Here is a 70,119-nt window from a genome sequence, read left to right on the forward strand (position 1 = left end):
TGTAAAGACTTAGAATTATTATGGCAATGACAAGAAAACACAATTTTTTGTTTATTGATTATATTGAGCAGGATTTTATTGTTAAATCCAATTAGCTTTTTAATTTAACTGAAATTATAAACAAATTAGACCAAATTTATGTGAACTAAAGACTTGTTCAATAATAAAAATTTGTTGTTTAATTTCTAAAAAGTTGACCAAACTATTTCTTTTTCATAAATGTCGCTAATAAATTACATTTTATTATTAAATTTGCAGATATGATGAAGTTTCACTGTAGAGAGTCTAAGAGAAAAGTCATAAATGTATTTGTGTTTGGCGGATTGAACACCTGTGTGGCAAATGTCTTCGTCGTCTTCGCATCGTTTTCAATTGCAACTAATTGTGTGGATGTGGATGTTGATGTGGTTGATGTCGATGCCTAACTAAAGAACCGTAGGGACAACTCACAGATGGTCGAGATGGCAGCGAGGAGAGAGAGAGAGAGATACAAATTGCTATTGCTGTATTTGAGCTGAGGAACTGTTAAGATCGACTTTACAACATCGACCCATTGCGGAGGTCTTTAACGAGCCAAATCTCATGTGCATTATGTGGGCAAAGGCAAAAGGAACAAACAACAACGCTCCAGGAGAAGAGAATTCTATGGAGAACCGTTATGGCGTATTGCCATAAATGCAAAAAGAGGGGCCAAAAACAGAAAAAGGAAAAGCACAAAGCACAGCCACAAGTTTCCCATTGACGAATTGACCTTTTGCTCAAGTACTTCAAGTCAGCACAGCACAAGTAACGTACTTGTTTGCTGTTTCCCGTTGCCGAAAACAAAACAAAAAACAAACTAACAAACTTAAATGCAAATGCTGGACAGTCGCACGATTCTAACAATCGATCTATCTGTTTCCTTAACTGGGTTTTTGATGTTGAATTTATTAAATTCTTGTATGTTAATCAGCTGAATCAGTCGCTGAAAGTGAGAGTTCTCCATTCGAGAGGAGGCAGTACATTGACCTTCGGGTTAAAGCCACCATCGGTTGGCCTAATCATGCATTGTCTCTGCTTTCAAAAATTCTTGTCATTAAGATCGTTCGTTGATTATTTTTGCAGTCCATTTCAGGCTGACTTCCGACAACAACAACAACAACAACTTCTCAACTTCTTCGGTACAGTCAACTCTCGATGTAAGTAGTTTTGCGTATGCTTTTGGCCTGCTCTGATGATGATTGCCCTCGCCTCGCTGTGGCCGTGGCTGTGGCTAATGTCTCTCGAGTACCGTTAGTCGTTAGGCGTTAAAGCGATCATAATTCGCCACAACGGCAATCAAAGTGCGACTGCCTTTGACTGACTGACTGACTGACTAAATGACTACAACTACAGCTGGATTCGCAGATGATGTCTAGATGCCAGTTTTGCTGACAGCCGCCCAGTTGTCTTTCAATTTCGAATCGCATTAATTGCCGGAAAGCATTCGCATTCGCTCGTTTCCACCTGATATCGTCGCTCCTCCTTGTGACCAAGCTACAGCATCTACAGCAGCTAGAACAATAAGCGTAATCAACACAAACTAGGCTACTTTTTATGGCCATACAGAGTGACAAAATGTCAGAGGCATTGTCTGAATATCTACTACAAATTGAACGTGAATATAAATTCCCACTTCTACAAATAACTCTATTGTTTCTCTATTTTATCGTATATATTTTATTAGTTGCATAAATAATTTTATTTTTTAATTATTTATGTTTAAATTAATAATAATTTCCTTCTAATCATTGCAGTTTGTGGGTCACTACAAGTTCAGCAGCAAACTTGCAATTTATGAATTTATATAATTATGCTTCTGGGCAATGGGACGGATACGTAATTTCTGTAACATATGTGAGACTCGCAGGACTTGGCACTCGGAATACAAAAATATTTCCATTTCACTTAATATTATTGTTATTATTGAAAGTGACAGATTTTACAAAAACAAAAACAAATACCAAATACAAATTTATTTATTTATTTTTATTTTTAATTTGTATATTTTATTATTTAACTTGTGTTCTGCTACCTTTTTGGCAGCTTGACAAGTTATATCTAATGTGCATATTTATTAAGTCTAATATTATAATATGATGAAACCTATAATTATTTCTTTTCTATTTTACATTTATAAGGCAATTGAAACAGTGCAGAAATAATTATTAAAAATGAATTCATTTTACATTCTAACTTTGGTAAATCTCAAAGATTCTCGTAAGGATTTTCTTTTAATAAGAGCGACCGGGAGCATCGATGGGTATTAAAGGATTTCAAGGATCAGTCTTAATTTTTTAAGAGGTAGCTGCAAAAGATTTGCAATATATTAAAAATTTGGTTCGATCTCGGTCATTTGAAGAGCGATCGGGATGTCCTTTAAAGCAAATATAATTCTAATCAATACAAACCGACTGGCATACTCAAAAGGACGAAAATCCTTACAGGATACAAGATAAAATAATACAGAAAATGTGAATGTCATTGCGAATCCTAGCAAGCATTATGCCAAAGGATGCATATTAATGAGACCTACCTACTGGCCAAAGGACATTCAAATCGTCCTTGCAGTTCTCGAGTTATCCTGTTTTCTTTAGCGACCGGACTGTAAAAATACAAGTCTCGGATCCTTAATTGAACCCATATTTTGTTAATGCCAATCGATGGCGTGGTTTATTGCGATCCTGGCAATATGTGTCCTTTAAAAATGTGACAGGATATAACCGAGATAAAGCATGTCTTCTAAATAATATCCTTTTTGCAACCTCAAAGTATGCAGTAAAAAACAGAAACAATTTAGCCCCAATTTAAAATTTTAAATTTAAATGTAACCGACCAAACAATAAATCCGTTAAAATTCAAACTTAATTTGTTTTATTATTCGAATTTAGCGCGCAAAGGCCACTGAAAAAATATTAAATTTTTAGGGCATACTTTTAGGGGCGAAAGTTGCCGACACCAAATAAGCAAGTGACTTGTGCTGTATTTCTGCTTGCTGCTAATTTATGTTCGCCTGGTATTTTATCCGCTTACTTTTTACTTTTTCGAAGCACGCGGCTGCTTCTCATGGCCAAGAACAGCAACAGATGACTTCAAAAACTGTCCAGTCGGTGAATGAAATACTAGGAGAACATAAATCAGCAGCAAGCAGAACTTTAGTAAGTCACCATCTAAAAATTAGTGACGCCATTCTTTTGGGCGCCAATTTCAAATGAAAAATTTAAAAGTAACCGTGGAAAATCAAAAGAATTTTGACCAGTGTAGGATTCTTAGATGACACCCTACTTTTTATATAGAGTTGAATCTCACGATCCTAGCAGTACGTGTCCTTTGAAAATGTGGCAGGATATGACGAAAATATACGCTCTTTTCCATACACAGTATTCATGTTACCTGCAAATGTCTCATCCTAAAAGTATGCACCAGTTTTTTGTTTGCCAAAATTTGTCTCATTATTTAGTGACCCTAAAAGTATGCAACAGTATATTGTTTATAAAAACCCAGTATTCCAATTGGATATCGGTTTATTAGTCCATCCTAAAAGTATGCAATATATTAAAAGTGCAGTATTTATTTAGCTGACTGTAAAAGTATGCACCAGAAAAATTAAAAACTTTAATTGTATTTCTGTAAATCAGCTTGCTGCTGATTTATGTTCGCCTGGTATTTCATCTACTGAATTGGCAATTTTCAACCATTCGCGGCTTGTGGCCGACGACAAAAATAACAACAACAACTATTAAAAAAGATAAGTAACTATTATAAACGAAGCGAATTAGCCATAATTTAGTCGTGGTTTTTTAAAATCACAATTAATAATAGATGATTCGGTTGCCATTGTTAGATTGATATCTAAGAATATCCAAGATAAAGCTCCAATATCCATTGACATGGTATATTAACCTTATTTTAATGCCTTTTGCTCAGATGGCGAACCAAGATTTGTGCCTGAAATTAAATGAAATTAAATTGAAACTAAATACTTACCTTACCTTTTTTCGAATGCAAATTATTTAATCTGCGTTTCTTTCCATTTCCGTTTTTGTTTTAACTATTTAGTTAGTTTATTGTGTGGCAGCATAACCTAATTATTTTCATGTTTCATTTTAACTCAAAAGCCATTTGATTGCATTGCCACTCTATTTCGAAAAGAATAGAGTTATTGGTTAATTGAAATTTTTTTGTACTTATTCAATTTAGATTTACTTATTCAAAGCATACATCCTTATGATATGAGTATCAGTTTTGATCCGAATAAGTTTTTCCTAAATGTGTTGTTATGGTACTTTATTGCTGTACTGGCACAATTACTTAATATACAAATCAAATCTAAAAAAAACAAACTTAAGTGTGTTGTCTTAAATAGTTGTAATCTCACATTCAGGCACATTTTATAAATCTTGACAATTTATTTATTTATTTATTATTTTTGTGTATGAAAAACGAGAATAGTTATTTTCCATTTCCTGTCATAAGAGTTTTCTTCGCTTGGACTTGTAGAAATTACGTAGCCGCCCCATTGCCACAAAGATTCGGCAATGAACTGAACTTTTCTTGGGGTTTTGTATACAATAATAATTTATTTATTTATTTGTATTCACATAGAATAAAAGCAGCTGAGAAAGCTCTCATTCCTTCGAATTGTATTTTGAAATGAAGTTTCTTTTTGATAACAGTTTGATCGCTTTTTGCCACATCTTTAGTAATAAGCAAAGTATTGACTGCGCTTTCATTCTAGCAAGTTTACAATATTTTTCAAATGCCACTTTGCGTGCCCACATCTGATGAAAATGCGCTACGAAAACTATTACCAACAACATAGTGACGAGTCATGTTGACATGATTTTTGTTTGATGACACTGCCGCCCAGTCAGGCGAGGCAAGCACACGTTGCAGTTGCAGTTGCAGTTGCAATTGCAGCAGCAACAGCTGTGCTGTGTGCTGTGTGGTAAAAGCATTGGGGCAAGAGTTTTCCCCCAAGAAAATGTTTACAGTTTTGCAGTTGAGTTGGTGTTTGATTGTTCCCCTGGCTAACTCACTAACTGACTAACTAACTAACTGGCTGGCTGGCTGGCTAGTATCGTAATCGCGACGAGTGTCTGCCAAATTGCATCATTGTTGGTTAGCCAACACACGCCACACACACACACACACTCTCTCGCACACACTTTCGCACACACACACACACACGCAGGTGCTGGCACACTCACTTAATGACGATGAACGACTATCACCAAACAGGCCAGGCTAAGCTAAGCTAGGCTACGTAGCAAGTTTCGCTTGCCCGCGATGTGCCAAGTCATTGCAACGGTAGCTTGCCACAAACAACAAAAAAGCGAGCTGAACAACTCCAGTTGCAGAGCTCGGCTCGTGGCACGCGTGTTAGCCGGGCCCAAACAAAACGCTTTCTTTCAATATTATCTTTTTGGCCAACTCAGCATCAACTGCTGCCTACGACTTGCAACTGGGGTCAATCTCTGCTGGCTCTCAGGGTGATGAGGCATGCAACATTTGCGTGTTGGCCTTTTTTTTTGGGAAGGGGAGTGGAGTCAAGGCAATTAGTGACCAGATCGAATGTTTGACCATGCGGCATGCCACACCAAATAATGCGCATTCGTTGCACCAACTTAGGCAAAGACATGAAGCATGAGTTTGTTTCGCTTGTCAGCAATATCTTCTGCTAAAAAGCAGAAAGAAAACAAAATCAAATTAGTACACAATTTTTAGTCATAGTTCAGATACTAACTAATATTCGACATGCCAAGGCATTTGTGCAACACGCACACACACACACACACACACACACACACATTTATTTTGTTCGCAGCATATTCGCAACACACATTTGCAAATCATTCGCTTTCATTGGCTGCTCGAATCTGCGATTTGGAAGGCGTAAGGAGAAGGCGTGGCACCTCCGTTTCGTGAGTCGTGTTTTGCCTGCCACTGAACTGTGTGTGTGTGTGTGTGTGTTTTTTTGTTACCATTTTTGGTAGATTGCGACATTTTGTTGCTCTTTTTGTAGTTGTCGTAAAATTGCAGATTTGCCGAAGTTGTTGTTATTGATGTTGTTGCAGTTGCTCATGTTGTTGTTGTTGCTGTTGTTGTTGTTGTTGTTGGGACTGGCCCGTCGTTTCACCTGGCATCTGGTCAGTCCACTCGGATACGTTTTTTCGTTTCTGCTTTTTTGTGGCTTGTATCTTTTTGTTTCTTTTGGTGTCTGCAGCGTGTCTATCACGTTTTATAACCCACCCCGCAGCCTCCCAGCCTCCTGCTTCGCCCAGCTCCCAACTCCCAACTCTCAGCTCTCATGCGGATCATAAAAGAAAAGGAAACTGCAGACATTCATACGATTTCATTTTTGGGACTCGGATTTAGCCTCAGCGCATTCGCCAGGTTTTTGTAGTGCACTTTATGATTTCTGCTTGTTTGCTTTATTGCGCTTTTCCACACACACACACACATACACACTTATATCTAACCACACACACTCACACACACACACACTTAGTTATACAAAGGCGGCTCTTGCACTTGCAACTGCATTTTGTGTCTCTGACTCGATTCGTTACGCTCTGTCAGCGTTGAGCGCGTGACTCGCGTGACACGAACCAGCGATGAATATGCAAATATATTGCAGAAATAACACTAAAATGATAATATGGTTACAATTATGAGTAGCTTAATTACAAAATTTACTAAAAAAAAAGTCAATTTCAAATCTTTTATCCTTTCGAAGTGTATTTTGGCACGAAGTTTCTTAACGATAACACTTTTTTCATTGTTTGACAAAACCTTCTAATTACAGTATAGAGAAAAATAACTAAATTGAAAGGTAGATAGAAGTAAGAGACCCTATAAAGTCTAATAAATTTAGAAATTAATATGAACTTCTGGTAGCTTGGTTCAACTTTTCTCGTTAAGACTTTGAGTTAATAGTTTAAGTAATCAATCAGTCAGTAAATCACAAATCTACAGTGGCGTGCAAGACTGAGTACATGTTTGCAACTACTGACTTTGGGTCCGCATAAAAAAAGTTATTAGTGAAGTAAATGAGCCCAAATTTTTTGTGTTTATTCTTTGAATATTTATTAACAAAATCTTATACAAAATATATCAAAAAAGACTAATTGGTTTATTTAAGAAATATGAAACAAAAAAAACTCGCATGTACTCAGTTATGCTCATTTTGAACACTTTTCAACAAACGTTTTTTTTTAATACTTGGTCCAAAGACCGATATTTGTAATTGTGATATTTATTCATTCTAGTATATTTTCTACCAAATTTGGTATTATTTATTTTAGAATAGCTCCATTCTTGCTGGACTCGTTGCTGCATCTCGCGCTAGCTTGCTGGTACTGATTCGTAGAGTCCCAATCATCTTCTTATTATTGACCACAAATTTTCGATCAGATTGAGATCAGGACTCTGTGCTGGCCACTCCTTTAACTTAAAATGTTGTTTTGCGATCCAATCTTTAAAGATTTTGGACGTGTGTTTTGGATCTCCATCTTGTTAAAATGTGATGTCTCTCTCTCTAACATATTCTTATTAACTTTATCACATCACATTAAATTCAGAAGTGACAAACATGTATCCACATCTCTTTGGCACTGTATATACTATAGATTTTTATTATTTTAATGAACTACAAAAGTGTATCAATCAAGCAATCAATCGATTTTGATAAGTTTAAGAAATAATCCTCAATAGAAATGCGAGACATTTCAAATCATACCCTATAGATGAAATATTTTTAAAAACAAAGAGTAGAACAAATTTTATTGCTGGCCATAAATGAAGTTAATTGCATTGGGATTAAGATGATCACGCGCTCATCTCTAGCGTCTGCCTCGCTGTCAGTTGTAGGTCTGCAGTGCTGCCTGTGTTTGCTCTGCTCTGTCTCTGACTTCGACTCTGACTCCGACTCCGATTCCAACTCTGTCTTTGACTCTGTCTCTGATTGTGTGGCTCCAGCCAGCTCTGAGCTGTGCGGTTCGGCTCGCGATCAAGCTCGGCTCCGATTTGGGGCCTCGTCCATTGGCTTCAAGCGCTGCTGGCTTTGGCGGCGCCTGATCAGTCGCGGTTTTTACTTTCATCGCTTCGGTTGAGCATCGTCGTCAAGACAAGACAAGACGCAAGACAACTCGAAGTCGAAATCGAAATCGAAGTCGAAGTCAAGCCAAATTCAAGTCGCCGCCGTGTGTCCAGTTAAAACAGTGTTGTGCCTTACTCTTTTTTTTCTTGTTGTTTCTATTGTTAATATCGTTGTTGTTTCTGTTTACCTCTCCAATTACCACCCAGCAGACAAAGCAACCAAAGCTTAAGCTCCTCATTCCATTGCGTGGGCTAGTTGCTCATGTGCCTGCTGCTGCTGCTGTTTGCTGTTTGCTGTTGTTGCCATTACGATTGCTAAACAATTGAATCGCAAATAAGTTGCACCACTTTGTTGCTTGCTAATCCACGCCCACAAATACAACAAACACACACACACACAGACAGACAGACAAAGACTTGAGTGCGTTGTCCACGACCCAAATGAATGCAATCGTGAGTGAAGTAGTCAACAACAGTTTAATTTTGTCATTCTGTTTACCGTTTACCAACACTGGTCAACGTTCTGCAAAGTTCTAGAAAAGCATGAGAGCAAACCAAAGTTTGTTTCAACTCTGTGATAAACCATAAGGATAAGCATATAATGAACTCTTAGAATAAAGTATAAAGCACTTTATTCTACAGTTTAACTTTTACAAAATCTTTAAAAACTTCTAGGAAAACGAATTTCAAATGCAATTCAAAAATGTATTGATTGATGTTTTAAAACTTCGAGAGAAAGGAATTTCAATTTCTATAATATAATACTATAACAATTTAGTACAATAAAGTAATCAACAAAATTATAATAAAAGGAATTTCAAATTTAATATAATAAAGTACAAAGTACTTTACTTAAAGAAAGACTCTCAAAACTTCGAGAGAAAAGAATTTCAAAAATAATACAATAAAATATACAGCTATAACTTATCTGTAATAAAGGCTCTTAAAACTTCAAGAGAAAGGAATTTCCATAATGTATATAGTACTTTATGCTTTTGCTTATCGTTAATAAAAGTCTTAAATAACATCTAGAAAACTGAATTTCAAATTGAATACAATAAAGTAATGAAATATCTTACAACTTCGAAAGAAAGGAATTTCCATTTTCCTAATACTATAACAATTTTGTATAGTAAAATATATACTACTTTATCTTTAATACAAATCCTAAAAAGTTCAAGAGAAAGGAATTTCAACTTCTTTTATATTTTTCTGCTACACTTCAAAATGAAAATGGAAAGCTGTATTAAGATTAGCTGCCATTCGCTTAAGATATTAAATACTGGATAAGTAACTGGAGCATTATCACCAATCAATGTCAGTAGCAAGTTCATTGAAATCGAAATCAAGCAAATAATTTATGCATTTCGGACTGGTTTTTGTTTACAACTAGATTCATTAATGTGAATTACAAGTACTCGCATTTGCCAAAGCTTTTCACTTTCGATTTCAATTGCTGCATAAAATCGAAAGACATTTAGTCTATTGAGGTTTGGCAATTTACTTAATTATTTTAATTAATCAATTTACTTTTTTACTCAATATGAGCTAAATTCCTTCGGGTTTTGGACAAATTTCGATTAAGACTTTTAATGAAATTCTTAAATAAGAAGAATAGTAAATTATTTTTATCTGTCTGCTGTCAGAGTCAATAATCTATAAGGATCATAGAAGTTCGAAAAGGAATCAAAGAAGACCTTGAAATACATTTCGTTTTGATTATTTTATAGACTAATCATAGACTAATCTCAGATATTATCAATGCGATTCGATGCGGGGCGAGTTAACAAATCAATTTAGATCACTTATTATTGAAATTGCATAATAATGTGAAAATGGCATATGGCGATGGCGATGGCGAGTACTCGAGCCGAAGATCATCACACACCAATGCGAATTGATGGCGAGAGATGCGGAAGTTATGTAATCAAAAAAAAAGGCAACCTCGAAGCCCGACGCTGCATTTTCCAAGCAGCGGCCTCAGCCTCGGCTTCAGTTTAGAGCCAAAGCTAACGGTGGCAACGTCGGTGGTGGTCACAACAAGTCTAACAAGTTTAACCAGGAAATTTTGTAATTTTCCTCTGGTTAGTTGCTTTCACAGCAGCAGCAACAGCCGCAGCAGCCGTGGCAGCAACATCAGCAGCAGCAACAGTTGTGGCACAATCCGTGCAACCTGCGGCTGCCTAGAAATAATTAAGACCATAAATGACAAATCGGAACATAAACAACTGCTAAATATTGATGTTTTTCCATCAATTGAACACACCCCTCCATCAACGCCTTTTCCTCCGAGACGCCTCTTCCTCTTCACCACCTCTGCCTCTTCTTCGCCACCTCCTTCCTCCTAAACTTTTCTCTGATCCGTCTGCAACTATTTTTGATCCTTTTAAAGTATCAGAGCTTGATTTGCATTGAAATTTACTTCATAAATAATCGAAAAAACATTCAAATTATTGAATAAAGCATAACAAATAAAGCATCATAAAATAATTTCCTAATCAATAAAGTTTTTTGTTAGATCTGAGTTCGCAAAGATATTAAAAATTCCTGCAAAGACTTATTTCAAAACTAAAAACATAACTTTTGTGACTAAATTTCTATATTCTATTTCTAATTTGCCAGCTAATATGAAAATGTCTGTGATATTTGAATAATTCATTAAAAAATGATCATTGTTATCAACTGTTTTTTGTTGCTTGAAATAAGTCCTTTAAAACGTAAAGAGTAAAAGGAACTTAAACCATTCTTTTAATAAATTAATAAATCTCTTTAGATGCGCATTGTGAAATCCATAAATTAAACAGCCAAAGCCAAGAACGATGATAGTGCGAAGAGTGAACTGCAAATCTCCAGAAGACACCACATAAAACAAATACTCAAAGAAAAATGCTGTCAAGCGACTAGAGAATTAGACTGAAAACAAAACCGAGAGAGAGAGAGAGCGAGAGTGTGAGAGAGAGAGAGAATCGAGTAAAGCCAAGTGAACAAGTGAGGAGAAAAGGAGGAGGGAAGCAGAGAAGCAGCAGAGATTGACACTATGTCAAGGTCAAAGCTCAGCTTGAAGGCAAACACACTTGTTATTGGACTATGGGGAGTGCTGTTCCTGCTTCTGATTACCATTACTGAAAGTCAAGCCACAAGAGTGAATCAATCTTCGAATGGGACAACGGGCCAGATTAAAGCCTTGGCATCGACGGCGCACTTCGCTCCAAGTGACTTTGCCCCAAGTCGCAGCAACATAACCATATTGCATGAGGTCAATGTCGAGGAGTTGCAAGAAGACGAAGAAGATGAACCTCCCTTGACGCTGAACACACATGAGGTGCTGCCCCTGAAGCCGGTGAAGAAGAAACCGTATTTGCCGCTGGAGAAAGTGCTGCCGAGCATTGATTACATTAAAACGCATCCGCTCAAGGAATACGAACTGCATCCGGTCACCTTTGATTTCAATCTCGGCGATCTCGAGGATCTCGAACACGAGGTTATCAAGAAGGGAGATCTAAGCAGCGAGGAGCAACATGTGCTCAGCAATGGCGATGCGAATTCCGGTGAACTCAGCTACAAACCGTTGAGTCCCGAAGACAACGACACCATCGATGTGGACATTTCGGAGCTGGCCGAAGCTCCGAGTTCCACGGAGCCAACGACAGCCACATCGCCGGCCACAACAACGACAGCAACCACAGCTGTGAGTGCAGGTCCAACTACAACGACAACAACAACGACAACAACAACGGCAACAACCACATCGAGTTCGCATATCTTTAAGATACTGCGCAACAAACCGTCAACGAAAAAGGGTCGCGAGCTGCTCAAACAAACCGACGATGATTTGCAGCTGAAGACCTTGGGCAGCACCATCAACAGCATCAGTCGATATCTGTCCAGCAATGGCACGGGAAACTTTAATGCCAGCATGGCTGAGAGTCTCTATGGCACTGCAAACTATTTTCAGATTGTCACGAATCTCTACGATCATTTCTACTGGCAAATTGCAGAGATTCGCACAACGGTGCGCAAAGTCTGTGGTCTCGAGATGCAGGCTTACCTCACTGCCCTCCACTCCAGCTACGAGTGGGCACAGAAAGGTGAGTAAAGTTAATTGTATTCATTATTTGTACTGCTTGACATATTGATAAAATGTGCACTTTGTATCTAAAACTAAACAAGTTACTTGAACTAAATCATTGTATCAGGGGAATTTAATAAAAAACAAATCTTAACACAATATTCAATTCCTCTAACTCTAACAAGTGCAGTCAAATTTTCTTTGAACTTTTGGAATATTATTATTCTAAATTAAAAAATCACTCGTATTGAATATTTGAAAACAATTTAAAATTTTGTTAACTTAAACTAGTTTTATAAATATTCATGAAAATATTTTTCAACTTTGATATTTTAATATTTAAAATTACACAAAAAAATGCATTTTAATTTGACAAAATAATTTGAATTAAGGTAAATAAGTACTATTCATAGTTATAAACACAGAAAGAAAATCTTGAATCAAGATTATTTGTATGTCAAAATGAAACCATGAAAGTTTATTCTCAAATCAATCTTGAAATTCTAATTTCAAGTTTCAAGAATGAAAAAATCTTAACAATTTTAAGATTTTAGAGAAGAATGGAAAATTCTTAAAAATTTTTAGTTTTTAAGATGAACAGAAGGCAAAATCTTAAATCTACATCAAAAACAATCTTAAATTTAGATTGCTTAAAATAAAACAACAACAAAAAATTGGGTACATTGATATTTTAATAATTTCAATTTACTATTGCAAATTGCAAACTTAATTCAAGTTTATTATTTTTGTTAAAATAATGTAAGAAATGTTTAGTCTACTATATGTCAAGATCTAATGACTCTGCATGAAAAATTGACTCATATTAACGTGCACTGCATTTCACTTGTTTCCTTTTTAATATTTGAATAAAAAAGTATTAATTTATTTAATTTATTGTAGCAGCGTTTATCTTTGTAGAAGACGCTGCCATAGTAAAATCTTTGTATCGCTGTTAAATTATTTAATTTCTCGAATTTATTTATACGATATCTTAACCTCTGCTTACAGCCTACGATGCATCGGGTCGCTATCGTGGTCAGCTGCTGTTTGGCAACGACAAGTGGCTGGGACAATTGGGGTTTTGCCTTGAGCTCAATCGCCAGCTGCCCAGTGAGGAGCGCAAACACTTTGAGCTCGAGTTCTATGTGGCTGACATCACGTTGCAACTGCCGCATCTCAATCGCACGGTGAGTGTTGCACTTCAAAATAAACTAGTCAGTTTTCTCAAATCGACATTTACCTTGCAGCAATTGCTGAGCTTGGGCGAATGTTTGCCCAAGTCCTGTTCGGCACACGATGTGCAGTCGATACTCTCGCTGGATCCGTATGCTCGCATGTTGACCATGTTGGGTGCCCACAATGCCAGCATGCCACAGCCGGCGTTGCAAGTGCTGCGCGTGCGCACAGTGCCCGGTCTCTACAGCCATTGGCGGCAGCTCAAGTTCCAGGTGTTCATGTGAGTAATGACGTTTTATTTGGTAATCCAACATTCATTTATTCATTATTCAAAGCTATTTCCTTGAGGATATTTTTATACCGGCTACCCATAGGTAGCCGGCCCTATAAAGTATATATATTCTTGATCAGCGTCAACAGCCGAGACGATCTAGCCATGTCCGTCTGTCAGTCTGTCCGTATGAAACACTGGATCTCAGAGACTATAAGAGATAGAGCTATTTTTTTTATTCGACAGCATTTGTTATGTTTGCACGCAAATCAAGTTTCTTTCAAAGTTTTGCCACGCCTACTTGCGCCCCCGAAAATCAACAAAAATCGAATAACAAGCGTAATTTTAAAGCTAGAGTCGTATATTTTGAATGTGGTTCTATATCGATATACCAAATATACCAATTTGGTATATTTTTTGTATTTTTGTAGTCTTTTTGGTATATTTTGAGAATAATACCGCAATATTTTGCATTTATTGTAAATGGGTAGCGGGTATCTCACAGTCGAGCACACTCGACTGTAGCTTTCTTACTTGTTTCCAATGTTTCTTGGAATATTGACTTATTAAAACTCTTCTCTAAAAATTGTCACTTGTAATTTAAGGTTTCTTTATTCTTCTATTCAATCATTCACTGATCGTTTGCATACATATCTTCTTTTGATATTCTCTTCACAATCTGTCTCTACTTTCCAGTTTGTCTTAAAATCTTTAGTTCAGGTTCATTAAATCGGGCTGCCTTTTGAAATTATTTTCAATCATATTTTACCTTATAACTTTTGATTAACTTTTCTTTTCTTCAAGGACCTTGGGTAAAAAAGCCTTGGATAGCTCTTCTTATGATAAAATATTTCATTGTCATTTTTTTCTACACTCTGCCTTAGACTTCTGTTTAAGAAATCTTACTTGCAGTTTGTAGTATTAATTCTTGTGTCCCTTCTTTCGATCTTTCGATATCCCTCAGGTATATTCTGTATAAAATGTCCCTCAACGTGAATACCTCCCGATATAGCTTTGTTTCGAAACTACCCACTAAAATAATTCTTTCTAAAATTCCTTTGTTTTCTTTCGCTCTCTGCAGAAGCTTTCTGCTGACACTGCTCCTGGTGATGATCGTTGCCACCTATTACCAGATGAAGATCGACGAACGGCGTCTGGTTGTGGCTCCCGCCATACCGGCGATCAGTGCCAAGTGCGATTCTGTGGTCAAGGGCGGCGACTACGAAAACGCCTACTACGGCAAACCCTTCGAGCTCTTCCAGATGCGTCCGCTTGGCAGCAATGGCATTGTGAGTGCGGACAACACGCTCGACACACAGATCGACATGAATGGGAATCGACAACGTAATGTGGGCGATGTGGCGACAATTGCCACCGAGCTGGGAGATGGCGGGGCGACGACATCGACTCGACTGGGAAATGACAAGGCTGAGATGACTGATTATCAGGTGGAGACCGGAAGTTGTACGGGAGTCACAGGCACCTATGAGGCTGAACAACCCATCGGTAGGATTAATAACTATTTCTATGTATTCTCGGTACTATATTGCAATCTATTGCAGCTTTACATCAACAGCTGTTGCTGTGCTTTGCGCTGCAAACGAATGCCAAGGCTATACTGAACATTGACAAGACCAAGGAGGTAAGTCAGTCATCCCTATAAACTATATAGTACTTTATAGAGCAATGTTTTTCCCGATCTCATCTGGCAGTCAAACACATCGTGTCTGCATGGACTGCGCGTCTTCTCAGTGCTCTGGACAATGATGGTGCACACGTATCTGCAAATGTTTGCCATAGGCGAAAACAAGGTGAGTAATAGACCGATTCAAATCCCATTTCCATATCTCAATCTTAATTTAAACTTCTCGTCAGTTTGAACGCGTTATTACAGAACGTTCGTTTTGGTATCAAATCATCGGCAATGCCACCTTCTCCGTAGACTCGTTCTTCTTCATCAGCGGCTTGCTGGTCACCCTGCTCTATGTGAAACAGGATCGCAAACATCCCACAGAATCGTGCAGCTTCGTGCAACGCAGCTGCCTGGAGACTATGATGATGCTCCTCTATCGCTTCCTGCGCCTCACACCCGTCTACCTCTTTGTCGTGCTGTTCAATGACTTCGCTGTGCGTCAGGGCCTCGACTCATCGGTCTTTCAGCCAGCCAAGATTGAGCACAATACGTGCCGCATCTATTGGTGGCGCAACATTCTGTACATCAACAACTTTTATCCGCAGCACGAGATGTGCATGATGTGGAGCTGGTATATGGCCAACGATATGCAGTTCTATGTTATGGGCTCGCTGCTGTTGGCGCTGTCCAGAAAGTAAGCTTTATTTATTTTCCACAGCTTGTATTCTCAATATTTGAAGGGGTCTTTAAGCTGAAGAGTTGCGTCTAAGTGATGAAAATTATCCGAGAGATAAACTAAGTACTAACAAAAAACTTAACTCCCTTTGCTCTGTTTTTCTAAAATCCACCCGATAGATTGTAATTTTGGGAGAGGTATTTAAGATGGAGATTTCATTATTGTTCAAGATTATTTGAGAAAATGACACTAAATTAAACTGATATTCCAAAGAAATACAACCCGAGAGATGATCAACTTTGTTTTCCCAGAGACCCAGTCAATTGAAGTCCAGTTTGTTCTTCATAAAGGGTAGCGAGGAAATGCTTAGCTTCCTTTCCTTAGACTATTCCTTAGGAATTAAAAAAGTTAGTTAGTTAGTTAACGTAAAAGGAAGCTATGTCTTACCTCCCTTCTCTCCATAAATAATAAACTAGAAGACAATTAAAAAACTAAGCTACTTATTCTTAGGGTAACTAAGTGATGAAATTGCAATACAAAAGTGTAGACAATTGCAGTTTGCCAACTCCTTAAACTCGAAACTTTTCCTTTGTTCACTTGCAGATACTTCAAGGCTGTGGCCCTGGCGCTGATCGTGTTCCTCATCAGTTCGTGGAGCATTGCGGGCATCATCTCGCTACAGCATCACTACACACACAAGGTGTCGCTACCCTTCGAGTCCTTTGACTTTCTCTACGACAAGCCCTGGCAACGTGTGGGTCCCTACATAGTTGGTAAGTGGAAAACACCAGTGCAGAGGCAATCAATCAACTTGAAGCTAATCGATCTCACTTTGCAGGCATGTTCACTGGCTATGCGCTGTACAAGGTGAAGACGCCGCCAAAGATATCGCGACGCATGAATCTCAGTCTATGGTCGCTCAGTCTGGCCATCCTGTTGGTGGTTGTGTTTGGCGTTTGGGAGGGCGAACTCAGTGCCGTAAATACCGCCTTCTATGTGGGCGTGGGCCACACCGCCTTTGGTTGTGGCCTTGTCTGGATTGTGATGTCCTGCTGTTGGGGTATGGCGCCCATGGTGAATGCGATTCTGTCATATCGTGTGCTGTGGCCGTTGTCGCGTCTAACGTATTGTGCCTATCTCATCCATCCGATCATCATGTTCATCTGTTCGTCACACATGAGCGGCACCGTGCACCTCAATAACCCAATGATATTGACCACGTTTCTGGGCAATGCTGTTGTGTCCTTTGGCAGCGCCTTTGTCATCTCCGCACTCTTCGAGGCGCCAGTCATACGCATCCTGAAGATCTGCTTTAAAAAGTGATCGATCCATGCCCTCCTCTCTTTCACTTTCACTTTGTTTTTTTTTTTGATTCGTCATAATTTGTATTGTATTTTGTAAATTGTATATATGTAATATACAATTGCTATCGACAGGATGCTAATGTTTAACATTTATTGTATGTATGCACTTTGTAAACTTGTAACTAGATTTTTATGTTATGTTTCTGTAGTTGGTTTTGTGTGTGAGCGTAAAGAGTGAATCGTTGATGTTGTTTGCAAATACACATCTGTAATACAATCAAATGTGGTCCGGTTTGCTTTATTTCATTGATTTACTCAACTTTAGCTCGCTTGTGGCTTCAACGAGAAAAGAGTGGCGAGTAATCTATACCTACTCAAAAGTAGCGAGTAAAAATAGCGAGTAATAAATCTTCAGAGTGTGAAAGGGTTTGTTCATATTCAAAAATAAAATTTGCAACGAGTAAAAACTTCAACGAGAAGAAACTTCAGCGAGTAAAAGCATTTAAAAGCTGTAACGTAAAACCTTCAGCGAGTAAAAGCATCAAGGAAATACAGATCCAGCCAGTAAAACGAGTTACAAATTGGAATTTGATGAAAAAATAACAAGTGTGGACAAAATGTATGTAAAGAACTACAGCGAGTTACATCTTGGGTAAGAAAAAAGATAATAAGACTTCATAATCAACGAGAGGAATATCAATTGTTTGCAATAGTAACGAGTAAGATTCTTTTGCAGCAGCAAGTATGGTTCACAGCGAATCGTCAGAGTAAAAACTCCAGTGAATAGTAACTATAGAAAGAAAGACCTCCAACAAGTGAAGGCAACAACGAATAAAAACTTGAGCAACTTTAGCACTTCAACAAATGATTAGTACAATGATTATTTAAGCCCTTGATACAAAACTACAAAATGACTCTATTGGTAGAAAGAGAGGGCTCAGCACTTGTGGGATAAAGTAGACCCTTCAGGAAAGCACTTGTAACATCAACATCGACGCTGGCATAGCCCTTGGCAATGAGTTCGTTCTCCTCCTCGTCCAGCACACAGTAGACTTCGCTAGCTGCCGGCGAGTCCAGCTCAACTTCGGGGTATAAAACCTTAGCGGCTTCCCGACGAAACATTAGGATGGCCGAAAATGCCTGCTCTCTGGCTTGGATGCAACAGATCAACTCCTCGCCGGCAATTGGTCGCTGCTTGAATGCATCATCCAGCTGAGACAATAGCCGACGAAAGATAAAGTTGGCATACCGCCGACGACAGCACTCGTTGACCTGTTGCCGATTAATAGAGCTTGGCTGGAAGTGGACCACCAAAAGGATGAGCAGGCTCAGCAGCGTCACGATTACCGAGGCAATCACTATAAACTGCACAAAAGATTTGTCGACGTCATCCAATCTGACATTGTAGTCGATTGGCTTCAGATAATTAACCAACATATTGTTGTAATATGCGTTGATTCTTTGTGTACTACAGCAGTTTAATTTGGGAGCGGATCGGATAGTCAACTGAGCCCTTGTTAAAAATTTTGAATTGAATGAATTGATTTTCTGTTCGAAACGGGAGATTTACTTTTGGCCTACTAAGTACTAAAATAAAAAAAGGGAAAAAATTCAAAAGCAGCACTTCATTAAGCAGGCGGAGCGATTAAGAAAAGTCTGAGGAACTGGGAACGTTAAGAAAGCGGAATTGGAAGTACTCTAAATAATAACGATCTATCTATTTATTTACCTTAGCTTTAAAATCTTCAACACGTCTTTAATTTCTTTAATATCTTGTAAGGAGCTTTCACTAACCATGTTAAGGACTTTATGAAAACTTCAAACTTTCCAAAAGAACCTCTAGGAGTTTGATTTTGATTGACTGCTTGGAAAGTTCCCACTTATTAGCCAAAGTATTTGAACAGCTAATCAGCGCGCATATATTAACTAATATTAACAACCCTATCGATAGGCGTTTAAGTGCTCACTTTGAAACAGTCTTTACGAGTATTTAGCGTCCTCTAATCACCTGGCATCTAGTCTTCATTATGCACAGCTGTGGATCCGCACAACGTGAGCGAAGAATACCTCGTAAAGCGGCGCATTTTATGAGCGCAAATAATCGCGCTCGTAATTTGTCAATGGAAACGGAGCAACGTCACGTTATTCCATTTACGTTTCCCCCTGATAAGAGCTCACGTTACTCTCCGAATCGAGGGTAAGTCGCATACGTATAAAAGGCTGCTCCTGCTGTGCAATCCATACAGTTCCACAACGAACAGCCATATCGCAACAACTCCAAAGATGAAGTTTGTCATAGCAAGTGCATTGTTTATCTGCCTGATGCGTGGCATTGCCACCACCGACTATTGTGATCCCTCACTCTGTGGCGAGGATGAGACGCACATTGCCTGCGACAACGATGGCGTAAGTTCAAACTGAATTATTCCTTTAACATCAGGAATTGGGTTCAATCCTTGCTTCACAGGACTTCCTGAGCGATTGTCCCGATGATGCACGCTTGCTGGAGATCGATGAGGAGGCTCAGGATATCCTGGTGGCTGCCCACAATGCGGTGCGTGAGGAATGGGCCAGCGGTCAGGGAAAAGTCCCTGAGAAGGCCTGTCGCATGGCCACCGTGCACTGGGACGATGAGTTGGCTAGCCTCGCCGAATTGAACGTGAAGCAATGCAAGATGGAACACGACGAATGCCACAGCACCAAGGAATATCCCAACTCCGGACAGAATCTCTTCTACACCGGCTACAAGGGCGGCAATCCTCCCGACCTCAACGGCATCCTCGAGATGGCTGTCAAGGATTGGGCCGAAGAGGGTGACTTCGTCGACGAGGAAATACTTGCCGAATATCCCGACAACTACGAGGGACCGTAAGTTTTGCGGTACGCCTTCGAAATGCTTCAGGAATTAACCCATTTTTTACAGCACCATCGGTCACTTCACCATGGTCGCCCAGGAACTTAACGTGGCTGTCGGCTGTGCCGTTTCCAACTATGTCAACGAGAGGGGCTTCAACACATTCCTTGTTGCCTGCAACTATGCCACAACCAACTTCATCACGCTGCCTGTCTATCGCGCCTGTTCCTCAGCTGGCGAGGAGTGCACATCGGGACCCAATCCCGAATACCCGGCCCTCTGCTCCTCTGACGAAGATGTCGTCTACAACTAAAGGTCGAGACAAACACAGACTGGCATTGTTTGGTTTAATGGATTCTCTTTCCGCACATTTATAATTAGCCATAACCCTTGTACTATTCGCTTATGTATCTCTTCTAAATTTCAATAAAGCTGAGCATATTAAAACTCTTGGTTATATCATTTCGTAGCTACAGTAAAAATAAAGCTGTACAAGTTGCATTGCGATAACTTCAAAACTCAAAGAGTAATACACATTAGTATAAACGGACGGACAAACAGACGGATGAGAATTATACTAACCAAATGTACCAGAAAATTAATATTGAGCGAACTTAACTGAGCAAATAATAAAGCTACAATTCTATTTAGAAAGTTCTTCCAATCTTTAAAATAAATAAGAAGAGAGTTTGATATATTACCTATTTAAAGAACTTTCTCTCTCTTCTATACTTCTAATGAAGTTGACAATATTAAGTTGATCACTTTACATATTTGGCAAGCTTCAATAAAATTAAAGCTCATCAGTAAGTTGCATAAAGTTAACTTTAAAATCGAAAGAGTAAAACACATCTATATAGACAGACGGACAAGCTCAACTTGACAAATAATAAATCAATAACTTTATCAAGCAAAACCCTCGTCTTTACCAAGTGCTCTCATCCTTCATCAGTATTAACAAGAACTTTCTGCTATATATGACGAACAGTTTGTATATTTGTATTTCAGATCGAATGTTACACACAACATAGTTAAATGCTTAACGACATTTGATATGTTAAAATTTAATCGTACGTCGTCGATTACACTAGATTGAATCAATCGTCAATTGCACATCTGCATTGAAAACACAATAGATAAACACATAAATTTGCGCAATTAGATCGTCATCGATAACAACGATCCTTGAGTATGGGGAATGAAGTATTTTGAAGAATGCTTAACAAGCATGTATGTTAGAATGTGATTGATTGCTGATTAAACCTGATTGGACATCACTTGGCAACAATTGTCTTGAAGACCGTCGGACGCTTGTGTGCCGGCAACTGGCTATAGCAATAGCTTTTGATTGCCTCGAGATCGACCTCGGCATCGGGGGACAATATGCAGATGACACCTAAGCGATGGCCCCACATCTTATTGGGTATGCCAAGGACGGCGACATCATTGATGCTCGGATGCGAGATGAGCGCCTTCTTGATCTCCGAACCGTAAATCTTGTAGCCGCCCACATTGAACACATCCGACGACTTGCTTAGAAAATGAAAGCTGCGATTTTGATAGGCACAAATATCGCCGGTTTTGAGGAAATGCTCTGTGTCATCTTTCGGTTCTTCGACTGAACGTTGTGGCCATCGACGCAACTGCAATTGTGGTGCCTCTTCTCTTACCACAGCTTGCTGCTGTTGCGGCTGCTGTGGCAAGTCCTGTTGGCTTCCTAAGCATGGCTGTTGCAATTCATTTGCTGTCGTTGTTTGTTGCAAGTCCTGTTGCGGCGCCTCTTGAGTAGCTATCAAGGTTGGTGGTTGCTGCTGGGTTGCCAAAGGTTGCTGTTGCACATCCTGTTCGAAGATCAGTTGTGGACTTGCCACAGTTTGAGGCTGTTGCTCATTTTGGGCTTCGACCGGTTGCTGCTGCTCCTCCGATTGCTGTTCCTGTTGCTCCTCCGTTTTGGCTGCCACTGACCGCCTTGACTTTAGCGAAAAGAGATGCTTGCCGCATATTTCCAGCTCGCCAATCACAGTGCTCAGCAAAGGCACCTCAGTTGGAATCTCGCCAGCGCTGTTGCAGCTGACCAGCTGCTCGCCTTCGCTGTTCACCAGACGCGCTGTGACACCGACCAGCGGCGCACCCAAAGTGCCCGGCTGATAGTCCTCGGCATTGGAGTTCTCATCCAAGGCAGGTCCCATCACCAGACCGGTCTCCAGCATGCCGTAATACTCGTAGATACTCTGGCCGGTAATCTCGCGCCAGCGATGAAACACCGCCTCGGGCAACAGGCCAAAGGCGGTGGCCATCAGTCGTGTCTTCTGCCTGCAGTGATTGATGATGTACTCGACCATGCGGGAGTCCTGGGCAAACATCTTATCGTATTCGGCAATGAGAAGCTTATAGATAATGGGCATGGCCACAAAGATGTTGACACGCTGCTTCGTCGGACTGTTGATGCCCAGCAGCGAACTCCATGCCGTGTGGCTGTCGAATTTCTGCTGCAACAATATGTTGCCGCCCACGCCAAGCAGCGCTCCGATGGCGGTATGCATGCGTTGCATCGAGATGATGGGCAGCATCGAATCGCCAGCATTCAGATGCCAACTGGCGGTCAAACAACGCATCTGTGCTTCGATGTTGCTATGCGTCAACAGCACTCCATTGCGTCCATTCGCTGAACTGGGCGTATACAGCAGCATCGCTGTCGCATTGGCATAGTAATCGTTGGGCAGCGTGCTCTCCGGTATGAGTGTGCCCTTCATGCCGACCAGCTGCTTGGCATACATGGCCGTCGAGGAGACGCTCTCCGAGCTGGGCACAAAGTCATGATCGAGCACAATGCTTGCCGTTTGCAATTTGGTGGCCAACTCTTGGGTCATCTCCTCGCATTCGGGTGTGCCAATCAGCAGCTTCGCTTTACAATCTGTGGCCTGGCCAATCAGCTCATCGGCCGCCTGATTCGGCTCCAGCGGCACTGCCACCTGTCCGGATATCCAGCAAGCCCATTGGATGACTATCCACAGCGCATTGTTTGAGCACAAGAAGGCGACATTCGATTGCGATGCACTGCCTGAAAAATGTTTCAAAAATGAACAACTTAAGAAGCACTTTTCATTAGCTTACTTACCACAAAAATTGGAGATCTGTATGGCCAGCTTTTTGGCGGTGATGTACAGCTGAAAGTGGGTGAACTCTCCGCTGAAATCCTTTACGGCTATCTCGTCCGGATAGAGCATGGCCTTTTTAAACGTTGGCACTACGAAATTCTGTCGTTCATCATCGATAAAACTCTTGCGCAGCTTCTCAATAAGCGTGTCCTACAAATAAAGCAATTCGAATTTATATCCAATTCACAAATATAGTTTATACTCAATTTATTTGTATTATTCGAATATTCACCTTATGCACCAGCTCCGAGGAGCAGAAACGCAGCGAGGGACAACAGCGATACAGACGTTGCACACGTCGCAGCGACAACATTTTGCACCACACAAAATAAATAAATGAATTAAGAAAAGTTGCTGCCAAATGTTTTATGATTGTTTCTCGATGCTTCAATTTGTCGAACCTCAAATGCAACACTAACCCAAACTGTCAAAACAAATTGTGAGAACTTCACATCAAATGCAGCGTCTACTTCGATGTGCCCAATGAATCCAAGGAAAATATAGAAAATCACTGCTGAGCTTAGACTTGGATAGGCGTTTTCATAATTCACAGATGGTAAACAATAATTCACATCAATTTCGTAAAATGTGAATATGAAATTTGTATAATAATTCGTCTTTTTTAAAATCCAAAGAGAATACAGAAAATCACTGCCTTGCTTCGACTTGCATAGACCCTTTATCAAGTCACAATTGGTAAAAATTGAAAAGCAAAAACAGAAAATTACTGTTCAGCATCGACTTGCATAGATATTTTCCCAAGTCAAAGTTATCAAACAAAAATTTCGTAAAATCGAAATTCTTATGATAATTGCAACAGAAAATCACTGCTCAGCTTCGACTTGCATAGACCCTTTCACAAGTCACAAAAATTCGCACAGAATGTTGTAAAATTTGTAATTTTTATTATAATTTTTCGTTGGTTTTTATATTTACACATTTAATAGGGACGACAAAAAATAAACATAGTGTAGTAAAAAATAATAATAAAAAAAAATACATATCAAAAAAATACGACACAACGAATGTATATGTATGTATGTATTTTGGTATTTACCAATGCCGTTCACAACGACAGCTAAAACGATGTGATCATTATCTGCCCCCGCCCGCCCGCTACTCGCGATCATTATATCGTATATACATATACATATATTTGTATATACATATGCGTTTATGTACATGACAAAAATAAAAATGTTACTTGTTTTCGTTGCAAATATTATCATAGTTATTGCGCAGAGAGAGTTCGCTCTTGTATATATGTTTTTTTGATCTAACTGAAGACCTTTTTCTCTATTCATCGCCGGCCACATCATCAAGAGTAGACCATTCCCCATTTCTTTCTTTTTTTTTTAACAGTAGAATCACAGTTTATATGAATTAAAGTGTCAAACAAAAATGAGCAAAACTATCGTTTAAATACTTATCCAACAAATACAAAAAAAAAATACAAAATCTGCTCAAATGTGGAATGCTTTCCAAATACCAAATTGTAACAATCATGACTTTACTATACTAAACATAAGTGTGGAATCTGACGAAATTGTAGTCTATACTTTAGTTCTTTATAGACTTTGTTTGCTGTCAAGTCAAAGTTATGGCTTAGTTCATTACGCTGAATACTTAGGGAATACTTGTGGCTATAGCTAAAACACACTGTTTTCGACACAAATCGAAAAATCAGCTTTCAATTTGAGCATGGTAAATAACAGTTGTAAACTTAAAGTGATAGTGAAATAAGCTCTCGCAATTTCGTTTCCGCTGTGGGGAAAAGCAGCGAGAATCAATTGCATTTGATGGTTTCTCTAAGTACATGTTTAGTGTTGTTCTACTGTAAATGCTGGGCTTAATTATGGCATGTCGTTGTTGTGGTGGTTGTTGGGTTCAGAAGAGCTCTTTTTTGCATTTTTGGGAGATCCACTGGATGTGTTTTTGAGCACTTGCACCACTTCCTTGCTTCCTTTCTATTGTTCGCTTGTATTCGAATTGTACGCTTTGCTCTCGCTCTCGCTCTAATTGATGCTGCGCCTTTTCTCTCTCTGTCTAACTAAGTAGTTATATGTCTCTTCTATCTCTCTCTCTCTTTCTCTCTCTGTCTGTCTGTCTCTCACTGTCTCTAGACACGCTTGGGCTTGCTGACAATGGTGTAGTTGAGACCGTTGTAACTGCGATGATCGAGCGCTGCTTCGTTCTTGTTGTTCGTTGTGGTTGCGACTCCTGTTGATGTTGATGTTGGCGTTGTAGCTGTTAGAGGTGTCGACGGAGGCGTGGCCACGCCTCTCGCCAAGCATATATCCGCTGAGATGTTATTGGCAGGCAGTGCGATGTTGTTGTTGTTGTTGTTACTACTAAGATTATTATTGTTGGTGTTGCTGCTGTTGTTGTTGTTGTTATTGCTACTGTTGGCAGTGTTGTTGTTGGCTTTACGCAGCACTCCGTAACCCAAATGACTGTCGTCAGCCTTGCGAAAACTCTCGGTATCGGGACTAGCGATCAGCTCATATTCATTTGGAGGCGGCGGACTGCAGCGATGCAATCGATTCGCGGGCAAATTGAGATTCACAATTGTCTTGTAGCCACTGGACGTTTTGTTGTTCGGCGACAGAAAGTCCAATCGATCATAGTTGGCATCCGGTGAGACCAGCACACCACCACCACCACCACAACCCGCACCCAATCCCTCGCCAATGTCGATATCGATGATCTTGGGTGTTGATGTGCCGCTATTGCCTCCATTCGAAGCATCCTTGCGCTTCCCTTGCGAACGCTGACGCACAAAGTCCGTGTCACAGCTGAGCGTGGCGGATGGAATGCGCTCACAGTGCCGGACATCGCCAACGCCGCGTGTCTTCCACGCATCCGTAATGTTCTCGATGCACTCGTAGTCGCGCTCCACAGTCAACAGCTTGCCGCCGCCGCAGCTCTCGTTGCGCAGCGGCAAATCGGGCGGATGGTGATGATGCAACAGCTCCGGTGCCGGGCTGCTGGGCTTGAGTATCACAGCCGAGCCGCCGCCGCTGTTCTTGCTGTTCGCATCCGAGGCGGACGATGTCGTTATGGCAACGGGTTCATATTTCACAAGATTCTTGTATTTATTGTTATCACATTGAGTTTGAAGTGCAGCCGCCGCCGCTGCCGAAGCTCCTCCAACAACAGTTCCAATCGCTGTCCCCGTCGTCGTCGTCAGTTTGTCCAATGGTGATGGCAACTTGCGTGGCGGCTTATTGGGAATGTGCTTCAGCTGCGATTGCGTTTGCGACTGTGATTGCGATTGCGACGATTGCGTTGATGGCACCGACAAACTGACATTGATGCTGCCATTCGATGAGAAGTTATTCAGCGAATCATTCGAGCTGATGAAGCCCCGCAACGAGATGCAACTTTGTGTCGAATTGATCTCGAATTCACCGCCATGCGGATTACTCGACGGCGATGGCGGCAACGGGCTGCGTGAGCCGGGCTCCATGCCAGCAGCCGCACTAAATTGATTCTCATTGCATTCGATGCTGCTGAGGCTGTCGCCACTGATCAACTTCTTCATCGACTTCATCTTCGCGGACATGCAGCGAAACAACTCCTGCGGATTGGTGTGATCCAGCGTAAAGACGCCCTCGCCCGTGGTGCACTTCCGGCCCGCCTCGAACGTGAATTTGCCATCGCGATAGCCGTATTTGCGTATGAAGCGATACGGCCACATGGCAATGGTCACATTCAGATCCTCCGATTTCAGTTGCAGCTCCGTTGGCGTCATCTGCAGCATGTAGGTGCGTGGCTCGATGTTGCACCTAATCGATGCCTCCGACGGTATCAGCGTAATAATAAACAATCCATCCTAAAAAACAAGAGAGAGAGTGAAATAATCAATCACACATTTGCTTATAGAATTCTTTTGTTTGCGTTTCCCAGCTGCAGCTAGAATTACGCCTAGCTTTTGTTTATTTCTAGGGAATGCAATCGAAACAGTTGTTTTTCTTCCCCCTCTTCTGAGTATTAAATAACATCTGACTAAGCTTTTATGCGGCGAGCAAAAGTGTGCGATATTTTTATCTGATAAGTTTCTAACGCATTCCTAAGAGTCGCAAGTTTTGTGGTATTTGCAAAATTTCATAATTTACCTAATGCTTTATTCCCTCTTATGAAAGTTTACGGTATTTTTATCTGATGATTTTCCAACGCATTCTTAAGAGATGCAAATTTGTGGCAAAATTTCATTATTTCATCGTTGCTTCTTTCAATTTCCTTAGTGCTTTATCCCCTTTTATGTTTAGACTGTCTGATCTAAGCAAGCGTAGACTTTAACTCATTATGTAACTGAAATACTTTTTAATAGTTGTAGAACACATCTTTACCAAATTTCAAGTGGAAGTTTGCAATATTTTTATCTGATGATTTTCTAACGCATTCCTAAGAGTCGCAAATTTTGTGGTATTTGCAAAATTTCATAATTTACCTAATGCTTTATCCCCTCTTATGTCTGATCTAAGCAAGCGTAGAGTTTTACTCATTATGTAACGGAAATACTTTTAAATAGTAGTAGAACACATTTTTACCAAATCTTAAGTGGAAGTTTGCGGTTTTTTTATCTGATGATTTTCTAACGCATTCTTAAGAGTTGCAAATTTGTGGTATTTGAAAAATTGGATTATTTCATCGTTTCAATTTCCTTAATACTTCCCTCCTATGCCTGATCTAAGCAAGCGAAGAATACAACTTTTTTATAAACTGAATATTCTTAAACTTAGTCTAATACATCTTTACCAAATTTCAAGTGGAAACAATGCAGAACGTGGGAGAGAATTTTTCCTTGAGGAAGTACAAAAAAGAATGCAGCGAATGCTTGGCAGAGTCGCAGCGATTGCAGGCGGAGAAACGCGCCGATTACCAGGCGCTGGTTGCCCAAAGGCAATGGAAGCTAAAGCATCGATCAAAACCAACTGCAGAGGCACCAAAGGAGGAGAAAAAGATACCCACAGTGAAGGAGATGCTGCTGCACACGCAGGAAAAGCTAGTCTACAAACAACTGCAACAGGTAGCCAAGGACATTTGTAGACGCTACCCGACGACACTCAAAAGGCTGGAGGAGCTCAAGTTATACGTGGAGATGCTGAGACAAGAGCGACGCAACGAAGAGTTCAATGCGCGACTTTTGGTTCCCCAAGCGAGTGTGAAAGAACCCATTTCCGATTGCTTTGCACATCCCCTCAAGCTGTGTCAAATGCTGCTCATTAATGTGCACTATCAAAGTTGGTTGAAGCAACGAATTCCTGTGTCAGTATGGAATGCAGTGAAGCATGGGAAGCGCAGAGAATTCCCCATTAAATATTACTTCAAATGTGTGAAAGAGAATATTGGAGCCAACTTCAAGGTGATCACCGATTATACGACGCACTTCTGCCATCCGATGCTCTTGTCCGCGCTCTCTCCTCACTTTGAGGAGAAATCCAAGCAGCTGGAATGGTATTTGCCGCCGTGCATCGTCAGCACCGAGACATTTGTGCGCACCTATCGCTGGATTATCGAACCTCTGACGGCGCTCAAGTTGAGCCAACTCATCGAGCTGACGAGAATCGCCAGCTTCATGAATATCCCCGACTTGCGGGATCAATGCTGGTTGGAGTTGTCGCGTCTGTTGAAGCGTCCCGAACTCATCTGCAGCATCTATGCGATGGCAAAGAAGTATTGCATTAGTTTCGAGCGGGACGTTTTTCCCTACTTTTCGTACATATTTCTGCCCTTTGTGGCGAGCAGCGAGTTTCTGGAATTGCAATTCGAGAGGGTCCTTACTATATTTAGTTCGCAATACCTTCCGGTCAATTCGGAAATGGAAGTGAGCGAACAAACCTCTTCTTCTCTTTTGTCCCCCTATTTAGTTTACACTTTTTGCCTCCTTAGATATTTTATGCGATGCTCTTGTGGCTGGATCATGATTGGAAGCAGCGACAATGCCACATTTGGGAGCTGTTTCAGCACGTACATCTGGACATGATGCCAATAACATTTCTGTTATTGTTCTGGGATCGCAAGGATTGTCCACCCGCCCTCGACTTAATCGCCGACACCTTGGAACCACAAATTGTCGATATGATCTTCGAAATGTGAGTACACATCGATCTATTGGAATTTTGCTAATCTATCGTGAACTCGTAGCAAAGATAAACCGTATAAGCACAGGGGCAACATGGCAAAGAGGCAACGTCATTGGATCTACGATTCGGGTTGCAAATATCATCATTCCATCACCTGCAATGCAATGCGTTTTTTCACCTACAGCGACTTTATCGGCTACTTGAACTTCCTACAGTCAACTGGCTATCCTAGCCATCTTCGCCTCAAGTCCGTCGCCGATCCGAGTATTGTCTGCTGCAGACACAGGAAATAATTGTATTTTAATGTTGTATAACTTTTATAGTGCTTTGATTAAAAAGAAGACATCTAACTGAAGCCTTTTCGTTTTCAAAGGGGTTAACCGAAAGGTGGTTAAGAGAGTACAGGTTTATCTATGATTTCTACTTTAAAGTCTTTTAAGTACTTTAAATATTATTGCTTCCTGGGTTTGCATATTCCATAAACTCAGAGCTAACCACAGCTTCAATAGCTTAGAAGAAGTTAACTCCTTGAATTCTCTTTTAAGAAAGCTCTCTCGATGAAGTCTGATTTTGATTGCAGGTTTTTCTATGATATTTCTAGGAAAATCAATAATGGCTCAATGAAAGTTTCCTGTCTATCAAGAATGTCCAAATATCCACGACTCAAATACAAGACTAAAATAAATAGAAAATTATTATATCAACTCTGTCTCGCAATATCTGGAAAGATCTCACACACAACTATAACTTATTCCAACTGATCGCAGATCGTGATTCATGCATTTATCCTGTATTCACAAACTTACAAATGAGCTGCAGTATAGATCGTTATCCTCCTCGATGGCACCGTGGGCGGCATGCATGCCACTAATGTCACAGAAGGCGACCATTTGGAGGGCGGTTACCCAATCCTTGAGCTCCTCATCGCTGTTCGTGTTGAGCGTTAATTGTCCATTGCGTTTGACAATCTGTATGAGATTCGCTGGCGGCGGCTCCTGCGTGATCTTCACACAATTCTCCAGCGTGAAGATCTTTGGATTCTTATCATCTTTATTCTCGCAGATTTCCAGGCGGGCGATCCCATGGCGACTTGCCTTGAATAGCAGGCAATATCGACTGCATGATTTCTGCAAGATACAAGGAATTTGTTAATATCTTTCATATTTTACAAAGCTTTTAATAAAGTGAGTATTTTGGGGTAAAACATTCAGTTGATAAAAAACGAAAGCGAGAGTGATCGACTACCAAATACCCTTTCCCCTAGAATCCGACTACAAATGTATTTCATTATTATTATTATTAATAAACTATTATTTGTAATATTAAAGTGAATTTTTAAATTTAGGAATGTAAAATATGTAGTATTGACTTTATTTGCTATTTATTAAAAACAATTTATGGCGATAAACTAATCGATCGCATCTCGGCCAAAATGTTTCGCTTGCTTTGTAAGAAACCAAATTTTAATGTTGTGCTAATCAAATTTTCGACGGAATTTCGAGCGTTACTTACATAACAATCAACATACACACACACACACACACACACACACATATGCAAATAAAACATATGTACGCATGTGTATGTGTGACGAGCCCGACCCTAATCCTCATACACGCACACAAAGAAACACACTTGTATACTTATGTATATGCAGATGGCGCATATTGGCTCTTCAATCCACATTTCCTGTCATATGGGGAATATAAGTTGTATATAAATACGCGACACGATGAAACATCCATGAATCCCCCTCCCAGCACACATAAACACATATACAACCCCCTCCCCTGTGCTATAAAACAGCCGACATGCACACAAACTTAAACAGTGTATAGCAAAAGTGTGTGTGTGTGTGTGTGTCTCAGGCGCGCACACGCAAAACGAAAATATGTTCGACTCGCCGTTTGGCATGTCTCTCTCTTTCTCCCACCTTATGCTACTCATTTGTATGCAACAAGTATGCAGATGGAGATATCTAGACAAATACACACGCGCGCGCGCACAAACACCGACAACACATATACACACACGCACGCGCTTGCAGACAAATCCACCATGCACACATAGACAATACACATGCATGTACATATATACTCTCATTCACTCACACTAACATGCACATGGCGATGTCCTGTGTTTTAAGACGCATTTTGCCAAAAAAAAAAATAAAAATATGCATAAATGTACAAAACTTTTGTGCGTTGCATTTCTGTTTGTTTGCGCGTGAGTGTGTGTGCGTGGGGAGGGTGGGAGTATGAGGAGTTGGTGGAGAAAAAAAATGTCGGAATATGTTAGATCGGTGTGTGGCAGGCTCAGAGAGCTCTCTTACCTTTTTCGAGATACGATTTAGCGAAAATCCAGTTTGTGTTGGAACATTAAGATATCCAGCCAAAACAGGTATTTCAACATCCATTCTGTTGTTGAGCCCCGTTTCGCTGCTATTGTTTGTTGTTGCGCCCCTGTTGCCTGCTGCCCCGCCGTGTTTTGTTTTGTTTGTTCCGCTGCGCCGTGCCGATTATTCACTTAGTTTTTCTAATTCAATACAAAACACAAATCCGATCTTTTCATCACTTTTTCATATATCTATTTGATACAATTTATATTTGCTGGCATACGCAAGTTGATGAGATTCTTCACACTTCATATTTACAAATGACTAGAGGTGGAGAAACATCGATCGCAGAATCGATGCATCGATCGATGTTTTTACACTTGTTGAAAACATCGATTTCTTAATGATAAACATCGATGTTTTTTATAGTCTTTGTGCAACGCAATAATACTATTAGAAAAGCACTTATTATTAAACAATTTATTATTTTGAATTATTTAGGACTTGCTTCTACCACAAAAAACAATGGAGCTTTCTTGAAGCTGTTTTATTTGTCGCAGTGTGACCACGAGCAATATTTGTAGAATATACGTTTAAACGTCAATAAAATATACCGAAAATACCAAAAACCCAAGAGCTGCCAGATGGTTACACAGTCCATAAATCGGCGCGTCGCCTTAAACTGGTGGTTGATTCAATGTTTTTCAAGAAAGTTTTAGTTTTGATGCGGCCGATTAGATTTCCTTATAACATTTTAAATTTTCGTTGCAGCAATACAAATTGATAACCATAATTTAATTTACCATATACGATAAATATATTTTACGCAAAACGTTTTGGTGTGGTGACACTGCCATAAAATACTACAATACTGAGACACAAACAGCCAAAGCGTTAATCGAAAGCCACGATCGATAGCAACGAAAACAAAAGTGCTGATCACTTGCTAGCCAATGCAAAACATTATACACATTATCCTAATTATGGTATATATAACATAAATTGCAATTAAACAGCAATTACAATTGGAAAAAAAATATAAAACGCAATTCGCGCTCCTTTGTGGCACATGCGTAGTTGCTTTGAAAGAATTTATCGGCAGACCGCCACAATAACAGCAGCGTTGCCAACCAACGCAATTTAAGTATTTCGATGTGAATGGCCAAAATAAAAAAAAAAACAATAACATAAGGGCAATTGCGAGAGTGTATAGTGAAATATAAAAAGAAATCAACGATGGCACACGATCGAGAGGTGCTACGCATGATATGGGAGGGACAGATTGGCATATGCTTTCAAGCAGACAGCGATGAAATTGTCGGCATTAAGCCAGAACCCTTCTATTTAATGGTCTCCCGTCTCAGCTATTTGCCGTTGGTCACAGACAAGGTAAGTAGAAGAAGAAGCAGCACTGCGAAAATGAACAAAAACAAATCAAAAAGTTAATGTTTGTGTTTATTTAGGTGCGAAAGTATTTTACCCGCTACATTGCTGCCGAGCATCAAGAGGGCGCCGTGTGGTTTGATTTTAATGGCACTCCACTGCGTCTGCATTATCCAATTGGTGTGTAAGAGTGATTGCAATGGCGGGGAAGGGGAAGCTGCAGAACTTTTCCAATTGTAATTAACGATTTAATTAATTACAGGTGTGCTATACGATCTGCTACATCCTGACGAGGACAGCACACCCTGGTGCATTACCATACACTTTTCCAAATTCCCCGAAGAGTCGCTCGTCAAATTAAACACAAAGTACCACACAGAAAATGTTGAAATTCCTATTAACTTTTTAACTACTAACGCTTATTCTTGTAACTTTTTTCAGAGAACTGCTGGAATCGCATTTCCTGTCCTGCCTAAAGGAGGCCGATGTCCTTAAGCATCGCGGCCTCGTCATCTCGGCCATGCAGAAGAAGGATCACAATCAACTCTGGCTTGGTTTGATCAACGAAAAGTTCGATCAGTTTTGGGCGGTCAACAGGCGCCTCATGGAGCCCTACAGCGATCAGGAGTCCTTCAAAAACATTCCCGTGCGCTTCTACAATGACGACGTAAGTTTCATCTTGACTAGTCTTGGCTTCTTTTCTTTTCTTTTTCATGTAACAGTGAAACTTATTCTCACATTAAAGTTGCAAGGCAGTTATATCATGTGAATGATTTTCCTCTACAGCAATAGGTAGTTAATTCAATCCAGAGTATTCATTCATCAATTAGCTCAATTTGCTTTTATATTTTCCCTTCACTTAACCTCACTTTTAGTAAAGTTGCAGCCAGGACTTAACCTCACTTAAGTGAAAACTTACAAATTATATACCCTATTAATAATGTTAGTTATGTTTTGAATAATTCAGCTGGCATAGGATATTTTAACTGCTTTTGTTTGATTTTAAACTAACTTAAGCTTACTGACTCATTTCTGTATGTTCCCAAACGTACTTTGTAATTTAAAAAGCTAATTATTATTATTTCATTGTGGACAAGCAATTAGCAACAGGGATTTTTACGTGTCTTTCTTTTTTCATTAACCTTAACTTCATTTTCTTGAAAGGGAATTTTAATTCTTTTTTTCTTCTTAGCTTTAACCACACTTTCTGTGATCCTAACCTCACTTTAGTTATTTACTGATGTCACTATAATGTAAACAAAAGCATAGACTTACTAAAAGTGGTTAAAGTAAAAAGTTTAGTTATCAATTTTGAATTTATGTGAAATTTACCTTAAAACTGAAATGTTTTCAAAGGCTGGCAACCCTTTTTTCTTTAAATTAATGCGAGCTAACCTCACTTTTATGTGTAAACAGTGCTTTAACTAAATAATAATTGAATAGCAGATTAGTAGATAAGAATTAACTTTAGTATCCATATTCTGAAGCCGATTTAAAAAAAAATCGGTTAATAATTTTAGAATAATTAATGAACAATTCTGTAAAATGTATTCTGTAGCAATTTTAGAACAATTAATGAAGTCCTTTGTAAAAGGTGTAGTAACAATTTTCTGTAGCAGATTTAAAAAAGAGTGTTTGACAAATTTTAGAACAATTAATGAAAAATTCTGTGTTCTGTAAAGTATAATCCGCTATAGGGGAAAATAATCCAAAGTGTGATTTATTTGTATTGCGATTGTTAATTTGGGTGTTTTTTATCCACTGCATTTTCTCAATCATCTCAATAGGATTTCACGTACATGCAAAAACTAATTTCACCGCTAAGCGAAAGCGGACAAAAGAAGAATCTGAGCGATCTGATGGCCGAATTATCGACACCTGTGCGCAAGGCTGGTAAGTAACAACGCCTACAATGAATCTTCTCTGTCTCTCTAAGCTAGAAGCGAAATGAAACAGAACGAAACGAAAGGGATTTTCCGGCTATCAATTACCACAGCGGCGTCCACTCAACTCAAATGGGGCATCCTTAAAGTACAAACACAGCTATACTATATAGAGATAGAAGACAGAAGATAGATAGATAGATAGATAGATGGAGAGAAGCTAGACAACGCGACTCGGGTTTTGGGCCACAAAAGGTGCCAGTCAGTCTGGCACGAACAAAAATATTTCTATTGAAAAAAGGCCGAAACCGAAGAACGAAGTCGAAGTCGAGACCCTGCGGCACTGCCAATCATTCTTCAATTCATCAATGTCGCTTTTGCAGCAGCAGCGGCAACAAAAGACACACAACAACAATAGAGCAGAGAGACTGAAAAAAGAAAAAGATAAAAATTATATGAACAATAGCCCCCGGGCAGTCGCAATCCCAAAAGTCCCTCGTCTCTCGGCTCTCGAGAATTGAACGTGTTGTGTTGTTTTTTTTTTTTCTGGGTTCCTCCTCCTCCTCTCTGGTTCTTTTGGCCAAGTGTTTTTCGGCCATTCAAACACACAAATGCATTTTCCACTTTTCTACTTTTCCGTCTTTCCTCCACGCACAATGAAAATGCAGTGCGTGTGGATTTTCGTGGCAAGTTCGGCTGGATAGCAAACTGACCTGCGGCGCCGGCGACAAGTGAGAAAGAGAGAGAGAGAGACTGAGAGAGAGAGAGAGAGGGAGGGAGGGAGAGATAGAGAGTGCGAGGCGGTGGCTTAGGTGCAATGATGGCATTGGGAATTCCATAGCTGGACAAAAGGCGGAACTAAATACCTGCGGCTGGCTGCGGGATTTACGAATTATACTTGCCACAGAGCCAGCACACACACACACACACTCACACACACAGTCGATGTCGCTTTAGTTGTTCGCTAGCATGGAAAATACTCTATAGAGAATTTTGGTCTTTCATTGAGAAGCGTCGTTGTCCTCGACGTTATCCTTAAACATCGTTTTCGCCCAGTCATCGACGATCCCCGGGGATTGCTGCTGAGACTCGACTACTTGAAGCATCAAGCATCAGGACTCTCGCACGCATCTGTTATCGGGTATTTCCCAAAAACAAAAACCTTACAGACTTTGCACTCTCTAGCCTAGGTGTGAAATTTTTATTTGCATGCTTCAGCCCAAATAAAACTGCACTTGAGAGTGAGAGAACGAGTGAGGGAGAGAGCAAGCACTTAGCAAATCGGAATTTCCCATTTGAAAAAAAAAGGTGAGAGATGCCGCATTTCTATCGAAACAAAAGCAGATAGTATAGATCGATGGATGGATGGATACTATGTAGAACAACACGTATTTTCCCAAAGGTCATGCAACGTGACAGTTGCAAACAAAATGCTGTTGTCCTTGAGTGTTGCACACACACACACACACACACACACACACAGCATTATAAACTGTATTCGTGATCTGATCCGGGCATGAATAGCTTAACCAGACTCGGACCCAGACCCAGACCAAACTGGCTTAAATGGGCCAGTTAAATGGAGATTCGGCCAATCGCCAATCTCAGTATTTTTGTGGATTACAATGTCGAAGTTAATTCTTGTTTAGGTCGCACAATTCATTCCATTCGATTAGATTTGATGGAGCCCCTTCTCTAAGCCATATACTTTAGCACGTTATGTTTGCGATTTAGCACAGATCTTGAAGAAGATCAAAGATCAAGGGCTGTACGATCCCTAGATTTAAAAAATATTACAGTTTCGTAAACTATTTCGTTTGATAATCAATTAAATATGAACACAATCATAAAATATTACAATATCATATAATATAATATAGAATTATATACACATTTCTTATAATATGCAAATAATCAAAAACAAAGTTAATTTCGAATTTCAATTTCCTAGATATATCATTTCTTATAATGGAAAAAGACTTAAATACATAACACACATTACAGTAAAAATACAATTCATAAACATTCCCTATACAAAATTTGATCTTTAATCTATTTATGAAAAAAGCGAATAGTTTCTTGCTATTAATCTATTCTTAAACATCGAATATAAATGCTATACAATAATTTGATATAATTGCATTTTAAATCGATTTATTTGAAATCGCATTTTTTGTAGACTGAAATTTATGTCTAACACATTATCTCTAATTCACAATGGAATGCAGACACCCATAAAAGTCAATCTGTATTTGATCAACTATTTATTACTCTTTATTATTATGTGTTCTGACGCATCTTTTATAGTTAACGCATTTGCTTAATGAATGCCAAGACGTTTTATTAAATGTCAGCGATAATTTAACAAATATCTTTGTATCTGAAGTCATGGAAAAATTCGTTAAAAATGTTTACTGTATTTAATATATTTTATATTACAATTCATTTTTTTTTTAAATCACAAAAATTGAATTTGAATTTTATATTTATTCATAGAGTTCTTTAAACTTTAACTAGAACTCTTATCTTAAGAGTTCTAATAACTAATTACAACTTCAAATATTCCGTATTCGTAAAGAAAAGAATTCAATTTAAATGACTTTTTTCCCTTAAACTGTAAAACCTTAAAATCTTATAAAAATGATCTTGCTAGGAAAATATTATATTACATTATGTTTACCTGTAATGTGCTTAACTGTCCTATTCTTTAACTGTGAAAGAAGTTAATAGTGTTGACTACATTATAGAACTGAAGATTATATATTTTATTTATTTTGATAGAATATATGTACATATTAGAATTTCATAATGCTATGTGTATTTTTGTATATTATTATTATTATGATTGTAATTATTATTATTATTATTATTATCATTATCATTATCATTATTATTATTATTATTATTATTATTATTATTATTATTATTATTATTATTATTATTATTATTATTATTATTATTATTATTATTATTATTATTATTATTATTATTATTATTATTATTATTATTATTATTATTATTATTATTATTATTATTATTATTATTATTATTATTATTATTATTATTATTATTATCTTTATCATTATCATTATTATTATTATTATTATTATTACTATATATGGTTTCAATTGTAGTGATGGAAAGATTTGCTGAATATTCTTTAACCAACCAAGAAACTTTTCAAGTTAAAACTTTCGAGCTGCTTTAAGCATTTCAGTTTGAGGTTATTTTAACCCTAATTCATATTGAGTTTTGTGTGTTTTTTCGCAATTTTGCATTAATTTGCGGAAGATATCAATATACATAGTACTCTATATATGTATGTATGTATGTGTGTATCTGTGTATGTGTGTAGTAGTGCAATAGTGTGAGTGCGCGTCTGTGTGGGGTAGATTTATGCACGCCCCCAGTCGACGATCCATTAACCGCAACGCATTCAATGGATATGTTTATGCGTGTAACGCCCCCCACTCTCCAACCTCCAACCCCCCCTGTCCGTCCGTTTGCTTACTGCACATCGTGCGCTACTGAGTTGTTTATAGTTGAGTTCTAACATTGCCTGTAATGATGATCCGTTTAGCGAGCTGCCCAACCATCCATCCATCCCTCTCTCTCCCTCTCGCCCCATCAGCATTGGCAATTGCAGTTTTTGGAGTAAAAGAAGAAAGAAAAAGTTGCCGCCGCCTTTTGCATCCGCATCCGCCACAGAAACACCCACAAATCACAAATCACATACAAAACGTGGTCAAACTATGGTGTGTAGTGGGGGAGGGGGAGAATGCATACCCCAAGGCACTTGCACGTACGTGCGTGTGCTTCTGTATGTGTGTGTGTGTGTGCGTGTAATGCGTGCATTTTCATAGAAAATTTGTATTTAAATTGAAATGAATTTCAAATATACAATGCAGTCGCCGTGGCGTGGTTCAAAGTAGATGCCATTCCGAGAAATCAAACAGCAGCAACAACAACAACAACTACGGCAGAGGAGAAGAGAATCTAAGACGCGTCAAAAATAAAGAAAACGCAATGTGCTGCTAGCGTCGCAGTCAGCGTCGTTGGCGGCTCCTTCTCCTTGTGTTTTTTTTTTTTTTTTTTTTGTTTTTTTTGCTTTGCCTTTTGCTTTGGTTTCGTTTTATTTTATGCATTGCGTGAGCGGCAGCACAAGCGTGTGTGAGAAAGAGAGAGGGTGGGGTGTGGAGCAGCAGTAACAGCAGCAGCAACAGCGGCATCAGACAGGCGCTTTCATGATTTGCCGCCGGCTGTTGACGGCGATTTTGGCGTTCACCGGAAAGCAGCGTCGGCGTCGACATCGACATCGGCTTCGGCGCTGCGGCGTTTTGGCTTTTTGAATGCTTACCCACACACCGAGACACACATCTGCACACCGACACGCACACGTACGCATACACGCAGCCAATTGTATGCGCCTCTCTCCAACGCGCTCTCTCAATGTGCTGTGCTCTCTTTTGGCATGTCCCCTGTGTATGTGTGTGCGTGTTTTCGTTTGCATTCGTGTGTTGTTTGTGTATTTGTGTAGGCCGCTCTCGAATGTGTGAAAAGGAAGTTCTGAGATATCACCTCCGCTTATTTGTATTTACACCTCCAAACTGCAGCAAATGCCCGGCCCCCACCCCTGAGCCGTCGGAAATCGCACCTCACGTTTGTGTTTGTATGCGTGTGTGTGTGTGTGTGTGTGTGTCTACGTGTGCGTGTATGTGTGTATTTATCACTTGCTGCGCTGCCCCGTCGCCATCACTTTTTATGATCAGCAGTTTCGGCAGCCGCAGCTGCCGCTCTGACTCGCTTCTCCCCTTCCCCTTCCCCCGGTTACCGTGAGTCGTGTTCTTGTTGTTGTTCTCGTTGCTGTTGCATTTGCCACCTTTGCATTTGCTTAGTCCCATTTCGACACATTTTCGTTTGCATTTCGTCAATCAGACAAACAATGCACAATGCAATCAGGACCCTCGCTCGCTCGCTCTCTCTCTCTCTCTCTCTCTTTCGTTCGCTTGTTCTCTTTGTACACCTTTGTGCCTGTGTGTGTGTTTGTTGCTCAATTGTTTGCGCCACGCCTTTACATTTTGGGTGGGCTGCGGCATCGGCTTCAGCAGCTGCAAAAACAAGCCAGCAACAAGTTGATGTCCTTTGAATTCATTTCAATATCCTCTAGGGATCTTTGCCACAAGATTACGCTCTTAGGAGAGCAATCTGAGTTTGCTCTCTCATTCTCTCAACTTTTTGGCAATGCACTTTACGAAGCTTCAGTGCTAGTCGCTACTAAAGCTTTATCTATTTTAGCAAGCAAAACAAAATGCAAGTCCTAAAAGCTCCGCAGGGTATTTAAGTTTCGAGCAAGCCCAATTCAATAGCTTTTTGGGCACTTATTGAGCTTCTTGTTATGTTGAATTCAATATGTGATCCAATGCAGCTTCGTCACCTTCTCCTGCTCGCACTTCCTGTACTAATCATCTTTTATTTATGTCTACAAAAAAGCGAGAAAGATAAATGAAAAAAAAAGAAAAAACAATAACAAAGTGTTTCGTCAACAATTTTCTTCATTCGATGAAGTTCATTTCGTCAACAACTTTGTTGCTCCATCAAAACAAACCGAAACTCATTGCAGATTGGCGAATGGCAAATCGCAAATCGCAAGAACGAAGAACTTTGCGTAGGAGAACTTGTACAATCGATGAAGAAGACGAAGCAGCAGCTGAAGAAAACAAGCAAAAAATATATGTACATATGTATGCATGTATGTATACAGACATACATAATGAATAATGAAAAAATCAATTGATTAGCAGTTTTAATGGCGTCACTGAACTGCGAAATGAAAATATGCAATCGATATCTTCGATTGCTGACCGGAACTTGAGCATGTGGCCTGATCGGTGGAGGATTGCCACAATTGCCACTTCGAGCGGTGATCATAAACAAAGATAAGCATATACAAAAAAAACGAAGCTTTTACAGCAGATAGTAGCAAAAGAGTAGACGGTGATATTGAGCTTTTATCATTCAAGTTTTACGTGTTATACGCCTTTTTAACTATAATTAGTTAAATGCGCCTGAAAGCTCATTGAAGTTTAATGAGCTTTGGCGTTATTAAAGCTGCTTCGTGTATTAATGAGACGTTTTCTATAATATTAAGTGAAAACAGACTAATTTATGTTTATCTCAGATACAGATAAATTTCATCATTCGATTTTTACTTGTTGTACGCCTTTTTTTTTAAATATGATTAGCTTAATGAGCTTTGGCGTTATTAAAGCTACTTTATGGATTAATGAAACGTTTTTAATGATATTGCATGAAAAGCAGTCTAATTTATGTTTCTTTCAACCATTTTGAATATTTTTGTTATATCAACAACAATTGAGATTTTAATTAACAACATATAATTATATTAGCACTGAAAGCTTTGGATTAACACCTTGACATTGCTTGATTTAGAAATTGATCATATCATAAATCTTCCGCTGCAGTCTGAGGAAGATTCAACGGGTTTTGGCGTCTGAATTCTTCTAGAAATGCAATAATTCATATTTAAGAGAAAAGTGCTTCACTTTATTATTTATATTAATCATATTCGAATGCTATAAACTTCAACTTTTTAATATACGATGTTTTATAGCGCTTTCAATTAGGATTATAATTGCTAATAATACTTGCAATGCTTCGGTTTAATAGATTATTGATTGTTAGCTAGAAATGCAGCTCGAATGAGTTTTCGGAGCTGATAGCTCCTTTGTTTGGGTTCAACAAACAGATCAAGATCCAAGCGATCTATAATAATACCCCATTATGTTAATCCCAATCTCGCACACGTGACCCAGAGAGCAGGAGGGGAGTGGAAAAAAATGCGAACGAAGGGGGATTGGTCATATCAATGCTATATTGCTGGATTTTATTGGTTTATAGAGCGCAATCTATTAAATTATTATGATGATTGGCTTTCTTATCAGATACGTTGAACATTTCGCGCTGCAATGGTTTATTTTTAGGCATGAGCTATGCGCGCCCTCTTCACCACGACAACACACAACAACCTCTCTCGCTCTCTATCTATCTGGCTCTCTCACTCTCACAGTTTTCGATGTGGTTTGCGGCGTTGTCGATAATAAAAATGGGATCAATAAATTGTCAGACTGTTTGGCGCGATTCTTCTCGACATCATTTTTTTCTGTGTTGTTGCTGTTTTCTGTTGCTTAGGGTGGCGCTTCAATGTTTCCCATGTTGCTTCCATTATTGTTATTATTATTATTATTATTGTCGTTGTCGTTGTCGTTGCTTCCATTGATAATCACGCGTCGGCAAGATCATAAAACATGTCTCTTATAGATCGTACCCATAAAGCTCGTTAAGCTGTCTTGTTCTCGCCTAATTAATGATCGTCGATCATGCGAAATTGCATGGATTGATTCCATTTTATGGGCTAGCATTTGCAATCAAAAGCTTCAAGCTGAAAGCTTTCGTGATTTATATCGTACAACTTTTCTATAAACTTAATGCACTTTGAGCAGGCTCTAACTTCACTTTTTTTTACATATTTATGTATTATGCTAAAATAAAAATAGTTATCAATTGTTCTCTTTTTACAATTCGTTCGATAAGCTTGGAACACACAACAAAGAGCTTTTATTATTAAAGTGCAAGTTAGATGCTCAGTTTTTCATTGAACTAAGTCCGAGCTTTGTTGATCTCTGTTTGAGTGCAAATATTCCGTTTCTTTCTTACAGCGATCAGTATCAAGTGAATGAATCTTTAGCGAATTGCTGTCATTTCGCTTATCGCTAGACTATTTTCATTCAGCGCGTTTTTGATTGATAACTCTAGCTTGAATTTGTTTGGTTTTGCTTTTTCTTTTACTTACAAGATGCACTCTGATTAGCCAACGAACCAAATAGGGAAATACTTGCGGCATATTCTTACTTTATATGGTGTTGAGTTGAATGAAAAACGTTTGATAATCCAACAGAAAGATTATATATTTATTTTTGAAAGTTAATATATAATTTAAAATTAAGAAGATAACTTAATTCAAATACTAGAAACTTTTACTAGTTTTCAATACGGTCGTTAGTCTGTAAAGTTAGGTTAGGTTATTAAGCGGTAGTCATGCTAAATTATAGCACAAACTTGTTTTACAGCTCTATAAAGTATTATGCCCAACTTTCGTAACTATAGCACTTGTAGATTGTGAGATATAGCTGTTTATATGAACGGACAGACGGAAAGACAGAAAGTAATCGGAAATGCTTCCCTTTAGAGATGGCAACGGAATTCTTGTGCTTTCGCTAGAGATAATTATCGGTACATATAGGAGATATATCGGCGTATGGCGTCCTACTTGAACTCCGGCCACTGGCTGTTGCACAAATCTTATCGCATACACTCATTCCGTCGTTGCTTCCCAGTGTAGCATGTAATCAGGCATTATCAGAGCAAATACTTCTACATGATATGGTATAAGTGTGTGCTACTTACTTATGACTGCGTGTTGTGTAGGTGTCATTCTCTCTCTCCCCCCATCTCTCTCTCTCTGTCTCTCTCGCTTTTCGTGTATGTGTGTATGCTGGGCGCAATTCAACTTTCGAACCAATCTATAATTACAATAGACCAGCTATAATTATAAATGACGAAAGTCGCCCCGAAATGAAAACACAACTCAATGATCGTCCACTTGAGATTCAATGATTCGATGGCGGTGGCGAGGTGAAGTGAAGTGAAGCGTTATAGCGGTATTGTTATAGTAAGTAGTATATATAAAGTATGAGTACGATTGTCGATTTGTCGGTTCGTTCGTTGGTTGGTTTCGTTTCGTTTGGTTTGGTTTACGATCTCGCAAAGTCTCGATAATGCTAGCCGTGATTTATATGGCAATCAGATGGCCATATATATGGAGCACAGATTATTCCAAGTGGGCGCCATGGGCTTAACCTCAAATACTACAACACTTTGCAGTAGTTATCGATAACAGTGATAGTGCGATAACTTGAATTTGTAATTCGCATTTTATCACACAACATAACCTCAACACGTTTACGTGATATCGATCAGTTCTTTAGTCTTAACTTTATATATGAATACAATTGCTATGTAAAGATTAATGAAAAATAAATTAAAATATGAAAATGAATTCATATAAAAAGAAAGTAGTCTTATTCATATTTAGTTATTTTTCTTTAATCTTTCAACTAAAAATATTATATAAATTCCTCAGAATTCCCCACCAATACCTCTTGATTCTGGAATCTTTCTATAATCTATCAATAAATCATAAACTCGTTCCTTGATTCATAGATTAAGATTATGATTGTATAAATGATTTTAATCATTATTATTTCAATAGCTTAACAATTAATCCACTTTATTTATTTCTCCTTCGCAATTCTGAACTTCTTACAGTTGGCTTTCGCACACATGGCATCGATCTGCACGAGGAAACACAGCTGCAATGGATGTCCGAGCATTTGAGCTATCCCGACAATTTTCTGCATTTATCGGTTGACTACAAGAGCATATAATCGAGGCGATCGTGCGATCCCTAAGAGCGATCTGCCGATCTGCAGTGAGAGCGACCAGTGAGCGATTTCAGGCGATACCCAGGGCCGATCTGGACACAGACACCCGGATCGATATACACTATAACAAATATAATTAACTAATTAGCTAGTAGGATTTTAGCATTAAGTTGAATGTACAATACAGCATATTATTATACATACTTTACGGACATTAGTACTAAACTGATCGATGTACCATATTTATGCAATAATCTATATATATTTATACATATATATATATACTACTAGCTTGTTTTAGCATTTATACGTAACGCATGTTGTTTCGAGCAAAAGAAATGAAAGAAAAATAAAATGCCAAAAAAAAAAAAACAAAAGCGAAAACGAAAAAAAAACGATTAACATGAAAACGAAAAGGAAACTTAAGAGATTTACACGTCAATGCGATCGATCATTTTCTCGTATTTGTTCTCGCATTATTCTCTCGACAGGCAGTTCGTGCTATTTATAAGCCCTTCACAACGGCCAGGCGACTCAACTCTGGGCCCAGGAAGTCGCTCGACAAACCTCGACCCAACAACAGTCTTTGGCTTGGCTGGCTGGCAAAGGCATATCGAATCGAAAATAACCCATAAACGGTTATCAATTTCACGCACAACACACACGATATCGAGCGTGCTTCACCGCCGAATACGGCATGCACTTCTCTGATTTATCGATCACTCGAACAGTGATCGTTGGATAAACTGGAGTGTCGAATATTAACTTGTCGATCAGTTTTATACATATGGAGATCAATTGATAGCGCAATATTATTATGATAAAGGATATAGTTTTAGCTTTTCAGTTATAGTGCAGTTTCTGGTGAAAGTTATCGATTTATCGATCAGATGTATGCATGTGTATGTAATGATCATCAATAGTCACAGCAATATTATATTTCATGGATTACCTATTCAATTGTACTGTCCTAGGAGTTATCGCAGAAATAGGAGTTATCGATCAACTTTATATATAGGTAATGTATAGTAATTGGTAGTGCTATATTATTTTGATATTGGAAAAAGCTTTAACCAGTAATTTGCATTACAGTTTCTAGTGGAAATTATCGATTTATCGATCAGATTTATTTATCGATCACGTATATAGATTGGTAGTGATATCTTAGATATAGATATAGTGAAAATGGTTTAACTAGTAATTTGCTGTACAGTTTTTACTTCTATAAGGGCAGTAGTTGAAGTTATCGATTTATCGATCAGCCCAATATTTATGTTAAAGCCATCCATGGATATTGTAATACATATTTAATACATGTCCGATATGTTAAACATTTTTAGCTATTTATTTGCAGTTCAGTTTCTGCCTTGATCAGAGCATTAGTCGAAGTTATCGATCACTTCCTAAATCGGCCTGCACCTATAATTGCAATTAATGACTTTGTTTAAGATCGCAATTAATTTTTGTGTTAGCGACCCAGAATTATCCCATCGAAAGGATCAAAGCAATAGCCCTCTTCCGACTTGTTTCTAGAAACTGATCAAACAAATGTGCAATAAATTATATGGAGCTTGTCCCGACAAAACAGATAAGACCCGTCGTTAGAGTATCTATGATAGGGGAGTACAAGACAAACAAATAAATAGAAGAATAAAGAACAAAAATGAAATAACAAATAAGTACCATCGAAGGGGCTTTGCGTTCGCTTTCCGTTGGTCGGGTTCATTGATTAGACCACTCGCGATTTTTATCCGTTTGTCAAGATAACGGCGACCTTACACAATATTTCAACCAGTTTCAGTTTTGTTCGTTTTTTTCTTTATATATACATACGTTTTTTTTGTGCTTTGTAGTATTAATATTATTATACCTATTTTCATTAATTATTTGAAGAGCATCGATTTGAAAATGTCACAATTCTGCGTTGGGTGAATCGACTTTTAGTCTGGGGGCCTAAAAATAGTCAACGCCACTTGAGAATGATTAATTCGATTATGATTATGATTTCGATTATTATTATTTATCTAGGTCGTTTAGTGAAATGGAAAATATTGAAATAGTACTTACTCCTCCATCGATGACAAACCACTTGCTCACTCAGATGTTGACATGATTGATCCGCCCCGATCGGGTTTTGCATGTTTCCCAGTATGCGTCTAATATATAATTTAGCGGGAGATGGAGCATATATTTGTCCATTTGGTCATTGATCGATCCGCTCACTTTGCTCTGTCCAAAGAGCTGGTTGCGGTCTCTCGATCGGCGGAAGGCATTCTCAAGTGGAAGCAATAACTTATGCGCATAGAGCACACAATAAACAATCGATTCATATGCCAATCGACATGAGCCGTTCGATGCATCATTCCGCCAACTAACCCAACTAGACGTCCATCCTCCTTGAGTGTTGATCGAGCCCCTCGATAGGCCCCTCGATCGAGTCCATTTCGTTTGAATTCGAGTGCATTAACAATACGTGAATCATTTGAACATCATTTTATTGCGATTCCAAAAGGAACTTACTGCGAATGTAAAGCGCAGAGGCTGGTTAAAAGGAAATAAGGGCGGTACCATCACAAGATCGCTGGTTTGTAGCAGAGTGAAAGTGTTTTATAAATAGTTATAGGTGTTCTATTTGAATTAACATATTATAAAGAAAAGTCACATACTTATTTTCCTTACTAAAGCCCAACTCGGCTCTTAACGCTCCTTTCACTCTGGTAAAGCTGGAAGGCTGTGCTAGTCAACTTACTTAATTGCCCATTAAAGCTAAGAAATGTATTTAATTTCTAGGAAGATCAATCATCATCACGATCACGATCATCAAAAATGTATAGCTTTTATTGCGATTCCAAGAGGAACTTACTTCGAAATGTAAGGCTCAGAGGCTGGTTTATGGCTAAAAGGGAATAAGGGCGGTACCACCTCAAGGTCACTGATTTGTAGTTAAATGAAAGTCCTTTACAAATAGTTCTACATCTTTTATTTTCAAGAACATTTTGTATATAAGAGTTACATACTTAACATATATTCCTTATTTAAATCTACCTCAGATATCAACGCTCCTTTGATTCCGGTAAAGCTAGAAGGCTGTGCTAATCAACTTACTCAATTGTCCATTAATGCTAAGACACAGTTCTCCCTTAAGTTTCGTATATGTATGCACGCGCACTGCATTTATATGAAATGTATTTAATTTCTAGGAAGATCAATCATGATGACGATCACGATCATCAAAAATGTATAAATAGCAATTCTATGAAAAATGCAATAGTTTTTGATGCGCATACGCCACGTAGTACATAGTACTCGTGGCCTTGTCCGTCTGCAGCTGTGTGCTATGCCCCAGCAAACATCGCGCTGCTGTCCCCTTGCCCATCGTCAGACACCTAGAACCTGTTTGCAACCCGCTGGCAACCCTAACGTGCCCCTCATTTTGGTGCCTGGTTTGGCGACTTTTGTTAACTTTGTGTGTAATTGCCTTTGGCATTTGCCGTTTGCCGTCAAATGCGACACAACACAAAAACAATGAAAACAAATGCAAAACGATTTCTGGCAATGCACACGATCAGCAGCCAACCAAATCAGCTGAGCGATCTATGTGTGTGATATGGTCGCAAAGGGTTGAGGGGTTGAGTAACATTGCACTGAGTGCAGTGCCATCATTTTTGGGGGTGTTCATCAGTCACGTGGCAGCGACGCAAGTCGACATTTTTCGCTTGGCAACAAGAATTGCAAACACTGCGAAGCAGGAGGAGACTGTAGGGTAGACTGTGGGAGGTTGTTGACAAATAGCAGCGAAATGGTGATTGGGGGGAGGTAAATATGGTAAGTGTAGACTACTTTGGTGTAGTGTCGGAGGGTTGTGTTTTTGTTTTTTTGTATTCAATGGTAATATATGTAAGTTAACTAGGCACTCTAAAATATAACTATATATAATAAGACTGTATATTTTAAAATTGTATAAATAGTATTAAATTAACAGAAATCGCAGTTATCCAATAAGTCCTGCTATTATATGTAACATCTTTTCAATTGCTAAATGAGGTTGTAGTTGTAGTAATAGACAATAGAGAGAAAAAGAAGGATGTCGAGGAAGTTCTAGTGGTACTGATATTTGCTTCGGAGGGTTGTGTGTAGGGCTGAAAGGTAGAATATTGTGTATGGGATTTGTTTAAGTATAGAATGTGGTGAATAGGAGGTTTTAACATAAAATAGTATTATAGTAACACTGTTAAAAGTTCAAACTAGCCTAAGCGTGTGTATACGTAAGATAAGCTCTATAAGGTAGTGGTAAAACTGGAAGGTCGGGCTGGTACCAAGCTATTAAAGTTGTTGGCTAAAGTGTTCTTTAGTCTAGTGTTTTATAGGGTGTGTAAGGTCGATAGGGTGTCTAAGGTTGTGTGTTTAAAATGTGTGTGTAAGAGTAAGTAAGTGAGTGTGTTTAAGTAAGGTGAGCCTTAGAGAGCTAATGGTAAAGTTGGAAGGTTGGGCTATTACCGGATTTTAGGAACTGTTTGCCTAAGTGTTCCATAGCCTGTAGCTTAGGGTTTTATAGTGTAGGATCTAGAGGGTTTCTAATGTTGTGTAAGCAAGCGTAAGGTAAGCCTTAAAGAGCCAAAGGTGAAGTTGGAAGGTCGGGCTGGTACCGAGCTTTTAAAACTGTTGACTAAAATGTTCTATATTCTGTTGCTTAGCGTTTTATAGTGTAGATTAGTGTAGGATCTAGAGGGTGTCTAATGTTGTGGGAGTGAGATTGTGTAAGTAAGGTAAGCCAATGGTAAAGTTGGAAGGTCGGGCTGGTATCGTGTTTTTAAGGCTGTTTACTAAAGTTTTCTATATTCCGTAGCCTAGTGTTTTTTATTGCAGACTAATGTAGGATCAAGAGGGTCTCTAATGTTGTGTGAGTAAGTGTAAGGTAAGCCTTAGAAAGCCCATGGTAAGCAGGAAGGTCGGGCTGGTACCGAGCCTTTAAAACCGTTTACAAAAGTGTTCTATATTCTGTAGCCTAGTGTTTTATAGTGTAGACTAGTGTAGGATCTAGAGGGTCTCTAATGTTGTGTGTGCATTGTGCATTGTGATGTTGTGTGTGGTTTTGCTTTGTAAGCACGAGGCACGTAGGGCAATTGTTGCTGCTGTTGTTGCTGTTGCTGCTGCTGTTTTGGCCAACTTCTTGCACAGCGACAACACATTCTTTGGCACCGCAAAGCACAACACACTCACACACACACACACACATATAGAACTATAGAGTGCGAGAGAGACTGATGTCATGTAATGTAGACTGACTGCCGCGTTGCCAATTGACGTCTGCGTCTCAGTCGCTGCTCGCGTTGACGTCGCCGTCGTCGTCGTCGTCGCTGTTGTTGGCGGCTCTGTGGCTCGTGATTGGCGCACACATTGGCACACAACGAGAGCACTTTATTTTTAAACGTTTTAAAAATACAAATACAATATAGAATTTAGCTAAGGCTTAGTCATAGCTAAAGCGAAAAAAGACGGTACAGCAAAAGAACGCAGCCACAAGGTGCCAGGCGAATGCGCGAATCTGCGCGAACCGAACATAAATATACTCTAAAAACCAAAACTAATCATACACTACACACTTACACACACACACACACACACACACTCTTGGCCGTGTGATGAGCTGGCCAAAATGACACACGCAACGTTGATGACAACGATCACAAGATCACAGCGCAAAAAGTGAATAGCATAGAAGCCTCTAGAACTGATCTTGGCCAAAAGAATTAACGTAAAATCCACAACAAGATTTGCCGAAATTAAACTACACTTTAATGTAGGGAGAAAAATGCTGAAAAGATCAGTAAATAAGTATGTGGATTACACTTTAATAGTGGGAAGATGAAAAGATCAGTAAAGAACTGAGAGTAACTTGTTGTTGAGTAGATCATTTGAGTTTACTTGGGAAACATCCTGTGCAGTAGCATAATATCAGAGGTCAATAAGGTATAAATTCAATTCATCCACAACAAATTAGTAAGAGGGAATAAGTAATTTATAGATATTATATAATAACGATCGTACCAGAATTTTCCTGAACCCCCTTCATACAGTTCTCAGATTAAAAGGAGCTTCTAATTATTGTTACTATAAGAAATTTAACACCCTCTACCCATAGGGTAGAAGGGTATTATAACTGTGTGCCGTCAGGAAATGTATGTAACAGGTAGAAGGAGGCATCTCCGACCCTATAAAGTATATATATTCTTGATCAGCGTCAACAGCCAAGACGATCTAGCCATGTCCATCTGTCCGTCTGTCTGTCCGTCTGTCCGTAAGAACACCTAGATCTCAGAGACTATGATACATAGAGATATACATTTTTTCGACAGCATTTGTTATGCTTGCACACACATCAAGTTTGTTTCAAATTGTTGCCACGCCCACTTCCGCCCCCGCAAATTAACAAAAATCGAATAACAAGAGTAATTTTAAAGCTAGAGTCTTTGGTATATGCAATAATAACTATAGTAGTTGTGATTCCTGAAAATTTGGTTGCGATCAGATAAAAATTGTAGAAGTTATTAAAGAAATACTTTTGTATTAGCAAAAACGCCTACTTACTAGGGATCTTAGTTACTTTGGTTGACAAACTGGTATATTGTGCCGTTTATGGTATATTTTGAATGCGGTACTATATCGAATTACCAAATGGTATATTTCGTTTTTAGTAATTTTGTAGTATTCTTTGGTATGTTTTGAGAATAATAACGCAATATTTTGCTTTTATTCAAAATGGGTAGCGGGTATCTCACAGCCGAGCTTTCTTACTTGTTAATATACATATGTATATAAAAAGATACAAGTAAATATTGTAATATACAATAAAATAATAAAAATATTTATTGTATAATGAGTAGAAATTATAAGGTTACATTTACAATATGAACCTAACTTATAAGTTTTGTAATAAAAATAAATGAAAAAAAATATAAAAGTGCATATAAGAGAAATGCATAGAAATGAATATCAATATGAATATGAATTAGATTTATAGTAGTATGTGTGAAACTGGTAAGAAAGCTACAGTCGAGTGTATTCGACTGTGAAATACTCGATTCCCATTTCAAAGAAAACAAAATAGCACTGTATTAGCCTTAAAATATACCAAAATAATATACCATAAAATACAAAATATACCAAAAGCCTTTTTAGGTATATTGGTATAGTACTACATTCAAAATATACTATAATGTTCAAAATATACCAGATTGTCAGCCGAAGCAACGAAGACCCATAAAAAGTAAGCGATCTATATGATCACACAGCTGGACGGACAGACGGACATGACTGATCAAGAATATATATACCTTATAGGGTCGGTCTGCCTATTACAGACATTTCCTGGAGCACTAAAGTATAATACCCCTCTACCCCATACAAAAATTGTATAGAAACTCTAAGACTTTATTAATAATATGATCCCATTTTTACAAATAAAGAAATTAAACAATGTTTTATAATATGAGAATCTAAGGAAAAAAGTTCGCTTAAATTTTGTGTTAATTGAATAATTTTTGTATTTATTGTTTACTTATTATCAGCAATCTTTAGAGAATTCAATAAGCATATAAAAAATGAAAAAATAGTACAGCAACTAATGAATTCAGTATTGAAAATATCCCAATTTTTTTTTAAATGTTTTCAAAGCCTCAAAAGCAAAATCTATTTTATGTTTATTAACTTTGATGCAAGAAGGAAATTTAAATATTGATGAAGGAGCACAATCTAATATGCAACCTGGAACTATTTTGATATCTTTCAAGTTTTCAAAAGGTTCAGATACTTTAATAGCATTACTTTATAAGGTAACGCTTCAGATCGTGTGAGTTGCTCGATCGAAAAAAGTTTGATAAATCAAAGGCGACTTTAGCTCACACATTTGACACATCGAGCTATATAATTGCACAGAGAGGTATGTAAATATACTAACTATACTATATATATATATAGTGTATATATAGTTGAAGCAATCACATAATACCTGTTGAGTAGCGTGATCGGCGTTGATCAGCAGATTGGCAATTGCATAAGGGCCAAAGCGAATAAATGGCTGAGCAACTGCCAAGTGATTAAACACACAAAGCGAAATACTAGAAACAAATAAACGAAAACGAACAAAAAAAAAATCACAACGAAATGAAAGAAATCGAGTATATACGAAAATGAAGAAGAAAAGGTGCAATCGAAAACAAAATGGCGGCGATCTCTATGAGGATCACTTCAAATCAGTTTGCTGAAAAAATATATTTTTTTCATATTTCTTCCCCCCGATTAAAGAAAAAAATGTCGCTTAAAGTTTTCCATGTTAATTGAATAATTTTTTTTATTTCTTGTTCAGTTTTTATGTTGATTTTTTTTTTTAGTTTTTTTTTTTTTGTTTTTCTGTAAAAATACTGTTTTTTTATATATGTATATATAATATAGATTTATATATTTAAAGATTTGCTTGCACGAAAAAAAAAACCATTTGTGGTATATATAAATATATTGTATATATGTATATTGTTTATAACTAGAGCTCTATAACTATAATTGTTGTTGTTGTTGTTTTCAGTTGTTTGTTGTTGTTGTATATATAGAGTTTCGATATAGTTCCGATTTATATATAGATAAACTTTATTTTTTTGTTTTGTTTTGATTTATCAGCAGTTTTTAACAATTTATTCAATTTTGTTTGTTTCATATCACAAGAATTTTCAATTTCCCAAAAAAAAAATATATATATGTATGTACTCTATAATATATATATACGATCTATATGATCTGCTCTTCTGCTTAACTGTAAATATATGTATATATATATAAATCTTTAAGCTATGTAAAAAGAATTACACATTTGATTAGTTCCCGTTGTTTCTCATTTCATTTAAAATTTTCTCCTTCATTTCTTTTTATGTTAACTTCATTTAATGGGCTGGCCACGCCCCAATTTTTTACAGCCATGACAACAAAATTCATATGTGTGTGTGTGTGTGTGTGTGTGTTGTTTTTAAAGCTTTCTCTTACAATCGTTTGAATTTTCCCATTCTTCATTTTGAAATTTAGCGTAAAAAATTCTTTTGCAAATTGAATTTTCTGCTTGATATTTAATAATTATTCATTTTTTGTACACTTACAACTTAGTTATTTACACAAAACAAAAAAAAAATGTGGTTAAACCTAATTAAAGTAAGCAAAAAAAAAAAATCGTACATTAATTAAATTATATTTTAATTAAGCAAATAAAAAAAAAATGTTGTTTAAACTTAATTGTAAGTTGCGTGCGTCTTAAAGCTAATTTGTGGGCGACAAAAAAAAAATCATATATATTTAAGAGCTTTTCATTAAAAACTAAAACTAAAATTAATTTATGACAAATGTGTGTGATATGTGTGTGTGTTTTTTTTTCTGTTTTGTTGATTTTTGGAAGTATTTTAATTGATTAGCTTAAGTGTATTAAATTTGTAAATGAAATTTAGCAAAAAAAAAAGTTGATTTTTTTTTATTCTTATTGTTATTAATGTATAATTAACTTACAAGGCCAAGGACCAGGCCCATGGCCACGCCCCCCTGCTTGGTGGGATTGTATTGTCGCTTCCTCTCTCTCTCTCTGTCTCTGTCTCACTCACTCTTTCGATCTCCCTCACTCTTTTAGGCCAGCAATGCGCGAGCATTGTTGCTGGGCGTTGTGGTTGCTGCTGCAACAGCAGCGGCTGCAGCGGCGGCGGCAGCAGCTTCGGCAACTGTCAGCGGAGGCGTAAGGCGTGGCGCCCCTAAGGCGACCAGCGCCTCCTGATCGAGCCAACGTTGCAGCAACTGTTGCTGTTGTGACAACAATGGTTGCTGCTGTCGCTGTTGTTGCTGCTGTTGTTGCTTCATGCGTATCATGTGATCGTTGTAGACGGCGGCATGCAACTGCAACTGGAGACTGTAGCCATGAGTGGAGCTGTTGCTGTTGCCGTTGCTGCTGTGGTTGCTGTTGCTGCTGTGACACATGCTGTGGCTGCTGCTGCTGTCGCTGTAGGTGCTGCTGCTGCTCTCGTACCCAGACACGGGCGAACCTTTGGGGCAACAGAAGCCGGTGGGTGAGAGCGCCGGCGCCGAAAATGGACTGAGCACGCTTTGTGGCGTCGATGGCTTGGAGCAGTCGCTGCCACTGGAACTGGAACTGGAGCTGGAACTGGAACTGGAGATGGAACTGGAGCTGCTGCTGCAGCTGTTGTTGCCGCCGTGAAACTGATGCTGAGGACTCCCGGCGGGAAATGCCGGCATTGAGCTTGTGGCTGCCGTCGTTGTGGCATGTGGCAGCTGCATCAGCAATGGCGGCGACTGAAAGCAACTCGCTGCAGCCAACGGCGCATTGCTCCAAATGATGGGCTCCCTTTGCTGTGGTTGCTCCCGTTGCTCCCGTTGCTGTTGCTCCTCTTCATCGGCATCCGCCTCACGCTCCGTTTCTTCCGCTTCCTCATCCTCAGCGTCGTGCAAACGCAGCTCCAGCTGCGTCTCGCGCTCATCCAGCAAATACGGTTTAAACAGTTTCACCTGCTTCACCGGCAACAGCAATTTCGCTTCGGTTGCCGTCGATGTTGTTGTTGTTGTTGTGGTTGCTTCGGGCTCCGCTTCGGCCTCCACATCGACATCGACATCGACGTCTTCGTTGTCTTCGGTTTCGCATTTGATGGCCTCCAGTTTGGTCATTTTGTGCGCTGCCTCATCCTCATCCTCGTCGCCTGCTTGCCACAACGTTTGTGCCGCACGCTTGCGGCAACTCAAATCCACCAGCAACTGTTGCTGCTGTTGCTGTTGCTGTTGCTGCTGCTGTTGCTGTTGTTGCTCGCGTTGGCGACGCGCTGCGCTGCTGAGCGAGAGATCCATGGGCGCGGTGGGCGTGGCTGCTGGCGGCTTCAGGCGCAACTCCAACTGCGGCGCTGGCAAATAAGCAGCGGCTGCATGCAACTGTGGCAGATACGCGGCATACGCGAGTGTTGCTGGCATGTTGCTCGAGTTGTTATTGTTGTTGTGGCTGTTGCTGCTGGAGGAGTTGCTGACGGTGTTGTTGCTGGCGGAGGAGTTGCTGCTGCTGCTGTTGCTGCTGCTGCTGATGTTGCTGATGTTTGGCACTTGGGAGTTTGAACTATATGGCAACGCTGTGGCACTGTTGGCAGCCTCGCAACTGTTGCTGCTGCTGCCGTTGTTGTGGCAACCATTGCTGGTAGCTTTGTCGCCATTCGATGTCGGCAACATGGCAACAGGCGCATGCAATTGTTGTGGTTGCTGCTGCTGTGGCTGCTGCTGCTGCTGTTGTTGCTGCTGCTGTGTTGGCGGCGGTGGCGGTGGCGGCGGCGGTGGCGCCCCCAAATGATGATGATGATGATGATGCGCCGTCGCAAAACCGTTGGCCAAAAAGTGATGCGCATGCGCAGCAGCAGCGGCGGCAGCAGCAGCGGCTGCCGCTGCGGCGGCTGCAGCATGATGATGATGATGATGGTGCACGTGATGCGCCAACGGATGTGGCAAGTTGTGAAATTGATGCGTCTTCAAGGCAGCCGATTGTTGTTGCGATTGTTGTTGCTGCTGCTGTTGATGTTGCTGCTGCTGCTGCTGTAGTTGCAATTGCTGCTGTTGCTGCTGCTGCTGCTGCGATTGGGATTGCTGCTGCAACTGTTGCTGCTGTTGCTGCTGCTGATGCTGATTGTTGGCCACCGAGGAGCGCAAATTGGGCTCGCATTGCAACCACTTTTGTATCTGACGGCGATGAATGTTGTACTTGCGGGCTGTGGCACGTTGGTTGCCCTTGCAATCGTTGTCGTTGCGATACGATTCGAGCACCTGCAGCTTAAAGTGCGGCGTGAAGATGCGACGCGAACCCATTTTGGGGCTGCAAGCGTTTGCATTTGCATTTGTGTTGCAACTCTCCGACGGCGATTGCTGTTGTCGCTCCGCAGCAGCAACAGTTGCTGCCGCTGGCTCCTTAAGGTGACGCGGTTGCTGTTGCTGTTGTTGTTGTTGCTTCTGTTGGTTAAAGCTTAAAGCGGCTGCTGCTGCCATCGCTGCTGCTGCGGTTGCTGCTGCAGAACTGTTGTTGTTGCTGTTGTTGCTGTTGCCGTTGACTGTCGAACTTTGTTCGCTGCTGTTATCCATAATTCTTGTTTCTTTTTGTTGTATATTTTGTAGTGTATCAAAAATAGTTTTATGCTTTTATTTTGTTGTGTATAATAATTATTGTTATTTAGTTATTGTCAAAGTTGCTGCTGCTGTTGCTGTTGTTGCTGGCGTGCGACGCTGGCGACGCGCTGCGCTTTCATAACTCGCGATCTGGCAGCCCTGGCACAACAACACACACTGAGAGACAAGTGAGCGTAACAACAAAACACGTTAACGTCGCCGTCGTCGTCGTCGTCGTTGTTGGAGAAACAAAAAAAAAAAGTATATAAAACTCTTTTTTTTTCGCTCTGCTGCTAAAAAGTTATTATGTTGTTTTGCCACACACAAGAACACAAGCACGACAAAAAAAAATAATGTTGTTTTGTTTGTTTGAAATTCGCTTTTTTTTTGGCACAAAAAACACACGGTGAAATGGATGTTTGAATATTATTATTATTAATATTATTGTGATTATTATTAGAGTGTTGCTTCAGTGTTTCAGTTTATATTTTTCTTCTTCTCTGTTTTCTGTTTTTCTGTTTGCTGTATTTCTGACTACGCGACGCGATCCGCATCCGCACGGCAAGGAATCCAAAATACAATTGTTCTGCCTTCTGCGTTCTACTTCAAAGATACGTTCTAGACTGGCTGGCCCGACGTCGCTGTCGCTGCTGTTGCCGTTGCTGTCGTTGCTGTCGTCGCTGTCGCTGCTGTGCTCGCACACACAGACACGAACGCATACGCGAGAACGAAACAAAAACGAAACGAAACGAAATGAAATGAACTGAACACGAATGAACGCAGCAGCAAACAGCAAAAGCAACAACAACAACAACAGCAGAGCGCGCGCGCCTCTCAGTCTGGAGAGTAGTATGAGTGCAGTCGACGCTCTGTCTGCGCGCTGCGCTGCCTCTGTGTGCGTGTGTGTGTGTGTGAGTGTGTTCTAATAGCTCATCAGCCAGCAGCAGCGCAGCAAGTGTGTGCGTCTCTCAGCGTATGTGCATGTGTGTGTATGAGTGTGAACGAGTCAGACACTTGGCGGGGCCCCAGACCAAACCAGTTGCTATTGCTGTTGCTGTTGCTGTTGCTTTTGCTTTTTGTTGCTTTGCAGCTCGGCGCTGAGCACTGAGCATTGCAGACAAACTGACGACAATCGTCGGCGAGGTGTCTGCGCCCCTGTATTATGCATACATGTGTTCATATGCTGTCACTGTGTGTGTCGGTGTGCTTGCATATTTGATATGCATGTATATACGCTTGTGTGCATGTGTTGTGTGTTGTGTGTGTGTGTGTGTGTGTGTGTGAGACTCGTTCTTGTTGTGCTTGCTGCTTGTCGGACATAATGGACAGCTGGGGACGGACGACGACGACGACGATCCGACTGCTAAGCTGACTAACTGACAAACGGTGCGAGTGTATGTGTGTGTGTGTGTGCTGGCCACTCAAAGAGCTGAGCGCACCGTGGCGCCAATACTGAAGAAACTCCCATCAAATTGAAATCACATGATCATGTTCAACTACAAAATGCCAAACTACAATTATGCAATCAGTAAATTACAGCTAATCTCCTATAAATAGCTAAACTTTTTATTTTTAAGTAAATATTTTAGACCCAATTAAAATTTACCTAATTATATATACCACATTTGCACGTAATTGTAAAATTAATATATATTTTAAATTCTTGTTTTTTTCAAAAAAATATTTGAAATTAAAATTATACAACAACTTTAATAAATTGGTAAAAAATGTTCCATTATTTTTGTATACATTTATTTTACATTATTTATTTCTTTAAAAAATGCCAACAATTGCAAAGAATTATGCAATAAGTTAAATAATTTCGGTTTCATATTTGATTTTCACATCATCAGCACACCTTGCTCCAATGTGCTGCTTTCTGCCGCTGTTGCTTTGGCGTCGAGCAGCGACAGCGACAGCGACGGCGACGACTGCGAACCACGTTGCGACCGCTGCCAACAACTTGCGCTACAATTTCGCTGGCTCTGCCAGTTTACACTCACACTCTTACGCACTCAGTGCTTGCATGGATGTCTCTCTGTCTATGTGTGTGTGTGTGTATGTGAGTGCGCTATAGTCGTGGCTGCCAGACATTCTGGCACTAGGGCTCGGCCCGGCCCGGCCGACATGTTGTGTTCGGTGCTTTTGCTTTTGCTCCGCCGTCGCGTCGCGTCGTGTCGGCTGAGCGACAAAGCGACTGACCGACTAAGCGACTGAACGTCACATGAACTTGTTGAGCGCTGGCCAACGTATTATGTGACTGTGTGTGTGTATGTATATGTATATGCATGTTTGTCAGAGTGTGTGGGGAACATCTTGTGGGGCAGAGGGAGGGGGGGGAATGTGCGCGGCATGCTTTTGCCGCCTCCCCTGATTCTAGTGCCGTTTATGCTGTATGCATGCGCTTGCATGTATGTACGTATGTACATATGTATGTATGTTTGTGAGTTTGTATGTGTGAGAATCAACTGTTGAATGTGCTGGCTGAGCGAACGAGCGATGCATTTTTTTCCTTGTATGTATGTAGGCTTGCTTGTGTTTCTATGTAATTGTGTCTGTATGTATGTATGTATTTCTGTATATTGTGTGGCTGTTGTTGTTGTTGCTGGCTGGTGGGTGCATTACAGGCGCTGTTGCTATCGACGTCGAAAGACAAAAAGGGCATAGAACGAAGCGTGCAATAAATACAACAACTACAGCAACAATAGTTGGTGCTGCACTTGTTGCAAATGACAAACGAAATTTTCTATACGACAAACAAAAAAAAATATCAAATCTGCGCTGCCAACTGCGCAGTCGACTGCTGATGCTGCTGCGACTTCGGCTGCTTCTGTCGCTGTCGCTGTTTGCTGTTTGCTGCCGTCGTCAACTGGAATTCATGAATGAAATACATATGCATGTGTTTGTGTCCATGTGTGTGTGTGCGCCTTTTTGCTTGTTGCTGTTGTTATTGCTGCGTGTGTATGCAAATTCATAAATGAAAAATGTGTTGTGTGTCTATGGCAAGTTGTTGTTGTTGTTGCTTAGCAGCATCATTTGCGCGTGCGAGGGCGACAGAGCAAAAAAAAAACAACACAAAAAAATTAAAAATAAATAAACTCACAACGAAACGAAACGAAATAGAAACGAAAGACAGGCAAAATGCGACTAGCAGTAGCAATAACAACAACAACAACTACAGCATTGACTCACCTAGTCAACAACAACTACAATTCTAGCTTTAACAACAACAACAACAAGTTCAAGAAGAAGAAGAACGATGGCAACGGCAACTGGCGATGATGCTCGTGATGATAGATCTCTCTGCTCACGCCAAAGCGAGAGAGAGCACGCGTGTATGTTGTGTGTGTGTGTCTGTCTGTCTGTCTGCGAGTGTGAGCGAGTGCGCATGATTGCTGTAGGCAGTGGACAGCGCGCATAGATTGTTGTGGCTGTGGCTTTGCTTTTGTTGTTTTACTGCTCTCGTTGTTGTTGTTGTTTCTGGCATCTCAAGAGGCTCCAAAAAACGACGACGCGTTGTCTGGAGACGTTGAGCGCCCAAACGCCATCGTCGGCTGCACATGAAAATGTTGTTATACCCGATGCACCCTGTTGAATCAAACGGTTATGACAAATTGATGCAAGTCAATTGAAAAGCTTAAAAGTACAATAAATTAGAAAACATATGTATGTATGTAATAGAAATATAATTTATTTACATAATTTAAAAATTATTTATTAACAGTAATTTATTTACATCATTTATTTATATAATTCATGTATAACGATGTTTATAATTTATAAAAATATAATAATTTTTAACTAGGGTATGTTTCAGTCGATCGATGCCATCAATCGTAGCTTTGTGGGTTGTTGTTTTTGTTATCCGCTGTTGCTTCTTCTTCGCTTTTTTTTCGAGTTGCATTTCCAAGTAACAAATAACAAAAACAAATGAACAAAAAAAGTTGAAAAAGAACGAAAACTTCACAACAACAACGACAGCGACACGGATGCATGTGCGTGTGTGTGTGTTTAAAATAAAATCAAAAGAATTCCACTTTTGTGGCCCCGTCGGCTTCTAAATCGATTTATCAAAAAGAAGAAAACAAAAAAAGAGAAGAAAAAAAAACACAACACAGGCGAGTAAAAAGCGGAAAAGACGCAGGCAAAGAGATAAAAATTGAATATAAAAAAGGTAAAGGTAACGTAAAAATCGAAAACCTATACACACAATAGATGCACACACATACAGGCGGACAGAAAGAGACAGACAGACAGACAGAAAGACGGACTGACAGACACATGAATTGATTAAAAAGTTGAAAAATAAAATAAGAGACGAAAAAGAAGAAGAAGAAGAAGAAGCAACAGCAGCAGCAGCAGTAAGAGCGAGAGAAAAAGCAAAAATCATTTGGGAAGTCTTTGGAGCACAAAGGGCGCGGTGTGATCGGTGTTTGTGTGCATGTGTTGGTGGATCAGTGTATCGATGTGAATGCGAGTGAGAAGGGGAGAACAGCATGGTGCTAGCCGGTGGGTGGGGTGGTGGTCAGAGAGGGAGGGGAGAGGAGAGAAGAGAGATATTCAGCCTGGGACAGCGCCGACGCCGTGCTGTCTGCCTTTCAATGCGGCGCATAAGCCCACACACACACATACACATGCACACACACACACACAACAGACAGACAGACACCGACACAAATACACACAGCAAGAAACGAGTCTGCGCTCAAGAGGGCGTGGAGTGATGGCAGAAAGGGTGGGCAGCAGAATGGTGAGGGGTGGAGAGGGGGCAGGTGACAGTTGGAGACAAGCGCTTGGAGACTTTTGCGCACGCGCAATCCCAATTAAACTAATACTAAACCCGAATCTGAAACTGATTCCGAAACTAAAACCAAAACCAAAGCGAAATCAAATCGTTAGAATCGATCAGCTTCGAACTATGACTAAGCATTGATTTAACTGATTTAACTAGAAGCACTTTAGTCAATGAAGATCTTTATAACAGATCTGGAAAGTCAAAGAGCAGCTTAAAGATATCAGAAAGAAAATATCTTATAGAAAAAGTTTAGAAACTGAAGTAGAAAGATCTCAAGAAATATATTTTTATTATTTATTATGTTGAGTTAAATAAAAAAAAGTGAACTTTCAAGCAATAATAATAATAACATAATAACAGTAATATAAATAGGATATAGTCTATATATTTAAGTTATTATAGAAATGTAATTAACAATCTAAGATAAAGGTCAGCTAAGATCGATCTAAAAGTTTCAGTAATTTGATTCTAAGCTATAATTATTAATAAATTGATACCAATTTGTACGACTTACATTATAATATTAGATTATACAATGTGAAATTATTGTTATAGCTAATATAAAGTTAATAATGATTAATATGATTAATCTTGAGAGAAAATATATCTATCTATAAGTATATGCTATCATTACAGCTCCGATGTCATCAAGTCTGTCTGGTAAAGTAAAGCCCCCGTTCATAAATAGCGAAAGCGATTGCACAATATGAAGAATCGAGGAAATCGATATTATGCAACTGATGAGTGCAATCAACGATTGGTATATATTAAATTGATATTCAGTCGCCCAACTTGGTAGGACTCGAATTTCCGGGTTAAACGCTGCTGTTATACAAAGGCGTAAATGATGACTAATGTGAAATGCGATATCGAGAAAGTTACATTACTGGATGAACCATAGATTGTGGTGCTTATCAGTGAGCTGCGATCAATAAAATACATACTATATATTATGTATATATATATTTATGTGTCGATCGAGTGGGCATATTTCATCAGAAACTGTCATCGTATCGATGACAAAACATCTAAAACCAAAGTACTATATAGTATATACATATGCTTAGGTAGGCTGTGACTGTTTTTTTTTTCGACATGGGTGCTACCAACATTCTTTTTGGGTGATCCATTTGCTTTTGTCGAAGAACACGTACGACTTATCGACGTGCGCTAATCAGTTTGCAACTATTCAATGTGTTAACTTGGTCTTTCTTCTTTCTTCTCCACACACACACACATGTTGAAATCTACTGCGATTCTACAGAGGCGATTCTACAGGGTCTGCTGCACGTGGCTTAATCACGTTTTCAGCTTCTGATATCCGAGAGCAGCGCAATATAATTACATTGAGTGTTTCTTCTCAAAGTTGAATCACTTTGTTCCCCCTTCATTCTTTTCTTCTCTTCGCTTTATGCAATCTTCAAATGAAATCGGAAGCTCTATTGCTAACATATAAGTCTGAGAGTTCAGAAATCGGATGCTTAGCCCCACGAAATTTGTCTGATTATCGTCTAGTTCAATCTTCAAATAATCACATCCTGTAGCGCACATCCGCTATCTATAAAGAGTCAAAAGCTCTCCATAAATCGAAAAAAAATAATATATATACTTTATACACTTTTATTTTTGCCATTGGAATTTCGCAAAATCTTTATAGATTTCTTTTTGTAAGCCTTAGACCTTTCTTAGTATCGAAACAATCATAATAGATATAAAGATCGCTAATGTGACAGAATCCCTAAGGTTTTGATTAAAGAAATGATCATATTTTAAGATTACGAAGAGAAAAAGACTTCTTCACAATTCTCAAAGTGTTAGAAGAATGCGATCGACTTCCGATTTTTTCGCATTCTACATTCTTCTGGCGAAGAATTCTATTTGAAGCGAGCGCAGACGCTGCGATCCGATCGTAAGTAAGTCCAAGTCGCGGAACTTTCCGCCACATAAATATTTCACGAAAATTGAGGTAGCCCAAAGTAAGTTCCATGTTCTAGTAGTAGTATTACCCCCAAGCCCCTCCACCCCCCGTATACCCCATTAAAAGTTTGCAGGTTCCATAGCTGAAAACGCTGGCAAAAAAGGATCATTTGGCGATCGTTTCATTTACAGCACGATCTTGCCCAATTCCAGGTAAGCACAGCCGTAGACTGGGAACTGGGAACTTGCGAGTTGAGACTGCGAAGACTGAGTTGGGAACGGGATAAAGGGAAGGATAGGGAATGGAAGGGGGGAAAGACTGTGGACGCGCTTCGTTGATGCTCGCCTGGCGATCTCAGGCGCCTAATGGATAGTTTTTCTTGGAAAAGAAAGCGGCCTGCCTTAAAGGAACGTGGGTCCAAGTCCGAGTCCAGGTTCAGCGTCAGCAACAGCTTCAGGTCCAGGGACCAAGAGCAAGACAAGGTCCATGGTCAGTGGATGTTAAAGTCAAAGTTGTGTGGAGCAACGAGCGGGAAGGGGAAGGGGGAAGGGGGACAGCGGCATTCAGACAGAGGCAGACATTGGGCCGCCGAAGCTGGAGGCGCATAAAAATGCCCAAGCACACATACACAGACACCATCTACGTCTGCGTGTGTGTGTTTGTGAGAAAGGCGGCAACGCGCGCGGAAAAAAAAACTTTTATTAACTTTTCCAAGAAATGGAATTTCTTGGATCCTGTGTGCCTGTTTCTTTCTGCTGTTTCGCTTCGCTTCGACTGACTTTAAATGCGGCTGCTGCTCATGCGAAGCTTCTGCCTTCTCCTTCGCAGTCTCCCCCTCTCCTCTCCCACACACTCTCTTCAGCACAGGCGCATGCAGGTACCCACAATACACACACACACACACACACACACATACATATATTGAGTGAGCTTCAGGTGTTCTTTGCCTTCTTCGTCTTCGATCTTCCATCTCTGAGCTAGTTAGCAAACGCCGCAGTCGCAGTCGCTGTCGCTATCGACGCCGCAGTGCCAGCATTCTTGTGACCTGATGAAGGCGGGCCGCAAATGGAGGAAGAAGTGTTGAGAAGGGGGGCGGGGTGGGTCGGTGTGTCTGCAGTAGTCGTCAATTTGAGTCAATTTCTGCCGCAGCGAAATGAATCGAACGAAAAACTGAACGATGCGCATAAATAACGTAAAACAAAAACAACAACAAGAAACAAGAGCGAGAGCAACAGAGTGCCGGGAAACGGGGCCCTCCAACGCCAACACACATACATACACGAACACTCACACATACATATGTATGCAGAGACGACAGCCAGACCAGCGGACGCCTACGTGCAAGCAAACGAGTAAACTGCAATGGCGCTGGCGTCGCTGTTGGCGCAGCGGGTCAGCGAGGGCTTGTGGAGCAGACGAGGACGGGGAGGGCGGTTGGGGTACAGCAACTGGCGCACTGGCAGACACACTGGCAGCCTGCAGTTGCTGTTTGCTGCCGTCGCTGCTGTTGCTCTGCTGCTGCTGTTAAAGCGCCATACAATGCACATGTGTGTGCGTCTTATGCTCTCTCACACTTTATACGCTCTCTCTCTTTGGCTTGCGCTCTCGCGCTCTCTTTCACTGCTGTGCTGTGTGTGTGTGTGTGAATATGTGCATGTGTGAGAGTGCGGCGCATGTATTTTTAGTACAAGATTGTTGTTTAAACAAACAGGTTTTTTTTACACCGCAGCCAAATAACTCGTCTGCCAGCCCCGCTGCCCGCCACAGCGCCACATTGTTGGCATCTGTATGTATGTCTGTCTGTATAGGTTTGTATGTATGTCGACTGCTGTTCGCTGTTGCCGCCTCCGCCTGCAATGCGCTGCGCGGCGCGCTGTTGTCGATTTTCAATTGAATCAAACGGCGGCAGACAGTGCGGCAGCAGTCGCACAGTTGCAGCGCTTAACTAATTTTCCATGGCAGCCCTGGCGCCAACAACAACAAAACCAGTCGCCGCACATGGCAACCCTGGCAACCCTGAACGATCTCTACAACAGGTTGTGTGGGGCCCGCAAACGCGAACGCAAACGACGCACAGGAAACTCTTCGTGCCTCCCTTGCGCAATTTGCTGCTGCGGCTGCTGCTGTTTTTTAATACACACACGCACAGGCATGTCATGTCACTGTTGTTGTATTTGTTTTTTTTTTTTTTTTTTTTTTTTTGGGTCCCCGATGATGCTATGCGCATTTCGCGTTAAAATAAGCGAACACCTCTGGTGTGAAATTCCGCTGTAAATAGCTTTGCGCATGGCAGCGGGCATCGAGCACACACGATGGCGAGTTTGTGTGTGTGTGTGTGCGAGAGAGTGTGTAGTGGGGGTGGCTTCTTCTTAATTTTGTTGCCTGCACAGCGGCAGAGCTTTTGGTAGCATTTAAAGCTTTTAAGCTACGCCTAGACAAGACAGCGTTGATCCTCATGACAGTTATGTGTGCGAGAGCTTTTGGTTGTTAAGCTTTTGCCACGTTCATAGTGACGCATATGAAGTAAATGGGGAAAAGAATCGAAATCGAAAAAGAGCTTTCTATGGCCGCTGCTATCGGCGCCTCAACGTCTGCGTTGGCGATGGCGTCGACGCAGGGAGCTGTTGCTTCTGCTATTGCTGCTGCTGTTATTGTTGTTGTTCTTGTAGTTGTGGCGATCCGGCAAGGTGTACCTCAAGCTAATGTTATTTAATTTATTTTCGTATTCACACGTTTCATATACACACACACACACACACACACATAGAGAAGAAAACAGATAATGGGACCCGGGAGCGAGGTGAGTGGGACAGCAACAACAATAGCGAACGTAGGCGAACGACAAGCGCCAAAACTTATGTGTGTGTGGGAGTTGGTATGTGTGGGAATGAACATGAAATGAATGCTTTAACACACAGCGGGAGCTCATTCTCTCTCCCATGCTTGCTCTCTCTCTCTCGCTGTCTCTGTTGCTGGCGCTCGCTCTTCGTTCATCCAGTATATTCATTTTGTTGTCGTCGTCGCTCTGTCTGCGCTGCAGTTTATCGTCTGTCTGTTGGCGCGCGCATGTATTTGTGTGTGTGTGTGTGTGTGTGTCTGAGTGTATGGAGAGCAAATGAATGAACGAGCGACCCACACACACACACACACATGCGCGTGCTCGTGCTCATTGTGCTCACAGCATAGCGTGCGCACTGCTGTGAAATGTGGCAACAGCGCACTCGATCGGCACAGACAGAATGTCGCCAGTTCATGCTACGCCGCCAGACATTCTGTCGTCGTCGTTGTTGTCGCCGTCGCCGCTGCTGCCGCTCTGCCGTCATCGTCGTCGACGTTGTTGTTGCTGCTGCTGGCTGCTGTTGCTGCTGCTGCTGTTGCCTTTGCCATTGCCTTTTGCCGCAATCGTCAAATCTCATTTCACACACAAAAACCCGCCCCCCCGCCGACGCGCACATTAACAACGCCCTAACCCATTGCTCTCTGCCGGCTGCGCTGCTGCAGCTGACCTGCCGCCCTGCACTGCACTTTTTTTTCTTCGTATATTTTTGTTATATAGTGTGCTATATGTGCATGTGTGTGCTAGTGAGTGTAGTTGTATATATTTTTGCAGCATATGCAGAAGAGCCCCGCTACCCGCACCGCCCCGCCCCACCCCTCGGTTGACCAGCACTTGGGACTAGCTCCAAAAAATGCGCCGAGCGACAATTGGTTGCTGAGCGAGATCATGCATGTGTCTGTATGTGTGTGTTGTGTGTGTGATTTGCGCTTGTATGCAATGCGACCTCGACTTTGGCAACTGATCGATGCACGTAACACAGTGAGAGAGTAAATACGGAATATATGTATTTATATTATATACAATTATGTACATACAAATATAACTATGGCCTGACCACGTCGTTACACAAAAGAAGCCTAACGCTATCGCTTGCATTCTGGAATGTTGCCCAGTAATTTTCCACACACACACACAAACACACACACAAAGAGCGAGAGCTTGACGGTGATCGATCAAGCCTTCGTTTTCAACCTTGAGCTATGCATCAAAAATAATCGATATAAATCCAATCGATATACAAACCAAAAACCTTGAACTGCCCTCTAATAGAGCTTCATCTATTGATTTCAACTCCCGGAAATGCATCCTCAAGTATCCTCAAGATTTTCCAAGTGCAAATCTTTCACAGTTGCTGTGGCAATAGCTTTCTGGTATTACCCAACTTGTCTGTAAGTTAAATGACATCATTTTAACTGTTCAAGCTGTTCAAGCTCATTATCTTTGAAGCATCTTTCTGGTTTATAACGAAATTCCCCACGGCTGATTCAGTCATCTTTCTATATAATCTTTACCAGAGAGAGAGAGCAAGCACTTATAAATACTAAGAATGTACTTACGATTACATTACGGTGTAATCTGCATAACAGATTAATCATGCAATTATATTTTTGCGAATCAAATGCAATCTTTAAATACAATTTAATAATGGTTCAACGTCAATTCTTTTGGTATTCAAATGACACTAAAAAGGTCAATCTATTAACTTAAATAAAAGTTGGGTTTTAAACTTACTACAAAATCATTAGTCAATAAAATAAAATGATAAAATGAAAGCTCAATTCTAATTTGATATTTGTATTATATAATATATTATAATACAAATGTCAAGTAAATATATATAATAAAATAGTTTGCGTTTTTCAATCGTGAATTCTATTTTATAGTTTCTGTAATGTTAAATTTTATTAAAATTGCTATAATAAAGTAGATTAAGACATTTAGTAAATATAATAATTAAAAAACTGACATGTTATTTTTTTTTTATTTTAGTTTTTTTTTTAATCTAATTCATTTTTTAAGAACACAAAATAGTAATTTTATGCCTCATTCATTCTAGATATCTAAATGGATTTTTTAAGAACTTAAAATAGTATTTTAATGTTTTAACTTTTTAGATATCTGAATCTTTTATAATTTTTAAGAACTTAAAATAGTATTTTAATGTCTGATACTTTCTAGTTATCTCAATGGAGAATCATTTTCACCATCCCTTGAGAGATCAACTTATTTTTTGTTAATATAAAATATTTTTTTTTTAATTCACCATATCATTTTAAAGCCCACCCACATCCGCAATTCGAGTTCTGAATTTTTTTTTTTGTCATTTTCGATTTCTGTCTCGTCAACACAATTTAGTCCATATAGTATACGCCCCCGAAGAATTCAACGTATCGGCGTATGAGAATAAAATCAACTTTGATTCGATCAGCAATATTTATGGGCAAACGAAAGAACTGCCAAAAATTATAATATTATCGATTTAAACAGTTTAAACAGAATTTGAAGACCTTAGCGTTATTTCGATCTGATGAAATCAGCGTTTCGAGACCTCAACTTTTGTGGGTGGACATTGACCATGTTGCGATCTATTCTACTTATTGCACTTTACCTCACTTTCTTATCTTCACCTTTCTTTTGCGCTGTCGCAAATACTTGCGAAAATTTCCACTGAAAACGCGTGATTCGAACTATCCAAGCACTTTTTTTTATCACTTGCCATTTATATTATTATTTATTACACTTCTATAGTTGTGAAAAAGCCCCATGCGATGTGCAACAGGCGTGTGATCTTTAGATTTATGAATATAAACGTAACCTAAGATCATTAGCCTTTGAAATATTGTCTAAGGGTGATCAAGTTAATAGTTAAAACAATTTATAAAATATCTAAAATACATAATATAATTTGTAATTTTCTAGTAATGTATTATATAATTTACTGCCTTCTAATAATGTATTATATAATTTAGTACCTTCTGATAATGTATTATATAATTATTCATTTTAAAATGTATTTATTTTTCGGAATTTTTTCGATTATTCCTTTAAATGATTTGATTATATTATGATTAATTTTTTATAAACTGCTGAAACGAATTTCTATATAAAGAGTATAAAGTTTCTTTAAACATAGAAGAATTCAATAATAATATTTTTTATTTTACAGAAAACTATTTGAAGTAATATTATTAATTTTAAAATGTATTTATTTTTCGGAATGTCTTCAATTATTCAACTCAATTTTTGGATTATTATATGATTCATTTTTTATAAACTATTGAAATGAATTTGTATATAAAGAGTATAAAGTTTCTTTAAAAATAGAAGAATTCAATAATAATATTTTTTATTTAACAGAAAACTATAATATTTGATTTCTTCGATTTTTCCTTTAAATTTTTGCAGTATACATATTATGATTAATTTTGTTAATAAATTGTTGAAACGAATTTGTTTCTAGAGTCTAAAGTTTTTTGAAAAAACAAAATTTCAATAATAATATTTTTTATTTAAAAGAAATAAATTTAGAGCAATGATTTTATAACTAAAGAAGCCTAACTTAGTAGCTGAGTTCATAAAATTTCACAGAGCATTATTTATTTTTGAGAATTAATCCTTTTGTATTAAAAAAATCAATTGAAATCAAAGATTTTGTGAATAAAGAAGATTAAATAATTGAATAGAATTAAAGAGAACATGTTGTTAGCGTTTGGAAAATTTCAATTTATTTCTATGATAAAGCATTCGATGAATTGAGTCGGTGCTAAAGTGTTCTCCTCAGTCCTCAGTCATCTGCCTGGCGTTTCTATTGAAGTGCGGTGTGATGTGAAGTGGTTGAACCTGTTGGCAGGCCCAAAAATGTGCCCATAAATAGTGTCCGGGGAATATTGGGAATAGGAATGAGAATGTGCCCTAACATGTGTTGT

At 39.4% G+C, this 70,119-nt stretch overlaps 8 protein-coding genes across 11 annotated transcripts; 4 read left to right on the plus strand and 4 right to left on the minus strand.

The window, feature by feature from the left end:
* The first annotated feature begins 8,094 nt into the window (after positions 1-8,094).
* LOC117577869 (uncharacterized) lies at positions 8,095-17,524 on the plus strand. Of its 3 annotated transcripts, none has more exons than XM_052002599.1 (10): positions 8,095-8,240; positions 10,892-12,206; positions 13,196-13,374; positions 13,435-13,643; positions 14,716-15,140; positions 15,197-15,276; positions 15,347-15,445; positions 15,510-15,961; positions 16,547-16,716; positions 16,782-17,524. In XM_052002599.1, the coding sequence occupies exons 2-10, from the start codon at positions 11,156-11,158 to the stop codon at positions 17,264-17,266; spliced, it is 3,150 nt and encodes a 1,049-aa protein (XP_051858559.1). In that variant the 5' UTR covers positions 8,095-8,240; positions 10,892-11,155; the 3' UTR covers positions 17,267-17,524. The 3 variants fall into 3 exon arrangements, with proteins under 3 accessions (XP_051858559.1, XP_051858562.1, XP_034118718.1); XM_052002602.1 differs by lacking the exon at positions 8,095-8,240 and adding an exon at positions 8,557-8,571; XM_034262827.2 differs by lacking the exon at positions 8,095-8,240 and adding an exon at positions 9,830-10,041.
* A 571-nt stretch (positions 17,525-18,095) lies between these two features.
* LOC117571159 (uncharacterized) lies at positions 18,096-18,787 on the minus strand. Its single transcript, XM_034253173.2, has one exon. It carries the CDS (start codon positions 18,682-18,684, stop codon positions 18,151-18,153), a length of 534 nt encoding a protein of 177 aa, XP_034109064.1. The 5' UTR covers positions 18,685-18,787; the 3' UTR covers positions 18,096-18,150.
* A 694-nt stretch (positions 18,788-19,481) lies between these two features.
* LOC117577745 (antigen 5 like allergen Cul n 1) lies at positions 19,482-20,548 on the plus strand. Its single transcript, XM_034262656.2, has 3 exons — positions 19,482-19,653; positions 19,715-20,115; positions 20,171-20,548. The coding sequence occupies exons 1-3, from the start codon at positions 19,531-19,533 to the stop codon at positions 20,412-20,414; spliced, it is 768 nt and encodes a 255-aa protein (XP_034118547.1). The 5' UTR covers positions 19,482-19,530; the 3' UTR covers positions 20,415-20,548.
* A 527-nt stretch (positions 20,549-21,075) lies between these two features.
* LOC117577665 (malonate--CoA ligase ACSF3, mitochondrial) lies at positions 21,076-23,675 on the minus strand. Its single transcript, XM_034262552.2, has 3 exons — positions 23,492-23,675; positions 23,220-23,409; positions 21,076-23,162 (listed from the first exon to the last, which is right to left on the minus strand). Exons 1-3 carry the CDS (start codon positions 23,570-23,572, stop codon positions 21,376-21,378), a joined length of 2,058 nt encoding a protein of 685 aa, XP_034118443.1. The 5' UTR covers positions 23,573-23,675; the 3' UTR covers positions 21,076-21,375.
* A 901-nt stretch (positions 23,676-24,576) lies between these two features.
* Positions 24,577-32,190, minus strand: LOC117571534 (probable serine/threonine-protein kinase ndrD). Its single transcript, XM_034253727.2, has 3 exons — positions 31,681-32,190; positions 30,155-30,475; positions 24,577-27,094 (listed from the first exon to the last, which is right to left on the minus strand). The coding sequence occupies exons 1-3, from the start codon at positions 31,762-31,764 to the stop codon at positions 25,379-25,381; spliced, it is 2,121 nt and encodes a 706-aa protein (XP_034109618.2). The 5' UTR covers positions 31,765-32,190; the 3' UTR covers positions 24,577-25,378.
* LOC127565193 (uncharacterized) lies at positions 27,810-29,680 on the plus strand. Of its 2 annotated transcripts, none has more exons than XM_052002650.1 (3): positions 27,810-29,089; positions 29,155-29,357; positions 29,410-29,680. In XM_052002650.1, exons 1-3 carry the CDS (start codon positions 28,040-28,042, stop codon positions 29,639-29,641), a joined length of 1,485 nt encoding a protein of 494 aa, XP_051858610.1. In that variant the 5' UTR covers positions 27,810-28,039; the 3' UTR covers positions 29,642-29,680. The 2 variants fall into 2 exon arrangements, with proteins under 2 accessions (XP_051858610.1, XP_051858616.1); XM_052002656.1 differs by having other exon boundaries at positions 29,415-29,469.
* Positions 32,191-32,846: 656 nt separating the features above from the next.
* Positions 32,847-44,843, plus strand: LOC117577220 (autophagy protein 5). The gene is made up of 6 exons (XM_034262216.2): positions 32,847-33,072; positions 33,147-33,246; positions 33,329-33,434; positions 33,508-33,733; positions 34,854-34,959; positions 44,355-44,843. The coding sequence occupies exons 1-6, from the start codon at positions 32,920-32,922 to the stop codon at positions 44,471-44,473; spliced, it is 810 nt and encodes a 269-aa protein (XP_034118107.1). The 5' UTR covers positions 32,847-32,919; the 3' UTR covers positions 44,474-44,843.
* An 8,269-nt stretch (positions 44,844-53,112) lies between these two features.
* Positions 53,113-57,266, minus strand: LOC117577567 (myb-like protein AA). Its single transcript, XM_034262405.2, has one exon. The coding sequence runs from the start codon at positions 56,615-56,617 to the stop codon at positions 54,128-54,130; it is 2,490 nt and encodes an 829-aa protein (XP_034118296.1). The 5' UTR covers positions 56,618-57,266; the 3' UTR covers positions 53,113-54,127.
* Positions 57,267-70,119: the final 12,853 nt, after the last annotated feature.

This window comes from Drosophila albomicans, chromosome X (genome assembly GCF_009650485.2).
Source record: "Drosophila albomicans strain 15112-1751.03 chromosome X, ASM965048v2, whole genome shotgun sequence".
NCBI classification, from domain to species: domain Eukaryota; kingdom Metazoa; phylum Arthropoda; class Insecta; order Diptera; family Drosophilidae; genus Drosophila; species Drosophila albomicans.

Excerpts from the sequence above, each read along its gene's own strand:
- LOC117577869 (XM_052002599.1), top strand. The coding sequence starts at position 11,156 with ATGTCAAGGTCAAAGCTCAGCTTGAAGGCAAACACACTTGTTATTGGA. Across the intron at positions 13,375-13,434 it reads TGCCGCATCTCAATCGCACG|CAATTGCTGAGCTTGGGCGA; the intron begins GTGAGTGTTGCA and ends TTTACCTTGCAG. Across the intron at positions 15,141-15,196 it reads TGAGGCTGAACAACCCATCG|CTTTACATCAACAGCTGTTG; the intron begins GTAGGATTAATA and ends AATCTATTGCAG.
- LOC117577220 (XM_034262216.2), top strand. The coding sequence starts at position 32,920 with ATGGCACACGATCGAGAGGTGCTACGCATGATATGGGAGGGACAGATT. Across the intron at positions 33,073-33,146 it reads TGCCGTTGGTCACAGACAAG|GTGCGAAAGTATTTTACCCG; the intron begins GTAAGTAGAAGA and ends GTGTTTATTTAG. Across the intron at positions 33,435-33,507 it reads CTCGTCAAATTAAACACAAA|AGAACTGCTGGAATCGCATT; the intron begins GTACCACACAGA and ends AACTTTTTTCAG.
- LOC117577745 (XM_034262656.2), top strand. The coding sequence starts at position 19,531 with ATGAAGTTTGTCATAGCAAGTGCATTGTTTATCTGCCTGATGCGTGGC. Across the intron at positions 19,654-19,714 it reads TTGCCTGCGACAACGATGGC|GACTTCCTGAGCGATTGTCC; the intron begins GTAAGTTCAAAC and ends CTTGCTTCACAG. Across the intron at positions 20,116-20,170 it reads CCCGACAACTACGAGGGACC|CACCATCGGTCACTTCACCA; the intron begins GTAAGTTTTGCG and ends CATTTTTTACAG.
- LOC117571534 (XM_034253727.2), bottom strand. The coding sequence starts at position 31,764 with ATGGATGTTGAAATACCTGTTTTGGCTGGATATCTTAATGTTCCAACA. Across the intron at positions 30,476-31,680 it reads TAAATCGTATCTCGAAAAAG|AAATCATGCAGTCGATATTG; the intron begins GTAAGAGAGCTC and ends TGTATCTTGCAG. Across the intron at positions 27,095-30,154 it reads ATCTATACTGCAGCTCATTT|GATGGATTGTTTATTATTAC; the intron begins GTAAGTTTGTGA and ends CTTGTTTTTTAG.
- LOC117571159 (XM_034253173.2), bottom strand. The coding sequence starts at position 18,684 with ATGTTGGTTAATTATCTGAAGCCAATCGACTACAATGTCAGATTGGAT.
- LOC127565193 (XM_052002650.1), top strand. The coding sequence starts at position 28,040 with ATGCAGAACGTGGGAGAGAATTTTTCCTTGAGGAAGTACAAAAAAGAA. Across the intron at positions 29,090-29,154 it reads CGGTCAATTCGGAAATGGAA|ATATTTTATGCGATGCTCTT; the intron begins GTGAGCGAACAA and ends TTGCCTCCTTAG. Across the intron at positions 29,358-29,409 it reads GTCGATATGATCTTCGAAAT|CAAAGATAAACCGTATAAGC; the intron begins GTGAGTACACAT and ends GTGAACTCGTAG.
- LOC117577567 (XM_034262405.2), bottom strand. The coding sequence starts at position 56,617 with ATGGATAACAGCAGCGAACAAAGTTCGACAGTCAACGGCAACAGCAAC.
- LOC117577665 (XM_034262552.2), bottom strand. The coding sequence starts at position 23,572 with ATGTTGTCGCTGCGACGTGTGCAACGTCTGTATCGCTGTTGTCCCTCG. Across the intron at positions 23,410-23,491 it reads CCTCGGAGCTGGTGCATAAG|GACACGCTTATTGAGAAGCT; the intron begins GTGAATATTCGA and ends CTTTATTTGTAG. Across the intron at positions 23,163-23,219 it reads ACAGATCTCCAATTTTTGTG|GCAGTGCATCGCAATCGAAT; the intron begins GTAAGTAAGCTA and ends AACATTTTTCAG.